General features: G+C 39.2%; 1 protein-coding gene, 1 long non-coding RNA gene and 1 pseudogene across 2 annotated transcripts; 2 read left to right on the top strand and 1 right to left on the bottom strand.

Moving 5' to 3' along the window:
- The first annotated feature begins 19,249 nt into the window (after positions 1-19,249).
- TMCO5A (transmembrane and coiled-coil domains 5A) lies at positions 19,250-34,748 on the top strand. The gene is made up of 11 exons (XM_030317176.1): positions 19,250-19,287; positions 20,301-20,450; positions 21,126-21,249; positions 21,917-21,967; positions 22,685-22,756; positions 25,754-25,810; positions 26,221-26,280; positions 26,709-26,773; positions 28,154-28,211; positions 29,930-29,970; positions 34,550-34,748. The coding sequence occupies exons 1-11, from the start codon at positions 19,253-19,255 to the stop codon at positions 34,746-34,748; spliced, it is 912 nt and encodes a 303-aa protein (XP_030173036.1). The 5' UTR covers positions 19,250-19,252.
- LOC115517538 lies at positions 30,339-30,436 on the top strand (annotated as a pseudogene).
- Positions 34,749-41,852: 7,104 nt separating the features above from the next.
- On the bottom strand, positions 41,853-48,573 carry LOC115515420. The gene is made up of 3 exons (XR_003969263.1): positions 48,368-48,573; positions 42,902-42,906; positions 41,853-41,869 (listed from the first exon to the last, which is right to left on the bottom strand). It is a non-coding gene; the product is annotated as an uncharacterized LOC115515420 (long non-coding RNA).
- Positions 48,574-72,089: the final 23,516 nt, after the last annotated feature.

The following is a 72,089-nucleotide window of genomic DNA, read 5'->3' as shown; positions in this document are numbered from 1 at the left end:
TCTGCATGGGGACCACTGTATATGCTCGTACAGATGTTGACTACAGTAAACTAGTAATAAACTCTTGTCATATGCTGTATTTAAAGTAACTGGCAATAAGGGGCGCCTGGGTGGCTCAGTCGGTTAAGCGGCCGACTTCGGCTCAGGTCATGATCTCACAGTCTGTGAGTTCGAGCCCCGGGGTCGGGCTCTGTGCTGACAGCTCGGAGCCTGGAGCCTGTTTCAGATTCTGTGTCTCCCTCTCTCTGACCCTCCCCTGTTCATGCTCTGTCTCTCTCTGTCTCAAAAAATAAATTAACGTTAAAAAAATTTTTTTTTTCAATAAAGTAACTGGTAATAAGGCAACAGAGGAAAGGGTCTATATCTGCAGGCAGCCTAACCTAGAATGAAGCACAGCATTCCTAAGCTTACTCTTGTATGGAAAGACAAAGGACTGTCCATAGGTGTTTTGAAGTGACAAAAAATACACTAGTGCCAGTTTTGAACACCTTCCAACATTCTGAAAAAACACTGATTTATGCCAAACATCACAGCCTGAGTCAGAGCATCCGAGCATAGGAGATGATCACCCACAATCCCACAATGAGTGAAAGGAGAGAGAAAGGGACAGAGAACCAATGGCTCAGTGGTGATCATGTGACATTCAGCATCACATACTACTCATATTCCAAGACATCACTCATTTATCAAGTAAAATTTATTACAAATGTTTGCTTATCTTGTGGAACACTCACAGAACAAGTTACTCGCAACCCAAGGTTTTACTATAACTTTTCCACAGTTCTGAAGCAGCAGTCTAACCTCTTTCTCACCTTTGGCAAGTAATTTTTCAGCTTAATGCATACCGCCATCTCCACAGAGAAGGAAAAGCCAATAATACAACTGTTTTGATTCTGAAAATTGACAAGGGTCTTTTGGAAATAAAGAATCAGTCCCTCCTCATCCCCCCCAAAAAAGAGAATTAAAACTCAAAATAGAGGGGGGGAAAGTGTACTTATACACTGCATAAGAGTGGTAATTTTCTGAATATATAAATTACTTATATAAACTGGTATTTTACCTCATAGAAAAATGAACATTAAAAGGATAAAAGGCTAATAAATATGAAAATTTTTAAATATGCCACATGAATAGTCAAAGAAAACTGAAGCATATTTTAGATAACTCTTTTTCACCTAAATATTTACCCAAAATTGTGATAATCATTCAATACAGAAGAGAAGAGAAGAGAAGAGAAGAGAAGAGAAGAGAAGAGAAAAGAAGAGAAGAGAAGAGAAGAGAAGAGAAGAGAAGAGAAGAGAAGAGAAGTACTCTCAAGCCCTGCTTGTGGGAATATAATTCTGCACAGATACTTTTGTTGGTTGAAAACCTCAGGAGTTTCCCGGATAAAATGTGAAACTGGCCCTCATACAGAGAGAGCAAGGAGAGACTGAATAAAGAAGTAAACCATTCCAGATTGGCAGGTGACAGGTTTAAAAGCAACAGAACTTACATACAAGGCTTGTCTTGGGCATCCCCAACATGAGTAGATGTCTGTGCCCAACCACCAGAACCTTAAAGTTTATACAGAGGCCTTTAACTGAGTTCAGTCATGTACACCATATCCAGATGGTTTGAAGAATACACTGTTCTCTCAAGGCTGTGAAAATGGCTCCCACTGTGGGAATGATGGGTAGAACAGACATTGCAAGGACAGGGGAGGGAATGAGAAGCCTCCAGTTGCCTGGGTCCAGCTCTCAGATCAACTGGCAGTCACATTCTCCGATGACCTCCTTCAACAACTTATTAAAGAACTATTGGATTTTATACACACACACACACACACACACACACACACATTTAAAGCCTCCAACACTTTGTTACAATAATTCCACATTTAAGCATCTTTCCTAAGGAATAATCTGAAGTAAAGATAAAATATTATATATAAAAAACTTCAAAAATGATGTCTTTAAAAATGACATTTATAAAGAGTTTTAAAAGCATAGTTAAAATAGGGGTGTCTGAGTGGCTCAGTCAATTAAGCATCCAACTTCAGCTCGGGTCCTGATCTCATAGTTCGAGGCCTACATGGGGCCCTATGCTGTCAGCACAAAGCCTGCTTTGCATCCTCCGTTCCCCCTCTCTCTTTGTCTCTCCCCCGTTTGTGCACATTCTGTTTCTCTCTCTCTCAAATTAAACATTTAAAAAAATAAATGAAAGCATAGTATAATATTTTCACTATATCATTAAGTCAAAAGGCATTAAACAAACACATTTTCTCAGAAGTAGAGTGACTCTTGTAGGCATAGAATGTCACAGACTCAAAGGCTACTCTAATTGGAAAGATTTCACAGGTGATGTAACTCAACATTTCCCCTAATAGAGGTATCACATCCTGTGATCTCTAACAAAGAGTCCTTCCTTCTTTCCTTGAAAACCTGCAGTGAGAGTGGGTGGGTCAGGCACAGAGCTCACTCATACTTGAGGGGCCTCAGAGCTCCAGGTGATGGAGAGTTCCTCATTATAGTGACTCAGCATGTGATGCTGAATTTACTATGCTGACTCCTCTCTTGGTAATTAGCTTTACTCTTTGGAGCAATGAAAATCACATCATGGGAAGATCATGGCTTTACCATGAAGTAGACCAAAATTTGAATCTTGGCCACACATCATACTAATGTTATGATCTTGGACAACAACTCTGAACCTCGGTTTCCTCACTTGTAAAAATAGAGATGATGATATCCACCTCTCGGACAAGTGAAAGAGATCCCATGTACAAGGCACCAAGCATAAGTGCACACAGCCGACACTTAATGAATGTCAATTCTCTAGTCTCTTCTCCTGAGGACTGGGCACATTGCCTAGAATACAACAAAAATTCAAAATTATTTGTTTAATGAATGAGGTTTTTTTTCAAAGAGCTGCGAATCCACCTATGCAAACAATAATTCACTCCTATTTCCCAACCATATCTTTGAGAATGCAATGAGAGAATGTGAAATGCTCCGTGGAATTTAGAATACATAATATTTTGGCTTTACTTAGAATTACTAGTCTAATAAAAGGGAAATGAGATCTGATTGGTCCAGTTATTGTTATGGAACCCATGTTGCTTTCAATGATCACTCTCCCTTGATAAGTGCTCATATGTACTTAACTAGTCTAGTCAAAAATGATGCTTACAATGACATCAAAATTAGTAGGCTATAGTTTTCAAAATCCTTTACCTTTCTTTTTTTTTCTCCATTAGATTTTGTTTTTGGCATTTTCACTGTAAACTCTTGAACTGTCAAGAAAAAAAGTAAAACAACAACAAAACAACAAGAGCAGAAAAAAACCAGGTGCTCTTAGTGATGACCAAAAGGTAATCAGAAATCATATTCGTTGGTTGTGACATCCTGGAGTATAATGTATCAGGGCCTGAAGACCTGAACTCAAAGTACATCAGTGTTCTCTGTTCCCCCAAGTCCCATGAAATTTGATTCTATTTTCATATACTAAGTTCTCCTCTTTCCAGGAGGGAGATCAGGTATTCAGAGCCAACAGGAATAGAATGTGACTTTTGTTTTCTCTCTTAACTGTTACTATTGCATCAGGTGCCTTTGAAAGGAGTCTCATCCTTCTGGACTCCGTGTAGGAGATCTGGCAAGCCTCTCTGGTCTAGCAAATTTCCCCAAATGGTTCATACTGGTTTCTGCCCATTCACCTTTGGTTATCAGAGTCTGATTTTATTCTTTTAAGATAGGAAGAGCAATAATGATTTTATCTAATATTCTCCCCCTTTTCCTTTTCCTTTGGATTGAAGCAGGATATCAAGTGGGAATTTTCCACGTTTCCCAGAACTACATCTGATATCGAGGTCAAGACTAAAATATGCTAAGACTCCCATATTCTAATACACAGAATATCCCTACAGGGTTTACTAACAGACCTCAGTTTAGAACAAGCCTTACTACCAAGTATTACCACCTCTCCCTGTGTAATGTAAAAAGAGAACTTAGAAAGTAGTGAGAAAAGTAGCCTCCTAAGGAGACACTATTCCATGAGGAAGAAGGAGAGTAAATTATCTTGTTACCTAAATTCAAGGGAAGTGGGTTCAAAAGTGATCCATGTTAATAATAGGAAGTGTCTACTTTTCCAAACAAGACATCCAGATGGCTAACAGACACATGAAAAGGTGCTCAAAATCACTGATCTTCAGGGAAATACAAATCAAAACCACAATGTGAGACACCACCTCACACTTGTCACAATTAACAACTCAGACAACAATAGATGTTGGAGAGGATGCAGAGAAAGAGGAACTCTTTTGCTTTCCTGGTGGGAATGCAAACTGGTGTAGCCACTCTGGAAAACAGTATGAAGGTTCCTCAAAAAACTAAAAATAGAACTACTCTACAACCCAGCAATTACACTAGTAGGTATTTATCCAAAGGATACAAAATGTTAATTCAAAGGGGTACATGCTCCTCAATGTTCATAGCAGCGCTATCAACCATAGCCAAAGTATGGAAAAGCCCAAATGTCCATCAACTGATGGATAAAGAAGAGGTGGTACACATACACAATAGAATATTACTCGGTGATCAAAAAGAATGAAATCTCGCCATTTGCAACAACGTGGATGGAACTAGAGTGTAATACGCTAAGTGAAATAAGTCAGCCAGAGAAAGACAAATATCATATGACTTCACTCATACGTGTAATTTAAGAAACAAAACAGATGAACATAGGGAAAGAGAAGCAAAAATATACAAAAAACAGAGAGGGAGACAAACCATAATAGACTCTTAAATACAGAGAACAAACTGAGGGTTGCTGGAGGGGTGTTGGGTGGGGGGATGGGCTAAATGGGTGATGGATATTAAGGAAGGCACTTGTCATGAGCACTGGATGTTATATGTAAATGATCAATCACTGGGTTCTACTACTGAAACCATTACTAAACTATACGGTAACTAACTTGGATTTAAATAATAAACAAACAAACAGGAGGTGTCTACATGAAGGGAAGTTGGGCAGTTTATTTTCCAGACAGCAATCTGTTTGGCCAGCACACCTGGGCTACCTGAATCATGGAAAGAGAGCTGGAAAGTATGCTGGGAGAAGAAGCAGCCATGAAGCTACCTGCCCCAGTTTTGACAGGTCATAGATGGATGACTTTCCAAAGGGTCAATAGACAGGAAAAAAGTTGCTAAATACTAGCTGTCTTTCTAGACTTCATCAAGAAAGCTGACCACCAGGAAAGGGAGACCTTGATTTTGGGTGGACAACTTTAAGAAGCACTAAAGGAGTGGAAAATTAAAGCCAGATTTTTCACATCCAAAACTATGCATTAGGTAGGGAAGGACTTTGGAAACTCTTCAAAGAACCTACATATGAGAGGACCAGTACCTACATGCCTGCCCACAAAAGGTAATAAATGATTACCTTGAGCCAAACACATGAAGACAACTAACCAGAGAACTCAACTTCACCACAGGCAGTTTAACAGGGAAGTGTTTACCCTTGTCCTTTTCCTTCCACCTTGCCTTCCACCTGGCCAGAAGATAGAGTAGGGAGAAGTCATTCTGTGTAGAATGAAGAGGGAAACACAGCTTTGAATCCAATTCAAAATTAAATTTTTGAGGGGTTCCTGGGTGGTTCAGTGGGTTAAGCGTCCAACTCTTGCATTCAGCTCAGGACATGATCTTGTGGTTTGTGGGATTGAGCTCCGGGTCAGGCTCTGTGCTAATGACACAGAGCCTGCTTAGGATTCTCTCTCCCTCTCTCTCTACCCCTCTCCTGCTCACACATGCTCTCTTTTTCTCAAAATAAATATTTTTTAAAAAATAAAATTAAAATTTTGAAACAATGTAAGACTATTATAATAATTAAAAGTAGCCAAAACCTTCTGCAACCTAGCCAACATATTATTAAGGTATCTGCTGTTGACTACCTACAATGAAGTACTATAATATATAATTATATCATAATACAGAGAAGAAGAGTAGTAATTAGAAGCTTATACCCAAATAAAAAAAAAGTATACAACAAATATAGTTACATTTTCTCATGCTTTCATCTTCTTTTAGAATAAGGACAGCCACATTTTCATTATTTGATGTTGTCTCATTTTCCCTCTCTTGTCTGGATTATATTGTGGTTGTACACTCAGGATATTTATGCCTTTTGGTATGCCTTACAGAAGCACAATAAAAATTACTTGAAAAAGTAATCTGAAGTCAGAGTCCTCAAATGGTCTATAGTCTATCCTTGCAATTCAAAAATTCAGATATGGCAGTGTGCTTCTGTATAGACTATCCAGGATGATTGCAGGGCCTTCACCAACAAGCAGTGATTGATGGACTAGAGATGTGGTTACAGAACCACTCAGAGAGAGGGCCCAGGAATTTTTCAACAGTGTGAAATATAGAGGGAATTTGGCCCAAAGGGAGATTCAAGATGCCTAGTTCAGTAGAGGGTCATGGGGGATTTTACAGGTCACCATGGACAACATCATTTGTAATATCTCCCAAACCATTCCCATAATAACATGCACCAAATTCCACTAGAAGGGGCAATATAGGAACTCACAGGTTTGAGGAGAAGAATTATTGAATTAAAATAAATTAGGAAATTGGCGTTTCAAATGAGCTTTTCTTTGAAAATTTTGGACACTAATAATCTAAAAGCAACACGTTTTCTCCATTACTAAATATCAGGAAGGCAAAATTAGAGTAATATTGGCTAGTAATAATTTAGAGAAGGCTGGAAAGACGAGAGATGCTTTTAAGAAGATTGGAGTGTGTCAGACTCTATGACAGTCCCCCTTTGCCTACTTTGGTGCAGGGGCTAAGTGTTCATTAATTCGTTCAGCGATATTTAGAGACTGACCACATACACCAGGCTGAGTTCTGAGTTCATTCTTGGGCACACAGACATATCTAGATAACAGCCATATGGCCCAGACTGATTAAAATCAGATCAAGTAAGCCTTCATCAGGAGCTGAAGATACACCTGGCCCTGGTTCCAAAGTTCTCAGACACCTAAGGAGCCTGTAGTTGGCACCCTGTGTTGATTCTAACAATCATCTCAAATAACTAACCCCATGAGGTAGAGTGGAGCCTTGAAGCCTGAAGGGAGAGAGGCGAAAGTCTTGGGTGGAGCAGAGCTAAGAACAGGGGAGCCTCTGGAACAGAAGTTCAGGTGCACCTTATCTCACAGTTGCGGGACAGCCGCCAGGGGCATGGAGGCCATGCGGGGGTAGGTGCCAGGGAATCCTAGGAGCATCCCAGAACTTGAGCTCTTTGCTTCGCTGAAGGACAGCATTGCATTTCAGTTTCCGTTGCCCTATCTGGTCGTGATGCTGGTGGCTTCCTAGCTGCCTGCGTGCTCTGCGGATGGGCCCTGCCGCTCTGCCCGTGAGACACCGCAGCACGCCCCGCCTTGAGTCGTTGAGTGCATCTGCTGGCCATTGCAGAAAAGCCTCTGTCCACACTGGCACAGCAGGATCACTAGAGTAGACTCACTAGTAGTAAGTAGCCTCTGTGGAGAGCCGCAGTGAGGCTGCGCCTCTCAGTAACGCCCTTGTCCCCATTCTAGACTCGCAGCATTAATATTGAAACCTATTTCAAGAAAGTAGGTGCTGGGTTTATAATCCATGCGGTCAGGATTCATGGTAAAGGAATGTGTAGGGCAGAACATTCCCCCTTGTTGGAGAGAGCGGTGATAGCACTTTATGAATGCAGATCTTCAGACTGGATATTTCCAAAGATCCTAGCACTGTGAAGACTTGAATCTCTTTATTTCCTAAATTGTACTAAATACATATATATTATCAAGTTTGTCATTTTAAAGTGTACACATCGGTGGCATCGAGTACACGCACATTCGATGTGTTTGAGAAGAATGTGTTTTCTTTAATCTGTTTTCTGTAGAGTGGCATGTGGGTGGCTCAGTCGATTATGCCTCAGACTTTTGATTTTGGCTCAGGTCATGATCTCACGGTTCAGGAGTTCGGGCCCCATGTCGGGCTCTGTGCTGACGGTGCAGAGCCCGCTTGGGATTGTCTCCGTCTCTCTCTGCCTCTCTCTCTCTCTCTCTCTCTCTCTCTCAAAAATAAATAAATAAAAAAAAATAAAATAAATTAGGAAATCAACAGGCACACTACAAAAATAAAAACTCAAAATCAGATCATGAAAAAAAAAAAAAAGCCATAGCTGGTGCAAATAGAGTTCTACATTTCACCGGAGTAACACTACCAACCTATCAGGTGATATTCATTTCATGAGCTATGCCATCATAAGGCAACAACAAATCCTACAGCCTGTATGAAAGTCAGCCCACCTCACCAAAAATGTCAGCCTAAAAAAGAGATTCTAGATAGCAACAGAGCAGTGTGCACACGCGTACACACACACACACACACACACACACACACACACACACGAAATGCTTAATAAAAAAGTATCAACATGAAAATGAATGGTGGATGTGCTCGCTTCGGCAGCATATATACTGAAAATGAATGGTGGAAGAGGAGGACTTTTAGAGACATCAAAGAGAATGTGAATTACTCTGAACACCCTTTCAAGAAAAGGAATTTCATAGATTACATTGACAGGGATTTGAAAAAAGAATATTTTCATGATACTTCCCTTTATTATTTATGAATCTTACCCTTTTTATTATATTGAATCCCCAGGACAACTGTGGCCTGCAAGATTTAATAACTTAAAATTAAGGTAAATATCAATGGTTGAAAACTTACCATTTGTATTTTTTCAATGTTTATTTACTTTTGAGAGAGACACAGTGCATGCGGGGGAGGGGCAGAGAGAGAGGGAGACACACAAGCTGAAGCAGGCTCCAGGGAGAGCTGAACTGTCAGCACACAGCCCAACGCTGGACTCAAACTCAGGAGCTGCGATATCATGGACCTGAGCCAAAGTCTGATGTTTAACCGACTGAGCCACCCAGACACCCCTACCGTTTGTATTTATTGAACTGGAAATTTCAATACCTTAGACCAAGTCATAAGTAACAGGAATTTCAGGTACCATCATAGGCATTACAGGAAGAGGAGGAGGCTTTTGAGGATGGGCCATGTATGTATAAAATTCCTAACAATATTGGCAGCCTAGCACTATACACTGAAATGCTCTTCTTCTATAAAACTGATGTTTCTGACCAATGTTATCAAGGGAAATATTTTGAGTTTTTCTTTCGTTCTTTTTTTTTTCAGTCAACAATGATGAATTTGATCCAAAACATGGCTCAAACCTTGTGAGTAAATGAAACGGTAGCTTGATGATCTTCAGGTCATACTGCTCTGATACATTTTTTGGAAAACTTTATAAGAAATTGCCTATAGCCAATGAATAAAATAAAATTGGCAAGTTGTTGCAGAATATTAAAGCTGAATATTTCACATCCAGCTTTGTTATGAAACCTAAGTAGAAATCCTAAAGTGACAACTTCTCCGTTTTGAATATTTTGCTTGAAAAAAAAATAGAGGAAGGTGAATCTGCTACCATAGGATTGGTAAAAAAGCTGAAATTTAATACATTCCCAAGTAAACATCACTTATTAATTGGGAATTCAAAATATCACTGAATTATAGAACTTTTTGGAAAGTGAACAAGGAATTGAACAGGGATGCCATATGTAGCTTGACTCTAGACAGCACAACTGCAAAGCCAATAACATGCACTTTCACTCCCAAGGACCTGAGAAATAAGCAGAGACAAAATATTCAAGGGCTTAAAATTTAGCTGTGGGAAATTTACTGCAGCTAAATAAAGAAAACGGCTGATCCCATGGGAAAGACATAGATGGCAATGTAGGGTGCAATTAAAAGCAGTGGCAAAGCTATTCACCATTACTATTTGTTTAATACAGTCACTCTGAGCAAAGGTAGCTGCAACAAGGGAACGGTTCTCTCTACCCAGGTATCTGGGGAATTCACGGATTTCTAGCACAAAGACCCATCACTTGAAGGACGATGTGACAGAGGATTCAGAGAGATTGGTTGTCTAATGGACAGGGGAATAAATTCTCCCAGAACGCTCCCTGTTCAAACCATTGGAAATGGAGGCGCCCTTCAGATCATCTGTATGCCTGTTTCTTTTTTCCATTTTCAATTTATAATAACAATAACGACCTAGACATAGGACATTTCCTGGGCTTTAATGACTGTCTGAGGTTAATGGCCCTCAACTACACCTCAGGCCATCAACCCCTCCCAGCCAGTCATCAATCTCCAGGAAATATCCTGTTCCAGGGTCATTATTGTTTCAATATCAACTATACCTTAAAAGCTTTATGGATTCTGCAAATACAGATCTCTTGCCAATAGAGGTTATAAAACCTGTTTAGAATTCTGAAATTATCTTGAATTTGACCTCTCAGAGATGTTGTGTTCAAAACTAAAATCGACTTAAGAAAACATTCACCTTTATCTTTGTTTATTTACATTTTCACAGGAAAAAGGTCTATTAAATATTACAAGGGCCTAAACAAAAATCAATGAGTATTAGAAGAAAAAAATAAAATTTAAAGATGAGCACCCTCTCTCCAGAACTGTAGCATAACTCAGCCTCTGAGAACACTATGTTATTTGTGAAATAGCTCCCTAAAATGCTTTATGTGTTTAAGTGTCACCAGACAATACCCCATGCATAGAATTTTCAAAATATATCCCAATTCTAAAATCTCATTTTTCACTTTCATAAAAAATACCCCAGTTTATACATTAATATTATTACAAGAAGCAGTCCATCCCCAGCAGAATATTCCACATGAGGATGAGCTGTTAGAACAGGGATAAAATACAATTTCTGGAAAGGGCAGCTATCAAGGTTCTGATTCGGCAGAAAAGGGGAGGATGGTAGTCCAGAAAGCATTTGAGATCTAGAGAGCTGGTATAGACATAGGAGGGGGACAAGGCAAGTGATTAGAACCAAGGAAATCCAACAAATGGCAATAGGTGCACTCTCTGGTAAGCAGGCAGACCATATACCCATGAGGACTTGGGCAGGCAGGACTCTGGAGAGAGGTAGAAGCACTGGATGGGCCCACCTTTGGGGAAGAATTTAGGGTCAGAGATCTGTGCATCAGGTTCTGACAAAAATAGAGCCTACTCGCAGGAGAAGTCAGAACTGTGTTCCCAGGTAGGTTTGTGACACAATTCTAGACCCTGAAACTGAGAAAGAAAATAGGATACTGGTCACAGGAATGATATACAAGCTTAGGTGATAGGCTGGGAGCAGAGAGTCAAGAAAACAGAAAGGGAGGGTAGCTGTATTCTACATAAGTTCGATCCCCATGATCAGCGAGGGGAGTGGTCATGGAGCCTGGCACAGAGCTAAATCTTTAGAGGACAAAGTCAAACAGGTCACATACAGCTATCCATTCTAATATCCCATTTTGAAAAGGAAAAAAAAAACTTTTCTTTGAAATAACACTTGAAGATTTTACTCTAAATCATGTAACTGTGAAAAGTGTAAGGTATCAGGACTCAAAGCAGAGAACAGAGGAAAACAACCACTTCCCAGAATTTCCAAAATTAACTTCTCATCACAAGGAAATGAATCTTTTAACTCAAAAAATGGAATGATGTATTACTGTTTTCCTACTAATCTATTATAACATTTTCTATAAGGACCAAAGTTGATATACTAATTGGTACTGGAATATTTTAACAGTAAAATCAGGAATGCAGAAGACAAAAATGAATTTGAAATAGATCCTAAGATAAGGACTTGAGTATCAACAGTTTATTTGGAGAACTTCTTAGATGACTCTTAAACTCCTCATGTACTTTTAGAATTACTGTAGAGCCAAGATTGGCAGCAAGATTTCTTCAGAGGGCTGTGCTATGTCTATACCCACAATGGGGTATACACCCCTCCCTAGCCTAGTGAGATGTGAATTCAAAGCGAAGGATGGGAGGACTGCTTCTCTTTGCCTCAAGATAAATGAGGTAGGAGTGCCTGGGTGGCTCAGTCAGTTGAGCATCTGACTTTAGGTTAGGTCTCACAGTTCGTGGGTTCAAGCCCCACATAGGGTTGGCTGCTGTCAGCACAGACCTTGCTTTGGATCCTCGGTCTACCCCCCCATCCCTTCCCTGCTCATATTCTCTCTCTCTCAAAAATAAATAAAAAATCATTTTAAAAAAAGATAAGCAAGGTAAGTTGAAAGATGACTGCCCCCAACATGTCCTTGTCTCCATTCCCTGTGGATATGTTACTTCATATGACAAAGGGTCTTGAAATGGGGAGATTAACCTGAGTTATTTAGATGAACTAGAGGTAATCATCAGGGTCCTTATAAGAGGGACACAGGAAAGTCAGAGTGAAAGAAGACAATATGATCACAGAAGCAAAGCTCAGAGAATCAGAGAGATTTGAAGATTATACACTTCTGGCTTTTAGGTAGAAGGAAGGGGCCATGAACCCAGGAATGCAGTTGGCCTTTAGAAGCTGGAAAAGGCAAGGAAAAAGATTCTTTCCTAGAGCCTCCAGAGGAAGGTAACCTTGCCAACACCTTGATGCTACCCACTGGGAACCATGACAGCTTTCTGACTTCCAGAACTGTACAATAATAAATCTGTGTTGTGTTAAGCCACAAAATTTGTGATTTATTTTAGCGACAATAGGAAAATAATATTAGAGAAGGGTTTTTGTGAGCCCATTAGGAGATCTTATTAAGCGTCCTTGAAACCTTAGGGAATAGTGGAGACCACTGTCTGACTGTCATCTAGAAAATCTAAGGGCATGATACAGGTTAGCTAACTGCTTTAACAACAGAGTAAACAAGTGGGAGCTGGCCTATGTTCCAGAGCCTGTTTAGACAAAGAATTATGTGACTGTGTCTGCCTGCACAGGATTGTCTTAGGTCTCATTCCTGAGAACCACCTACAAGGCCAGCTTCATGGACATGGAACTTGTCCAGTCACACAAGAAGCTGCATTCAAAAGGAATCTATACTTGGTTTAATGTTCTGCTGTCACTGGCTTGAAATTCTTAATAATTTCTGAGAGAAGAGTCCTGCATTCTCAGAGTTCTACACAGACTGAACTCAGCTCACAGAGTACTACAAATTATGTTGCAAGTCCTGGCCACCTAGAAGGGCAAGTGATCAGCGAAGTGAAGCTGGCAGGATGACAAAAGTCTTAGTGACCGAGGGAGAAGCAAAGGAACGACTGGTTTAGACATGCCATGGTCCAGGTCAAAGCTACAGATTCCAGTTATGTTGTGACAATGTTTAGGCAACCTCCAACAACTTCTTTAAAGCATCTACCAGAGAAAGCATCATGTCTAAGTTTCAAGCAGGCCTTGAGGGACAGGGTGTTGGCACACAACAGAATCAGTGAAGGACGGACTTTCAAGTCCCCTTTCCTCTTTTACCTGGTAGGTGTCTGAATGAGTAGCTGGCCCAGTAGAAAGGTGAAGCAGACGTGCTCCCTGTGGAGAGAGATGAAAATCAATAAGCCCCTTCCCCATTGCAATCTTTCCACCCACCGCAGGCAGAAACCTCCACTCCATACCAAGTACAGAATTTTGATTATGACATGGTAGTGGATCCTTTGATTACTGAAGGGGAACATTGTTTTGTGACTGAAAGCAACCAGAAATTGTCATGGGATTTGCACATGTCTATTTAGGGGAAGAATTAGCCCCAATGAAAACATTTTAAAAGAACAATGAGAGGGACACCTGGGTGGCTCGGGTGGTTAAGCGTTAGACTCTTGATTTCAGCTCAGGTCATGATCTCAAGGTCATGGGATCGAGCCCCTTGTCCAGCTCTGCACCGACAGCGCAAAACCTGCTTGGGATTCTGGCTCTCCCTCTCTCTCTGCCTCTTCCCTGCCTGCTCGCACATGCTCGCTCTCGGTCTCTCTCTCACTCTCTCTCAAAATAAATAAATAAACTTAACAAAGAACAATGAGAAACCAAACCATCTACAGATTGCAGTTATTCAAAGCAAGGGTTACATAAGTTACAGTGGAGGAGTTAGGGACAAAGACTCTCTCATTGCAAGTGTGGTAACATCATTCACCAAGAAGATTTAATATTGCCCTTATAAACCAAACATAAAATAACATAATATTAAAAACTCTAATATGCAATTTCCAGTGGGGTAAAAAATGCATGATAAAAACTTGAGCCTCCGTTCCAAACAGAAACATAAAGTAAAATATCTCCCCTGAGATGGCTGATCATAATGCACAGTATGGACAAGCACTGGGGGCTTCTTCCTCCCATCCATCCTTCACTGCCCCAGAATTATCTTTCTCAAATACGATGACCATGTCACCCTTCTACCTAAAAGTCTCTAATGCCTCTTGGGGTGCTTCAAGATGAAACCCGACATCCTGAGCACAAGTACGTGGTGCTCCTCTGCCGACCTAGCTGTTCTTTGCCACATGTGCTTTTAGAGCACTAATCCCCAAACTTTAGTTACTCACATTCTACCTTCACAATGTTTGCGACATTCATCTTCCCTCAGAATAACTGTCTACTTACTATTTTTCTTTAAACCACGTACTATTTTTACTCAAATAAATTTATTCTCATTCAAAGCAATGTCTCCAAATCAAGGGTATTTTTTAAGTTTATTTATTTATATTTTGAGAAAGAGAGAGAAAGCACAAGCAGGGGAGGGGCAGGGAGAGCAGGAGAGACAGAATCCCAAGCAGGCTCCGCGCTGTCAGCACAGAGCCTGACGTAGGGCTCAATCCCATGAACTGTAAGACCATGACCTGGGCTAAAATCAAGAGTTGAACACTTAACCAACAGAGCCACCCAGGTGCCTCTGTAAATCAAGTTTTAATGTACTACTTATAGCTTTACTAAATATTATCACTATTTAAAATTAATTTTAAATTCAAAAATGTTACCTCTGTGTCTCACCTAAATCTATCAGTCACACAACCCACTGTTCATGTAACACACATTGGGATGTGCTACTTTAGGCAGAAACTACAGTCAATTTTTACCCTTCAATACTGAGCATACTGTGCCTTTGAACCTGTTGTTCCCTCCTCTTAGAGTAACCTTTCTATTATCTATAATGTTTCTCTCTTCCTTTAGGACTCAACTCAATCCAAAAGGCACCTCTCCTTTAAAGCTTCCCTAAATCATAAAGTTAGATGCTCCCCCTCTGAATTCCAAAGCAATTTTTATCTGCCTGCATTATAACATTTATCACACTGCAGAGCCTTATGAAACTGAGAGTACTCTAGTCATCTTTGGGTCATCCTGTTACCCACTTAGATGCTCAGAAAAATGTCTGCTAAGTAAAGGACGAATAATGAATTATAGAGCCAAAGATAAGCTACACACAGCCATTTATTCTATAAACATTCCAGCATAGTATTACTTCTGCTAAGCAAAAGACATCCTAAAATCTCAATGTATGAAAGACCTCTCTGTAATTATCAGAAGGGACCAACAAGCAAATTTAAAGGTATTCCCAGCACACGGCAGAAAGAACACAGAAGAACTGAGAAGGGAGTATAGAATTATAATAAATTTCAATGTAAAATTTTTACAAAAGTCTGCTTGCAGAGGTTCTAGTTATCCTTTTTAGTAATCTGCCATTTAACAATCACTTCCTAACTGCAAACTTTTTAAATTAAAGCTAGAGAAGCAAATTTAAAATAAAGCAAAGGGTTATGAAAGCAGAGATCAAGCATGGTTACTTTAGAAGAAATGACCTCACTGAAAATGAAAATTATATCACTAATATGTGAAGTACTCAGAATAACTGCTCCTCAATACCAGCACTGTGTTATAACTGAGGAAATGCCCTTGTCCTATTACACTTTCCTAGGCTTACAGAAGAATGAACCAGAAAATGTTGAGAGATGCGGTATCAGGTTTGGCAGATTTTTTAAAAATCTGTTTTAATCCCAACAAGACATTTAATCTCTCTTGTCTTTACTTTCCTCATCTGTAAAAAGCAGTTGACAGATATATTAATGAATAGGCATTCAAAACCGGTAAAAATGTAAGTGTATATACTTTAATACTCTGGTTATACCTGAAAAAATATAATGACTCTACAAATATATTCTCTGAAGTGCTGTTATTTAGGCAAAGAGAGAACAACCTGAATGTTCATAAATTTGGTCACAGTTAAGCACTTGCTGAATACCTGATGTAGAGTGACTTGCGTCCCCCCAAAATCATACACTGAAGTCTAAATACCTCGTACCTCAGAATGTGACTTTATCTGGAGATAGGGCCTTCAAAACAGTAACTAATTTTAAATGAGGTCATTAAGGTGGGTCCTAATCTTACATGACTGACATCCTCAAAAGATGACATTACAACACAGACACACACACACAGAGATGCCCGTGTTGAGGACACAGAACAGACACAGCCATCTACAAGCCCAGGAAAGAGGCCTTAGGATAAACAGCCCTTCCGGCACCTTGATCAGGACTCACAGCCTCCAGACCTGTGAGAAAATACACTTCTGTTGTTAAAGCCTCCCTGCCTATGGTACTTTGTCATGGCAGCTCTAGAAAATTCATATAGGTACTCTCCAGGCCCTCAAGAGGAGATAGGTATGCAAAAGGGTAAACAGTGTGGTAAGAAGGTTAGGATGAAGCAGATTATGGATGTTATCAACTCAGCACAATTTTATGTAGTGTTTGAAATTATAATTACAGACAGCATATAGCAACCTGGGAAATGTTCATAAAAATTATTAAGTGAAAAAGGAAAGTACCACAGTATATCTATTCTATGAAAACTATAAAAAAGGGTTTAACAGGCAAAAATAAAAAGATTTAGTTTTAAAAGAAAATACATAACCTTTTGCCAATTTAAACTACTGCAGTTTACTGGATATTAAATAATGACAATATTAAGTACTGGTACACTCTCTTTCTCTCTTTTGCTTCACATTTCAGTTTAGTTCAAGTTTCTGCTTTTGAGAAAGCTATTCTGAGAAGGATTCTGAAAGGAAACTGAAAGAGATTTCATGAGCCTAAAGACTGTACAGAAATAGTCACTAAAAATAAGTGAGGACATAAGGAAAATAGTGTACTTGATTCTGTATTTGAAAACTGATCTAAAATGAGGTTCTAGAGCCTTGCCTGGCTATGAGCCTCAAAACCAGGCTCATTTATAAAAATATCCAAGAAGATTTTGCCAAAGTAAAGTGAGGACAAGTGAGATGAGCAAAAGAAATAGGTCTCTCTCCCCGGGAAGGGGCAGAAAGAACAAGGACCCAGGCAGTTTCTCAGGCTTATGCACCTGACCAGACCCCTCAGAGTAGGAGGGTGAAGCCCCAGCAAAAAGAGCCCAAGTGCCCAGCCTGTCAAAAGAGGATGTTTCAACAACAGATTTCCACATAAACGCCACTGCATCCCTGGCAGCAATGCAGCAAAATCTGTGACTCTCTGGCAGCGACTCTGTGCAGGTCAGGGTGTGGCCTGGAAAAGTTAAGGCGGTGTTAACAGCTGCCCTAAAGCTGCATTGGGTGTTAATCAAAAGCCACCTCCCAAATAGCAGGAAGGCTTCCTCAAGGACCTTAACCTGCCCCCCAAGGCCCTGTTTTTACCTTGATTTAGCAATTCTTACTAGTGGCTATCTGTTGTCTTCCTCCCACACAAGGCTCCAAGCTTGGGGTTCTGCTGCCCCTACGGGCTTGCCTTTGGTAGCCCCTCAAGGAGAAAAGCTCCCCAGGAAGGAGATAGAGCTTTATTTTTATCCTAGTTAAAGTCTCTATCCAATACATTAATCGCCAAGATAACCTTGGTCCAGGGCATTTCCTGAAGAAGCTATAACCAGCTGGGGTTAATGAACTCTCCCTACCATTAATTCCTCCGAGAGGCCATTGGCCTGAATTGTTACTTAATTACTCTTCTGTGTACAGCTTCATAAAGCAATGAAATGCCTTCTTTCAGGAAGAAGGGAGATGGTAATGGGGGTCATCAGAGGCCATTAATTTTACAAATAGTTTGTTAGAAACTACAGTATGTTAAGAAGTCACTCTAGCCCACAAATCAACTCAATGCAGTCCTTATTAAGTCAAGATCTGAAACTTCAGGTTTCCGTGACTTGCACACGTAAAAAGTTACAAATTGTGCCTAATCTGGCCAAAATATACATACCAGATAAAATCAATTTACTCCTCTGTTTTCTGTTGATTGTGTTACCCCTTTACACCCCCCAACACACACCCTAGAGTGTAAACTCCATAAAGGCAAGTGCTTTGGGCTATTTCGTTCCCATTCTGTCTCCCTCGTACTTAGAACAGTGCCTGGCAAAAATAGGTGCTCCTTCCAAGTTTCAGTGTTTGTTGAATGAATGAGTAGTTAGTTGACTACATTATGGGATTAGGCTGCTGGTGTTAGGACCCAGAGTTCCCATATGAGTCAAGCTTGGGCAAGGAAAGTGCTCAATCTGCTAGAGAAATGAGACAGAAGCTATCCCTTCAATCTGCCTAGAAATCAGATCCATTGAAACTACTGCCACCAAAGGGAAGACTCGGCTCTGAACTTGGCACAAATGAGGAGAAACCATTGCCATCCATCCTATTGTAACATACTGCCCCACCCATCCTATGTCAAGAGCAGAATTATGACCCTATAGAAGGTTCTGAGATTCTATTGGATGGTTCCAGTGGGGAAAGATTAGACTCTTCAGAAGCTAATAGACTAGAGCAGAATCCAGAAGACCATACATCAGAAGGGAGGTAGACTTTATTGCAGAAAAGGAGGAAACTAAGTAGCAGAACAAGCCAAATTATTTACTCCTGCTTGTTTTTTCTGAGTCCTATTTAATACTAAAGATCTTAATATCTGGAGATTCTTGCAGAAACCAGGCTAGAAAGATTATTTTCCAGGGCAGTTATGCACATTTATCTATGCACATGGGGCTTAAGAGAAGCACCTGGGCATAGAGGAAAAAAAGATATTAAGAACAACTGATAATGTCTATTGATGCTTACTGCCACGGATACATTTCCAAAGGGTTTTGTGTTGGTGAACCATCTATCTTCTGCAGGATGTATATTGAATCTTCCAGCATTATCCCTCTATCCTCACTGTATCCTTACTGAGGCATAAGCATATTCATGGGCAGAAGAATCAGAAAGCTAAGTTTCGTTATGGCCAAATTATAGGAGTGGGAGGGAAAAAAACCAGTTAACTTAATTTTGTTCCTGTCTTTTGGGACTCTCGGCTAGTTACTGTATTTTATAAATGGACCCATTTCCCCAATTCATTACATACATCTCTGCTGGTATTTTAGGGAATCTACAATGGAAGAACACAAGGACAATCAGCTAGACTATGAGTAAGTAGTCCCGATTATGCAAAGTCACATCCAAGGACCAAGGTATGAAGCAGGTCTGCTACTGATTCCTCCTTTCATCTTCTAGTCTTGCTCTCTCCTTCAGCTCCTATCCATCTGTCCTCCACTGTACTCTGCCCCAAACACCCCTTGGCCTCCTGAAGTGACAGCCATTGCAAAGCCCCCATCCAAGCCAGCCCTTCAAGGTAGGAATTTCTTTTCCAAAACCGTCCCTTGTGCCTACTCAATACATATGCCCCTCTACCTCACTATCTTATTTCCAGTTAGTCATTTGAGAGACAAACCAATTAATTCAATGAATTAATTCATTTTCAAGAAAATGAAAAGTTTATTGAGAGCTTCCCATGTGCCAGATACATTTCTAGACTACACTAGCATTAAGTTACCATTATTTCATTCAAATTTACTTCAAAAATGATACCTGCATTCTTGAAAGTGAAAACCTGGATTACTTCTGTGTGTGCTCAATGGAGTGACTCCCACAGGATTTTCTCAAGCTTTCTAGTAGGCAATAGCAGAGAAATTTTCAGTTGAGGGGAGGTAGGAAAAGACTGAAGCCCTAACTGCTGGTGGAAACTTCTTGTGGTTCTGCATAAACCTGTGTCCAATCATAAATTATGTACCAGCTTCCTGACTAAATGTACTTGATAAAAGTGTACTGCATGAGCAGCTTTTGTGAACAACTTGAAAATCATTCTCTCCAATGCAAAAGGCTATTTAAGGAAGCAAAACTTCTCCTGGAACCAGAGTGGAGGTGCACTATTATACTGAGCACTCTGGCCAAGAAAGACCTCCTTTGCTGAGTTAAGAATTATTGAAACAAATTGTACAGCATTATTAAGAAATGTAATTTCCTAAAAATGAAAAAGGAAAGGTGTGCTCCCAAAAATAGCCAGGCTAATGAGTTATATGTCTTCTAGATATCCTTTTTGGCCCCAAAAATTAGTGATATTAAGATAACTGGCCCTTATTCATTTTGGGGGCTGAGCCTACAGGTCAGACAAAGTGGAAATCTTAAGACTGGTCCAGTCAAAGAGGAACATTAACAGTTTGAACATGGACCTTGAAAGGGATATGCAGAGAATAGATGAAGCAAATCAGGAACTTCTTCTCAAAATCCAAGAGAAAGAAAATGAGATTCAGAGGTGAGTATTGGGGTTTCATGTGGGAAGTTCCTAATCCAAAGAACTAGGAGGAGAAGAAACAATTGAATTTTCCAGCTTGCTCTAGAACCTTTATCTTTTTATAACAAAGAAGTTTCTTTTTCATTCTTCAGTATTTGTCTGTGGTTCAAACCCCTGAATAATACAGCAAGTTTCAAAGAGAATCCTAAGGACACCTGGGTGGCTCAGTCAATTAAGCATCCAACTATTGATTTCGGCTCAGGTCATGACAATGGGATCAAGCTCCTCATCAGGGTCTGTTCCGACAGCATGGAGTCTGCTTGGGATTCTTCTCTCTCTCCCTCTGTCTCTGTCCCTCAACCCACTTAATTTCCTTCTCTCTCTCTCTCCCTCTCTCTCTCTCTCTCTCTCTCTCTCTCAAAATAAATAGACATTAAAACAACAACAACAAAGAAAATCCTAAAAGAATGAAAGATACTCACCTGAGCTGGAAGTACATTGGGGTGTTTGATGTGGTAATCGGGGGAATCTTACTTTTCTTGTCTTTAAAGAGATTCTGATCCTAAGGATCCAGGAAAGAAAGGGTTTCCAACTTTAGATTTATATTTATTGTCATCAAAGTACCCTTAAAACTGACATGTGTTTTATTATTTCTAAGGCTGTCAGTTCCTCATAGTGTGTGCTTGCATCATCCAGGATGGAAGGTGAGATTGCTCACACCAGAGACTTGGCTGAAGATGAAGAATGGGAAAAGGAGAACCACACCATGACAGAGAGGGAAAAAGCCTTGCAGGAGCTGGAAGAAGAGACAGCCAGACTTGTAAGCAAGAATTAGGGAAGAGCTTGGTGTTCCTGGGTGGCTCATTTGGTTAACTGTCTGAATCTTGACTTCAGTTCAGGTCACGATCTCACGGTTCATGAGTTCAAGCCCTGAGTCAGGGTCTGCGCTGACAGTATGGAGCCTGCTTCAGAGTCTCTCTCTCTCTCTCTCTCTCTCTCTCTCTCTCTCTCTCTCTCTCTCTCTCTCTCTCTCTCTCTCTCTCTCTCCCCCCCTCTCCTGCTGGCTCTCTCTCTCTCTCAAAATAAATCAATAAACTTTAAAAAAATGTTTAAAAAAGCAGGGAAAAGCCAATTGATAGGGTTGATTCCTCCTCACTGTCAAAAACAACAGTTTCCCCTTTTTACATACAAAATATAGTCAACTCAAAAGTCATAGCAGAGTATGTCCTTGCATGGAAGGGGATGTGTGGAGGGCAGGGTGTCTCTGGTAATATTTAATATTGGGAAGCCGGGGATGTGGTCATCTCAATCCCTGGGAAGTTGGTGTGTACGTATGGAGATCAAACCACAGGTCCTTTACCTGACATTATGCAGGAAGGTACAGTTACTGTAGTAAAATATCACTGGGGTAAAATAAAGAACAGTCAACCAAATCAAGATGGTGGTACACAGATGCACATTTAAACTCTGCTTCATCCTCTCAACAGGATAGGAAGAATGAGACTCTGGTCCACAGTATAGAAGAACTTCAAAGAAAGGTGACATGGGGCTTTTGTGTTCCCTGGTGTCCCCACAGCAGCACCACTCATCAAAGAGGCAAGGGAGGGCAAATAATCACAGAAGATCCCACATGTCAGAGAGGCCTGTGCTGGGCCTGGGCACTACTACTAATCCACTCTCCTGAGGCTGAGTCTCCTGGCCAAAGTGCCATGGATTATCCCTGCAAGTGTCAAATTGAAAAGAGTGGATAGGGCATCCCAGGTATTCAGTGATCCCATAGGTTCTTCATTCTATCACAAGGAAATTGCTTCTAAAGGGATTGACTGGGACCTCTGTGGTGAGAGGTTAATTTTGCTTTCAATAGAGACTTTTAAAAACACTTAATTCCTAAAAATTCCTTCTTCTTTGTCCAGGTATTCCCTCTACCTCAACTGGTCAAAATTCAGTGGATTTCTTTATGATTCCCCTACTTTCTGACCCATGCCACAGGCCTGAATAATTTGTCATGGATTAGGGGTTCAGGGAAGTACTCCTGCTTTGAGCAGCTTTGGTGGTCAAAACTAGTGAGAATAAATGGAGGTAGATTAAAGATGTTCCCAAAGACACCAAGTATCCATCAAGGGACCATTTCCTGGCAGCTTTGATCTGGGCCAAGTTACTGTCTCCCACACATCAGAGAATGTCTTTGTCTGCTATATTTTTTTTATTTGATATATTTTTTATTTGAAATGTATTTTTTCTGTTTGAAACCACAGCTTACAAGGAAATCACATAAGGCAACCAAGTGTGAACAAGAAGATCTAAAAGGAACCCCAGAAGAGTCAAAGGTAAACAAAAAAGCAATCTCGAATGGGTTTGGTCTGCGTGACCAGGAAAACAAATCTTTAAGTGGAAACAATTGTCAAAGTTGGGATAAATTCTTTGTAGTTTCAGCCATGCCAGATTAAACCTGGGCTACTAAATGCTGAATTCTCCTCTGCCCTTAGTAAGGGCTTTCACTCTGAAGCCATATATTTTGTTCTCTTTCCATCAAAAAGAGGGCACAAATGCACAAATACATACATAACATTGGAGGTAGTTGAAGTCCCTCATTTAAATCCCAGACCCAGAGGTACTTAGTGTGATATATGAAGTTGAGCAATTTAATCAGTTCCTCCCAGCCTCAGTTTGAAAACTGAATGAAATTGTGTATATAAAATATTCTTTTTTTGGAGTTCTAAAACATTAAAAAGTCACAATTTTAAGGTGATTATTTAAAAGTATGGCAGAAGCATATGCAGGAATTCATATAGAGGCAGAGTTTGGACTTGTAAATCTACTGTGTGCTAGGTAATTTACACACCCTGTCATTGACTCCAATCCAGCAAAGGATTCATTCAACTGGTCATTCAAGTATATAGTGACCTCTAACTGCTAAGTGCATCATACAGGGCTTACCATTTCCCTAATTGTGTTTCACAGTTAAGCACCTGAGCACAACCATAACCCATCTGATCAAAGATGCAAGATTTAGAGATCTTTTTTTTCAGAAGGCAGATTCAATTCTTATTGATAATTTCTGTAGGAATATGTCTTTGTCCTTGCCTTATCTAATTTTTCTTTGCTTCTTTTTATGATGTTTAAGGTTTTTATTTTTTCTATTTTTTTTAGAAATCTCTGCACCCAGTGTGGGGCTCCAACTCATGACCCTGAGATCAAGAGCCACGTGCTCTTTTGACTGAACCACCCAGGCCCCATCTTGCTTTTTTTAATTGATACTTATTTTTATATATGTCATTTAAGAACAAGCAAATTAAAGAGCAGAAAAACACACTGTCCCTATCTTTCAATCTCTTTTGCTTCTTAAGCCCCACATTTAAGCCCATACTTAAGCCCATACTGTGTGTATGAAGACTCTGAAGATATAGACACATTTAAAATAGAAATCGAAAATGAAAGAATAGAGAATTACTGCTCTATGTTCTGGTGGCCAAATTAGCATTGATAGACATAAAAAAGAGGAAGTCAAAGCCTTCAAGTAAGTTGTTTGGGCATGCCTATCCAGGACACTTATCTGGAAAGAGAGAAATCAGGAGCCTGTGTGTACATGGGGAATAAACTTGAGCTAAGACTAGAAAGGAGCTTAAAGCTCCTTGATTATCCTAGCCATAAAACTGCAGAGATTAGAAGACTGATTTTCTTCCTTCTTCTGCCCAAAACAAGTTTTGCTAACAGCAAGTCTGCCCGAATCTAGCGGTGACACTTTAAGTCTGGCTATGCTGGCCACGTCAGGTGAGCTGATTGTGACAGACTCCAGACAGAGAGTTCCTGGCACAACAATGGCCATTATTTTCCTGGCAGCCATCAGCCCAGCCCTAAAGAGTATTATTAACGCTTTGAATCATTCCCTTTTGTCCACCTATTTTGAAGAATTCTCACGTTGTATCTCTAACTCTATGAAATATACATTATCTCTTTTGCTTCTGTTCCTCTTGCATGCTGGTGATCAGTTCAGCAGTTTAATAGGACACCCACCTCAACTCCTTGTGACTCAGGCCACTGTCTTTAAAATACAGCCCATAGGGGCCCCTGGGTGGCGCAGTCGGTTAAGCGTCCGACTTCAGCCAGGTCACGATCTCCCGGTCCGTGAGTTCGAGCCCCACGTCGGGCTCTGGGCTCAGAGCCTGGAGCCTGTTTCCGATTCTGTGTCTCCCTCTCTCTCTGCCCCTCCCCGTTCATGCTCTGTCTCTCTCTGTCCCAAAAAAAAAAATAAATAAACGTTGAAAAAAATATATATAAAATTAAAAAAAATAAAATAAAAAAAAAATAAAAAAATAAAATACAGCCCATAGCACCTTTGGCTGTCTGGCCCTAGATGTAATTGACTGGTGGGGAAAGGAACTGTTAGAAGAGTCCAAATGTGAAAAAAAAAAAAAAAAAATGGTAGCTCAATGAAAGTGGGAACAATAGAGCTGAAAAGGGAAGAGAGGAAAGCCTGCAGCATGTCCCCTCTGCCTACAGAATATACCCCAAATGCATCTTTTCCTCTCTACTACTATTACACCGCCCTTTTGCAAGCCACCATAACCCCTCAGCTGGATGCTAAAGTAGCCTCCTAACTAGTTAGTCCTCCTGCCTTTATACTTAGACCTAAACAGTCTACCTTCCACACACAGAAAAGATTATTCTTTACAAAGAAAACAAGCCAGGGGCACTTGGGTGGCTCAGTCAGTTAAGCGTCCGACTTCAGCTCAGGTCATGATCTCAGTCATGAGTTTGGGCCCCGCATTTGGCTCTGTGCTGACAGCTCAGAGACTAGAGCCTGCTTCGGGTTCTGTGTCTCCCTCTCTTTCTACCCCCTCCCCTGCTCTCTTTCACTCACTCTCGCGCTCTCTCTCTCTCTCTCTCTCAAAAATAAACAAACATTAAAAATTTTTTAAATAAATTTAAACAAGAAAGAAGACAAACCAGATTGTATCTTTACAACTTTAAGCTCTCACCTGGCTTCTCACTGCAATTAGAATAAAGAACCAAACTCTCCAGAAGCTATAAGGGCCTATTGTAATCTCTTACATGTCTACCTTTCCCCACCTCATTTCATTCTTACCAATCGCCCCTAAGCTCCAGCCACGTAACATCTTCATACACACCAAATTAGTGCTACTTCACACTAGATTCAATTCAAGTGTCCTCTCATCTCAAGGTTGACTCCCCTCCATTAAAAAGACATCTAAAATTGGTCCTGACGCACTTTAACCACCTATGAGATAATGTTTGCGATCCCATTTCAGAATGGAATCCTGCTTTTACCTGGCTGAGTTACCAGTCTCTTTCCCTTTCTATAGGCTAAGTTAAAACAGCTGGAAGCTTCCTGTGCAGACCAAGAGCAAAAGCTGACCAAGGTAAATGACAATAACTTCAATGTTCCTTCTCCCACAGTAAGGAAAACTTGATCTTTGGTCACAAGATTTGAAGGAATGTATTACATCATGTCAATACAGTCCCCCAGATTACCTTCTCTTTTCACATTTTTTACAGAATATTCTCCATAATCTATACCTTCTATGAATTAGTATCTATTTTTCTCCCAACTGTCCCCAAGTAATTTCCATCGGGACTGTTAAGTACAGCCTGTTCATCCACAAAAAAAAAAAAAAAAAAAAAAAGGCATGGTTTCATACATACAGCAAATACATATTTAGAACAATTAGAAAAGCACATTTAAGGCCTGGGGCCTAAGAGGAAACAAGTATACTACTATTCTTATAGCAACTTACTGAGTAAAATTTAAGACTGAATTTTGACTTCCCAGGTAATGGAAGACTATACATTTGTGGCACAGCTCTGTGAAGATCAGGCCCTCTGCATAAAGGTACAGTTTCTCTGTAAAGGGATAGTAATGCGTTTGTTAAGGTACAGGATGAAGTGAAACCAGGCTTTTCAAAGAACACTGCAACAATTTTAATGCTTCAAGGTGGCATTACAAAGGCCTTTAGGGAGGATGACACTCTACCACTAGAATCATTCTATTACTGCCCTCATCTCCAAAGCTCTGAACTCTTAAATTAATAATGAGCACTTTTCCTGTTTATAATCCCAATAACCACAGGGACCTGCCCAGTGGTGAAGTGCAGTAAGAGATCTGGAGTAGTAGGGGGCTGGTGCACTGGGAAAGGAGACAAAATGGCAGTGGGAATACCAAACATTCACATGACAATGCTGTAATACATGGTTATTAACAGCAAAAAGCACATAAGGCTTCTAGCAAGTAACTGTGGTTTCTTTTATTTCTCTTTGAAGAAGTACCAGGAAACTCTGAGGAAAATGGAAGAAGAACTAGAGACTCGGTTCCTTGAGAGAGAAGTGTGAGCTTTGGCAAACAAAGGAACATCCTGGTTTTAGTGGTAACCCCATCTCAGCCGGAGTCAGAGCAAACATTTCTCTGACCAATTCCTATTTGGAATTCAGTGAGCCCCAACACCACATAATTTTCCTCTCTGTTAGCGATCTTGTTGACCTCCACTCAACCACATCTATTTAAAAATGCAGGTCCTTCTCCTATCTTTCTTAACAGACTGCAGAAACATATCTTCCTTCATAATTGTAATCACACTGTCAATTATTCAGGTTTATATTAAGGGCAAGAACATGTGCTTTAAAAATGGTCAGGTGCCCGGGTGGCTCAGTCTGTTGAGCATCTAACTTGGGCTCAGGTCATGATCTCTGGTCTGTGAGTTCAAGCCCTGCATGGTACTGTGTTGACGACTCAGAGCCTGGAGCCTGATTCTGATTCTGTGTCTCTCTCCCTGCCCCTCCCCTAGTTGCGCACTCGCTCGCTCTCTCTCTCAAAAATAAACATTAAAAATTTTTTTAATTAAATAAATAAAATAAAGTACAGTAAAATAAATAAAAAGGGTTAGTGGTCTGGCACCCTGATAAAATGGGCATTCCTTAAATTTTATAATAAAGGTCTTAAAATTAATACCATCCTCACTTCCCCAAAATGTATGGAAATTCAACCATATGGAATAGGCATGAAACTAATCTCCAGACACAAACTAAGTCAATCATATTATGAAACGCAAACTGTATACTATATTAAACTATGAACATTAAAATTAGAAATTAGAGTAAGAGAAAAGCCTCCCCCCCCCCGCAAAAAAAAAAAAAAATACTCCTTGAGTATGTCAAGAGTCTAAATAGTGAGAAACTAAAACCAAAAACCTCACTTCCATTCCCTGACCCTCTTTAAAATTTAAATCTTAATTCACATGGGAAGTATTTCCATGTATTAAATATTTTGGAGTCTTGGGATTAAGAGAAAAAGACCTAGGCTTCATACAGCCTCTAAATAGGCTAGTCCACATTGTGGCCTGGGGGCCAGGGCACCAGGACTTAGAGGTCCTTACCCGTAATGGACACCTTCAAGTCTCCTGAGATCCTTTCTGAACATTAAGTATGGCTTCATTACTAAGCCAAGATTTTAGAACAGGACTACCCAATGGAATTTTTTGTGCTATCTAGTATGTAGCCACTATGCATCTATTGAGTACTTGAAAGATGCCTGTTGTGACGGAGGAAGTGATTTTTTTATTTTCATTAAATGTAAACAGCTACATGTAGCCATTGGCTACAATAGTGGACAGTATAGCTTTAGAATATAAAACTTTTTTAAATAACCATGATGTAATATGAACATTTAAATGTACTTTATTCAATTCCCACCTTGGTTCTTTCTCTCCTAGATCAAAAGTCTTGAGCATGAATTCTGCAAGAAAAAAGTGTAGCAGCCAAAATAATAAGGTAACCATTTCAGTCCACTTTCAGCTTTTCTCAGGGTCATTACCTTCAAGGGAGTTTCCAAAACACTATAAGCCACCAGACACATACCAATCTTCTCATGTGCATTTTCCAAGAATAGTAGCACACATAATTCTAAAGCATTCCAACCCTAAACATACAAAGATGCTATGGGACAATGGTCTCTCTTCTCTCAGAACCATGCAAATGACTTGTTCTCAAAGAAACTAGCCTCAAACCTCACAGAGTTTAGAATGGAAGCAGGAAGAAATATTAACTGAAGGAACACTCTTGTGGAGAAGAGGCCAAGACAGGACACTCCTCCCATCTCCCATAATCACAATGGTCTTTCCTGGTGATCCCAACAGGATCCCAAATTTCTCACTACACAGAGCACCAGGGCATATACCAGAATTAGCCCATGAGTTAAAACATGAGAAGTCATTACTTCTTTATGTAACAGCTTCAGTGTCTGTTCATATTTAACATCATGATGTCATTAGCATATATGCAACAGTCTAAAGAACACAATTGGATTTAGAGCATCCTCTTGGCCTGCTTCTTATCTTGTGGTGGCAAAAAGATAAACTTCCATTAGACTTTAATTTTGTAACTTATATTGGCTTTAGAGCCAAAATTGACATTCACCAGAAACTTTATCATTTAGATAGTCTTCATAATTTCAAAAAAAATAAGTATTTTATTCCTAAAAAGCAAATATCAACAATCATCTATTGTCGTTGGGGTCATCCAGATGTTTGGATATTAGACCATGTTCACAGTGACCATGGTTCCCATTATTCTGAACAAGTTATTTTGGCCCCAAGCTTGCATATTATACAACAACCAACAGCAACAACAAAACTCCGGAAATTAACTGGACTCCACCTCTCTAGAACCAAGCTTGGCATGCTCCCTGATATATCCCATCATCTATTCTCACTGACTAATCAAAGTATTCCTTCTCACCACCTATCAGAGAAAAAAATCTTCCTCAAGATTACCAGAGTCCCATGATGGTTCAATGACCTATGATGTCTGAACAACCTTTACAGCCTGCCTGAGCAAATGACCAGCTGGCATGCTGCTTAATCTCACTCAAGCTAGGGAACAAAATTCGTAACCCAGAAAGTTTCTTTCTAATTCCAATTCTGTGAGCATCATTTTCACAATTTTAAAATGTGATTGTACTTCTTCATTTTTATCTCACAAGCAAGCTAAAAGGAAAATGAAATAGCTGAGAAAATATTTTGGAAGAGAGATGCCACAGAAATCCAGGAAATATCCTCATCTTTATATTTTTAGAACTCTTAAAACTTCTCTTAGAATACATTTGTGTGGTTTTCATAGCCTGTAAACTTCTTTAAGGGTTACTGGTTAAGCAGGAGGTAAGGGTGTAATGTGGATTCAAAGGACCCAGGTTCCAAGTCTGGCCCTGCCACTTATTAGCTGTATGACCTTACATACAAAAAAGGGCAACCTACCTTGCCTTTTCAGGCTTTCATTCATTTCTATCAATATATTAAAAACTAATACAAAATTACACATACATACAAGCAAATATATATGCTTGTCTCTGAAAATTCCATCTGTTTATGCATATAAAAAATTGCAAGACATTATCTAAATATAACATTAACTAATGGCTCATTGAATGCTATTTGACAGTGAATGGTAGATTCCAGAAATTGCTTATTTATTAATGTCTTTCCTTCTCCCAGGATGATTCTCTCCAAAACAAGGGAACTTGGTTCTGTAAAAGGTAAGGAGACACCTTTGAGTAAACTTCCTGGAAAATAGGGAGTTCCACTTAGCCATCCTGGCAGACAACAAAGTCTAGACAAGGAAACCCTTGTAGACATACCCACACACATACCCCCAGAGTGAAGTCAACAAACTAGTGTCGATGACCAAGTTTCTCACTTCTAACGTATGACTTCCTCATCCCAAGGCAATCCCTAATCTCAATTTTCCAGTTTTAGAAGCTAATAGGCTAGTAGTAATCAGAAATAAGAACTTTATTACCTAAGATAGATGTGGCAAATCTCATGTTTATTCCTTTTTCCCTTTAATGAGTTGAATTAGCTTGATGGATCTGGCTCCCCAATAACATCAAGATTGGAAATGGGGATCCTTTTTATGATTCATAAGATGATTGGATTTTCACACTATTGTGTGAGATGTGTCCCCTGTAAACTTAATACAATGTCAACATGTTACATTAGAAATACTACAGAGTTGTAAATCCATGTATACCCCTACTTAACAGCAAATGAGAGAAAATGATTATGAAAGAGAGATCACACTCAACAGTACCCAGAACATAATTCCTCAAAAATACTTGTTAAACTGAGTAAGAGCTCAAGATTCAAACAACCGAGCAGATATTAGTACTGAGGGAATCACTGTGATAGCAAAGTAAAATTGGCACTCATGAAGCCCCTGCATTTGTAAGAAAAGGTCAGATTATGTTCAATATAATTTATTTAAGAAGGCAAAGAGAAACATATATTCAAAGTGGCATGAAATATGATTTAGACAGAGTTCCATCAAAATGGTTAACGTAAAACTATTGATGCTTAAAGGTCAGCTTCAATTGTCTGGAAAATTTGCTCAAGGGGGATACCCCTTCATTATTACATATTCAGATATCCCTAAATACAATACTCCCTGAAAGCTAGCAGAATTGCCCTAGAACTCCAAGGCTGCCTTCGCCTATAATTTGACACCAGTGTTTAGTGTGAAATTACCCGCATGGGCTCCCAGGGTAAGAAGTATCTGCTTTAAAAGAGGGTTGGTATCCTGAAGAGAATCTGACAATATCCTAAAAATCTAGCTCATCATATCAAACTAGAAGGGTCTTTCTCTTGCTCTGCTCCAATATCCTATGGGGCACTGGTATATTGGGCACTGACTCAAGAGATAATAAAGGTAGATTATGCCTAGGATTTTCTCTGGGAATAACATCCCAGAACTTTCTTATGAATACTGTATTCAGCTTCAAGGAGAATACTAGGAAGAGATTTGTAAACGTTTTCTGATTCTAATTCTGACCAAGATGTTATACTATAATGGATCCTAACTCCTATCACCAAGACCAATTATTGATGAGGAACGGGCTGTTTTTGACTGGTGGATGGAGGTAGGTAGTGAATTGGTGCTGCCTCAAGCAGCAACCTAGCACAACTGGGTAAGGGTTATACAGGAAAGGAAAAAGTAGAAATTTGCTTGTGCAAATCATAGTAAAACCACAAGGTCAAAATAATTCATCAGTTTAAGAAAAAATCAAGACCACTATAAGGGGAATTTACAGAAATTCACTAGGAAACATGAAAAGTAACATGAATGAAAGAAGAGAAATATAGTGAGATAATCATAAATATATCAATTCTCTTCAAATGATAAGCTCATTTCAATTCCAACCAAACTGCCCAAAAGATTTTTCATTAAATTTAATAAAATTATTCTAAAAATACACTGGATATAGAAGAGTAAATAACTCAAAAATAACCTGGACAATTTTAAAGGAGAGCAAAGAGTGGGGAACGTGCCCTTCCAGTTATGAGGACTTACTGTGAAGCTACATTAATTACAATAGTGTAATATTGTCACAGGAATAAAATCAACCAATGAAATAGAAACAGGGCATATATGGAACTCTGATATGTGACAGTGATTGTATGTCACAGAGGAAAAGAAGAATTGTTCAATAAAGGTAGGGGAGGGGTGCCTGGGTGGCTCAGTCAGTTAAGCGTCTGACTCTTGATCTTGGCTCAGGTCATGATATGAGTTTGAGCCCCATAGCAGGTTCTGTGCTGACAGCATGGAGCCTGCCTGGGATTCTCTCTCTTGTCTCTCTCTGCCCCTCCCCCACTCACGTTGTCTCTCTCTCTCTCTCTCTCTCTCCCTCCCTCCCTCCCTCTCAAACATTAAAATAAAATAAAATAAAATAAAATAAAATAAAATAAAATAAAATAAAATAGGGTAAAAAATGATTATTCAGATGAGAAATAATGAGATTGGATCACATTTAAATACACACACACACACACACACACACACACACACACACACACTATATTTAAAAAGCAAGGCCAGGGGCGCCTGGGTGGCGCAGTCGGTTGAGCGTCCGACTTCAGCCAGGTCACGATCTCGCGGTCCGGGAGTTCGAGCCCCGCGTCAGGCTCTGGGCTGATGGCTCAGAGCCTGGAGCCTGTTTCCGATTCTGTGTCTCCCTCTCTCTCTGCCCCTCCCCCGTTCATGCTCTGTCTCTTTCTGTCCCCAAAAAAATAAACGTTGAAAAAAAAATTTTTTTTTTAAATAAAAAAAATAAAAAAAATAAAAAATAAAATAAAAAAAATAAATAAATAAAAAGCAAGGCCAGATATGTTAAGGACTAAATGTCCAAAAAGAAAAAAAATCTTTAAAAACTGACATTCATTATCTACTGCCACATAACAAATCATCCCAAAACTTAGTGTCTTTTTTTTTTTTTTAATTTTTTTTTTTTAACGGTTATTTATTTTTGAGACAGAGACAGAGCATGAACGGGGGAGGGGCAGAGAGAGAGGGAGACACAGAATCGGAAACAGGCTCCAGGCTCTGAGCCATCAGCCCAGAGCCTGACGCGGGGCTCGAACTCACGGACCGCGAGATCGTGACCTGGCTGATGTCGGACGCTTAACCGACTGCGCCACCCAGGCGCCCCCAAAACTTAGTGTCTTCAAACAACAAACATTTATCATCTCACAATGTCTGTGGATTAGGAATCTGTGAGCCACTTAGCTGGGTGGTTCTAGCTCACCATCTGTTATTAGGTTGCAGTTAAGATGTTGGCCAGGGGCACCTGGGTGGCTCAGTGGCTGAGCATCTGAATCAGAGCCTGGAGCCTGTTTCTTATTCTTTGTCTCTCTCTCTCTCTCTCTCTGCCCCTCCCCAGCTTGTGCTCTCTTTCTCTGCAAAATAAACATTTACCAAAAAAAACTTTTTTAAGATGTTGGCCAAGTTAGAGTCATTAGAAGGCTAGACTGGAGGATCTATTTTCAAGGTAGCTTACTCACACATTGGCCAAATGTTGCTGCTTGTTGGCAGGAGGTTTCAGTTCCTCCTTACACAGACCTCTCCACAGGACTGCTTATGTATCCTTCCCAGCATGACAGCTGGCTTCCTCCTGAGAGGAAAGAGGAAGCTGCAATGGTTTTAGTGTGTAATCTAGGAAGTCACACACTGTCACCTCCATGATACTCTGTTCTTGAGAACCAAGTCATTAAGTCCAGCCCACAGTACAAGGGAGGAGAGTCTCTTAAAGGGCAGAATATCGAATAATGTGTGGACATATTTTAAACTAGAATACACTGCTAGTAGAAAATAGGAACATCTGTTAGGCCTGGATGTAGGGAATGGTTTTTTGATTAAGACACAAAAACATTGGTTCTAAATAAAGATTAATACACTAGACTTTATTAAAATTAATAACTTTTGGGGCGCCTGGGTGGCGCAGTCGGTTAAGCGTCCGACTTCAGCCAGGTCACGATCTCACGGTCCGTGAGTTCAAGCCCCGCGTCAGGCTCTGGGCTGATGGCTCAGAGCCTGGAGCCTGTTTCCAATTCTGTGTCTCCCTCTCTCTCTGCCCCTCCCCCGTTCATGCTCTGTCTCTCTCTGTCCCAAAAATAAATGAAACGTTAAAAAAAATTTTTTTAATTAATAACTTTTGTTCTAACACCTTAGAGAAAATAAAAGTTACAAAGTAGAGGGAAGATATTCACAATACACACAATGGAAAAGGACTGATATCAAGATCATATAAAGAACTCCTACGAATCAGTAAGACAAGCCCAAACAACCTACTAGATAAATGGGCAAGAGCAGACATGTAAGACCTATGAGCAGATGTTCAGCATCAATGTTCATCAGGGAAATGCAAATTAAGCCCATTACTTTACACACATTTGGCACAATTTTTAAATCTGATGATATCAAGTGTTAGAGAAAATACGGACCCACAGAAACACATACCCTGCTGATGCGTTACAAATTGGTGCAAAATACTTTGGAAAACAACTCTGCAAAACAAAAAAATAAAACAAAATATAAAACAAGATCATTTCAGCCAGTGATAAACACTAAAAGAATATCAAACATGGTGATGAAAGAGAGAGTACCTGGCTAGCCAGAGTATGGGAAGGAGCTGCCTTTATAAGGGGTTGTTCGTAATGAAGACAACACTTAGTGGGAGACATCTGAAGATCAAAAAGGAGCCAGACATGCATTTAGGCATAAGTTTGATTTTGTTCCTGGTTTCCTAACCTCTGGTTAACAGTTTCTTGACTTTCTCTTTTCAGGTTTTTTCAATATGTCTTTTCCACCACCCTATTTTTCATCAGACTGCTGGGCTACTTGTTTTTCCACATATGTTTTATAAATCCAGATCTCCTTATCAACACACTGCCCAAGATATTGAGCAGGGGCATCCTGTGGAAGCTAAAATGCTTCCTCTTTCCATCTCTCACACTTGAGACAGAGGACATGTTACCCCACTGATACATAAGAAATAATCTTGAGCAAAAGAAGACAAGTGGTGTCTGAGTCTGTAGACTAAGAGATGGCGGAATTTGCGGAGGGAAGAGGTTTCCTTCAGCTTTTCCCTTCGGGTCTGTCTACTTGATTATCTTCCATCTCCAGTTGTCTTTCCAAGATTGATCTTGCCCAGTAGAAAGCTCTGTCAACAGATTTCTAGGACTACAGGATAAGCTAAATAGCACCAGACAGTAAACAAACTAGACTACTTGGGAAACAATGTCATAGATGCTCAGCAAAGTTAGAATTGATATATTCTTCTAGAAAATCTTTAAAATCTGAGAGACTGGATCCCTGCAATGCAGAAGATTGCTCACTGCTTATATTAGAACTCTTTGGTTATAAGTGACCTTAACTTAAGCTAATTTGTAAATTTGCAGAAATAAAGTGGGGGGGGGGGCAGGGGTATTGCCTCATGGAACCAAAAATCTGCGGTTTCTGGCATGGCTGGGTCCAGGAGTCTCAAAGCAATGCCACTGGGATTTCCCCACTCTCTCTTTGCATTGGCATTCTCCTTTTAGTGGAAAGAAAGTGCCAACAACCTAAGTCCCATAGTACAAGATTAGCAGCCTTGGTAGAATGAAACCATCTTTTCCAATAGCTACAGCAGGCAATTTCAGAGAAACTGCCTTAGCTGGGGTCAAGTGCCTACCGCTGCCCCAAACTCAGTGTGGCCTAAGGAATGGGAGTGCTCTGATTGGTCAAGCATGAATCTGTGAAATCACATTTCCAACCTCTTATAAGGGATAGAGGAGGTTAGGGGGAAAAGAGTTAAGGAAGTTAACTCCATCTAAACTCAATGGAATGTGTTTCTGTAAGAAAAAGGGCCTCACTTCCCTCAAAAAAAGAGAAAGGGATACTGAGCAGGCAAAAGCAGATGCCCATTTAATCACTAATTTTAGCTTTACATGTAAACAACCAACTTGATCAATTAAACAAATTCTTAAAGCTATAGTTCACTGCATGTGTCTTCCTGCCAATAAGAACCACAACTTTTCAAGATCATAGATTGAGATACTGAAAAGCCATTGGAAAAAACAAACAAACAAAAAAACACCTCGGTTAAAAAAAAAACATGTACATAATTAGGTTTGTAAGGCTAAAGCAAGGATTCTAAACTAAATAGCATAAGACTATAAACTGCTTCAAAACTTGGGATAACATATAATCAAACCTCTTATTTTTCCAATTAATTGCTGAAGCATCCACGTGCCTTATTAACATGATATATTCAAACTCCCTCTTGAAGCTTCCCGAGCCTCCTAAATTCTCCAGAGCCTTGACAGCATTGAAATCCAAGAGCAGGGAAGGGTCATTCTGCCTTCCACACCAGCAGGGAACAAACATAAAAACCCCTTAATTCATTGCCTCTTGAGGCCACACAATGTCAACACTGACAATTAGTCCTACACAGGGTGATCAAATAATTTACCCTCCAATTTGAGACACATGTGGGGTGCCTAGGTGGCTCAGTCAGCTGAGCAGCCAACTTCGGCTCAGATTATGATCTCACAGTTTGTGGGTTTGAGCCCCACACCAGGCTCTCTGTTGTCAGTGCAGAGCCAGTTTCAGATCCTCAGTCCCCCTCTCTCTGCCCCTCCCCCATTCTCTCTCTCAAAAATAAAGTCAGCATTAAAAAAATTGAGACACATGTGATAATAGAAAAGGTCACCTTTAATTATGCCAGGACAAGAGAAATCAAACAGAACCATCTCAACAGACCAAGACCTAAGATTGCCTCATGTGCAGTCTAAGGCCCTGCACAGTGTGTTTTGCTGAAGGAAGTACGTCCTATGCTTCAGCGTTAAGTTCAGCCAAGGGTGCCTATGCTTAAGGTCTCAGTGCCAGAGTTCAAGATGCATCTCTCCTTCTATTCCTATACGGAGCCCTCTGTTCCAGTGTCAAGTTTCTAAAGGACCAAGATTGATTTTAGTTTTTGCCAGCCTCACCCTTGCCTGCCTAGGAAACCCTTCAGTCTAGGAAGTCAACCTACTCTCAGGACACCCACAATGGGTGGGTGAGTGGGAGGTCAGGGGGCCAGTCTGAAGTCTCAACACTCAAAATACCAAGGGAGGCCCCAAGGAGCACACCTTCCCTTCCAGGCATTTTTCAGGCTTTTCTGGAACTTCTGCCCCTAGAGAAGAGAAACCTTTATTTACTAAAGTCAATATTCAACATGCCATTCTTTTCTACAGTCAAACCTGGGTTTTCTTAGAATCAACTGGTCTGTTTAGGCAACATTTCTGTACATCTACATTTTAAAAATAATCATTCCTCAAAATGATGAGGTCATATTGCTCAAGATTTGAGAGCAGAAGGAAAAGGAAGAGAAATGAGAAAAGGAAGAAAAAGAAGTTAAATCCCTAGTTTTGTGTAGTGTTGGGGACATAAAGAAGACATACCATCTGTCTTTGGGCAGGTGAAAAGAAGAGACAGATTATGTGCATACATGATGAGTCCCACAGCAGAAAAACAGAGGAGGGAGTAATACCCCATGCCTATGTCCAATAGGAGGGGACATCAGATCCAAGGATGATGCCAGCCTGAGAGGAAGAGTAAGAGGCCAAGCACTAAAGCCGACCATGTGTCAGCAAAACCGTTCTGCTGAAAAGCTAAAAACATCTTTTACCCTAGATGGATATTTTAAATAGAAGCAACCAGATTGAAATACCATAAAATTAAACAACTCTCTTTCTTGACAAATTACCTACAATAAGTAAATTCTTTCTTAATCCCAGGTTTCAAAAAAAAAAAAAAAACCCAAACCCTTTTCTCCTGGCAATTATTAGAGTAAAAACACAAAACACCTGCAGACAGTACACATACCTGAGTTATTTACCTAGCACCCACCATGTCAATAAAGGTCTGCGCTGCATGCAACATTTATTCCTACACTGAATGGCACTGGAATTTTAGGATCCAGCGGAATCTGGCAGTTTTCTTCCTACTGGGTAGCCATGCCACATTGAATTGGATTTCATTCTTGGCAGAAGAAAAAGATCAGGTTGGGCCAGCTCCCATTTACCCCACCGCATGATAAAGCAAGAAATCCACACCTTCTAAATGCATGAATTTGAAACTCAATCATGAAAAAAAAAAAAAGAGTACTTTCACACATTGTGGTTTGAGTCATTTATTTTAAGAGAATTTTTTTAAAGTTTTCTTTCATGCATATTTCATTATTCACTATATTTTCTCTGCTGTAGCCAAGTGGAAAGATGCTGAAAAACAGCTCAAAAGTTATTGTAGGGGACACAAATCCCTAACACCAGCTTGAAATCCACAGAATTTCTCTGTTTGTTGTTTCAGTAAAGGTAAATGTTGACTGTATTGTTTGGGGTTATACCCAGAATGCAGCAGCTGAGAGAATTCAGAGCACGGATGTTTACTCAGAGGGTAAAGAAAGCCAGCAAGGAAAAAAAAAAAGGTAGAGAAACTCAGGAAAACAATTTTCATCATGTAATATCATAACTGGAGGAGATTCTGTTGTATTTTAGATCATTTTATTAGAAAGGTGGAGGAGGAGGAGGGAAGGAAGGGGCAGAAAGGGGAAAGAGGAATAAAAAAGAAAAGAAAGGAAGGAAGAAAAATAGGTTGATCCCCTACTAGTATAATATATACTAGCTGGTTTGTATGCTATATGCCTTTATCTCATCACAGCTAGTAACTATGCTTTCTGAGAGCGGTATCAAATTTTTGATTTTATAATTCTGAGAAACAGAGTTCTAAAGGCTATGGTTAAAATCAATGGTTAAAATCACTGTTTTAAAAGTTCTTTTCATTAAAGAGCAAAACTAGTAGAAGCCCTACTCAGTGAAAACAGGAAGGGGTCATTCATATGTAATGAGGGGTCGGAGCCTGCCTAGAAACAAGTACAGGGGAGGTAAGTGGCGGTTACTTCCCCTGCTGAATATTTACAGAAGAGACTGGCTGTAGGTGCAGCAGTTTTCAGTGTCTTAATCATCGGAGAAAGCAGACCATCTTGCTTTGGCTCTGGAACAGTGTGCCTCCCTCAGGATTTGACTGCGGCCACAAGGTTCCCTCAGGAACAGTAGAGGGCACTGTTCCATGGTGTCTGCAGGATCTCCTCAGAAGCCATTTCTTTCCATCGGTAAAGTACACCCCTATTGGATGTAGAAAGGGGAAAGAAGGTCCACAATAGTAACAAATCTGTCCAATTTTTCACAGATTCATAGGCCAGAGTCAGGTGTGAACATCGAGCACTGAGGATATAGTATCCTATCCCAAGGGCTGAATCACTACCTACAATTACAAAATGCCTAAAATCTTCAGAATGTGTGTCTTGAGCGGAAGGATTTCCTTACAGTCTCTGCCCACCATGAAACAGGATTCCACACTTTGATGAATCCCCAAAATAGATCTCACTCCATAGTGCTACTTATATTGAATGCTATAAATATATAAATTTAAGATTCATGGCTGGGTGAAATACATAAAGGGGATTAAGAGCACACTTGTGATGAGCTGAGTAAGGTAGAGAATTATTGAATCACTGTATTGTACACCTGAAACCATTATAATACTGTGTGTCACACTTCAATTAAAAAATAAAGATTCATGGAGACACAGGTAAAGGACACATGTCGCTTATCACTTTAAAAACTAAATCAGGGGCGCCTGGGTGGCGCAGTCGGTTAAGTGTCCGACTTCAGCCAGGTCACGATCTCGCGGTCCGTGAGTTCGAGCCCCGCGTCAGGCTCTGGGCTGATGGCTCAGAGCCTGGAGCCTGTTTCCGATTCTGTGTCTCCCTCTCTCTCTGCCCCTCCCCCGTTCACGCTCTGTCTCTCTCTGTCCCAAAAATAAATAGACGTTGAAGAAAAAAAAAAAAAAAAAAAAAAACTAAATCAAATCCCCCTTTGGTCATGTTAATATTTCCTTTTCAAAGACTTCCCTCTTCCCAACTCTTCAATCAATCTACTTTTCTCTTCTTCCACACAACTTGAAAAGAAATGGCTACTAAGAACCATTCAGCTCTCCCTCTCAGATTATATTTACCACTCAACAAAACCAAAGTTCAGGAGTTAACCTGTATGGTAACCTGAGTACATTCTACCACATACACTAACATATATCAGCAAACCCAGAAAGACTCTGCCAAGACAATCATCTGGCCCTTTTATAGCAGACATGATATTAACAATCATAAATTCCATTTACTGAGTGTATATTACGTGCCAGCACTTTACTAAGTGTTTCACTTGCACTACTGTATTAAACACAGTTTTCCAAAGTAGATTATTATTATGCCCAGTGTACAAATAAGGAAGCCAGTTCTGAGTTGAAAAAAAATCAGAATCTGTGCCTGTGTCTCGCTCCAAGCTTGGACTATAAAACTTCTATTGTTTCTGACGTCAGACACTGACCACACAGCTAGCCAAGGAGAAGGTGGGGCATACATAGTCCAGAGTGGGTTGTCCACCCACCTGTCAAAGGAGAAATCTCAACCATGGCTGCAATTATATAAGAACTAGCCACCAGGGAGACTCTCAGACAATTCATAGATTCACAGAATTGGCAAGGAATTTAGATACTGCTCTTTCAGGCCCAGTGAGGTACTTTCCTCCAAATCACACAACTAATGACAGAACCAGGATAAGAATCTAGTCTCTTGAGTCTTTTTTCAGTGGCCCTTCTAGTAAACTAGCATTTCCCAACTCTTTATAGTGGGGCACTAACATAATGGCGATTCTGTTGCAATTGTTATTTAAGCACAAAATCAACTGTACCCTCCTGTCTTCTAAGGTAAAGTCATAACTCTTAACTCTGGGGAAATAAGCCTCCATATTTCTCTCCCTGCTCTTATAAAAACTAATAGGGAAGGGGAGAAAAGAAAGGGTAACACTTGAAATACATGAACCTTTTTTTAGGAGAGCACATTAATAAATCGTGAGTTAAGTAAAGTGTGAATTGTGGGGGAGTGTTAAGTGCTAGAGATGAAATGCTCTTCATAATAAAATACAAGGAATTTTATCACATCTGGAAGGAGAAGAAAGAGAGAAAGCTGAATAACATGAAGACACAGTGAGCTCCAAGTTCGTGGAAATGGATAAGAGACTTTCAGAAGACCAGAAAAGCTAATATTCAATTTTAGATTATCTCCTAAGTGGTGCTGCAATGTATACCCCCACATGCTTCAATCACCAGTAAAATTTACCACACAGAGTTGTAGGTATTGCCTCCACAAGTTGCCTTTTGGTGACTCTTACAAGTGAATTTTGGGAGAAATGCAATTATGTTTGACTCAAGTCTGAGTCAACACTGGATCACAGCTAAAGAAACAGCCTTAAGTTATAAAATGGAAAAGTAACTAGCAGAAAAGTTTTGCAAAAGTCCTCAGGAAAAGGACAAAAATCAGTACACACATGGAACGTGGAAGATGGCAAGAAAGGCAATCTTAGCATCCAAGAGTGGGTAGCTCCTGGTGACACGTAAATTATAGAAGAAACTTCTACATCTCTTCTTTCCAAGGTTCTCTCCAAAGAGCCAGACCAATGCCAAGGAGTTCTTCCCCTATGTTTTCTTCTTGAAGTTTTATGGTTTCAGGCCTTATATTTGAGTCTTTTGAGTTTATCCACTTTGAGTTATTTGTATACAGTATAAAGATCCAATTTCATTCTTTTGCATGTGGATATCCAGCTTTCCCAGCATCATTTTTTGAAGAGATTATCCTTTCCCCACTATGCACTCTTGGGACCTTTATTGAAAATTAGTTGACCATATATGTATGGGATCAATTCTGGGTTCTCTATTCTGTTTCGTTGATGTATATTTCTGTTGTTATACCAATACCATGTCATTTTGATTACTACAGCTTTGTAATACAGCTTGAAGTCAGGAAGTGTGATGCCTTCAGCTTTGTTCTTCTTCATCAAGATTGCTTGAGCTATTTGATGTCTTACGTGGTTCCAAGCAAATTTTAGGGTTGTTTTTATTTCTGTGAAAAATGCTATTGGAATTTTGATAGCAATTTTATTGAATCTGTAGATTGCTTTGAATATTAATTCTTCCACTCCATAAACATGGGATGTATTTCCATTTATTTGTGTCTTCTTCAGTTTCTTTCACTGATGTTTTATAGTTATCAGTATACAGATCTTCCACCTCCTTGGTTAAATTTATTCCAAAGTATTTAATTGTTTTCAATGCTATTTTAAGTGGGATTGTTTTCTCAATTTCTTTCTTGGATAATTCATTGTTAGTACACAGAAACACAAATGATTATTTATGTTGATTTTGTATGCTGATACACTACTGCATTTGTTTAATAGTTTTAACAGATTTTTGGTAGAGTCTTTATTAGAGTTTTCTATATTTAAGATCATATCCTCTGCAGAGACAATGTTACTTATACCTTTCTGATTTGGATTTATTGATTTCTTTTTCCTGCCTAATTATTCTGGCTAGGGCTTTCAATACTATAGGGAATAGAAATAGTAAATGTAGGCATATTTGTGTTGTTCTTAATGTTAAAAGAAATGCTTTCATCTCATCACCATTGAGTATAATGTTAGCTGTGAGTTTGTCATATATGGCCTTTCTTAGGTACAGGTATATTCCCCCTGTACCCAGTTTGCTGCGAGTTTTTATCATGAATGGATGATGAATTTCGTCAATGCTTTTTCTACATCTACTGAGATGGAAATATGATTTTTATCTTTCATTTTGTTAATGTGGTGCATAACATTTACTGATTTATATATATTGAAATAACCCTGCATCCCTGGAATAAATCCCAGCTGATCATGGTGTATGATCCTTTTAATGTCCTGTTGAATTCGGTTTGTTAGCATTTTGTTGAGAATTTTTTCATCTATGTTCACCAGGGTTTCATCCTATAATTTTGTTTTCTTTTAGTGTCCTTGTCTGGCTTTGGCATCATAGTAATGCTGGCCTTGTAAAATGAGGTGGAAGTGTTCCCTCCTCTTCAATATTTTGGAAATGTTTAAGATGGATTGGTATTAATTCTTCAAATGCTTAGTAGATTTCACTAGTGAAGCCATCAGGTCCTGGATGTTTCTTCATTGGGAAAGTTTTGATTACTGATTCAATCTGCTTACTTGTTACTGGTCTGTTCAGATTTTCTACTTCTTCATGACTTAGTCTTAGTAAATTGTGTATTTCTGGAAATTTGTCCATTTTTTTCTATGTCATCCAACTTGTTGATATATAATTATTCATATTTTTTTCTTATCATTCTTTGTGCTTCTATGGTGTCAATTGTGATGCCCTCGCATTTCTTTTTTTGTTTGTTTGTTTGTTTTTGAGCTGGGGGAGGAGAAGACAGAGAGAGGGAGAGACAGAATCCCAAGCAGGCTCCATGCTTAGGGTGGAACCAAATGCAGGCTGAATCCCACGAACCATGAGATCATGACCTGAGCTGAAATCAAGAGCTTAACCAACTGAGCCACCCAGGAACCGCTTCTCTTTAACTTCTGTTAATATTTAAGTCTTTTCTCTACTTGGTCTAGCTAACGGTTTGTCAATTTTGTTTATTTTTTCAAAAACCAACTCTTAGTTTGGTTGATCCTTTTTACTGTCTTTCTAGTTTCTTTTTTTCATTTATTTCTAACTCTGATCTTTGTTATTTCCTTACTTCTACAAACTTTGGGTTTAGTTTGTTCTTTTTCTAGTTCCTTAAGACACCAAAAGCACAGACAACAAAAGCGAAAATAAACAAGTGGTACTTTATCAAACTAAAAAGTTTCTACACAGTAAAAGAAGACCATCAGCAAAATGAAAAAGCAACTTACAGAACGGAAAATTTTTTATAAACAATTTATCTGGTAAGAGGTTAATATCCAAAATATTAAAAGGAACACTTACAACTCAATAGCAAAAAGCACAAATAACCCAATTTAAAAATGGGTAAAGAAGGGGTGCCTGGGTGGCTCAGTCCGTTAAGTGGCCAACTTCAGCTCAAGTCATGATGTCAAAGATATGAGTTCAAGCCCCGCAACAGGCTCTGCGCTGACATCTCAGAACCTGGATTGTGCTTCAGATTCTGTGTCTCCCTCTCTCTCTGCCCCTCCCCAACTCATGCTCTCTGTCTCTCAAAAAAAAAAACTTTTTTTAATGGAAAAATTTTTTAATGGATAAAGGACCTGAGAAGACACTCCTTCAAAGAAGACATACAAATGGCCAGCAGATGTATAAAAAAATGCTCAGAATCACTAATTCTCAGGAAAATGCAAATCAAAACCACAATAAGTTACCACCTATACCTATTAGGATGGCTATTATCAAAAAATCAAAAGATAAGTATTGGTGAGAATATGGAGGAAACGAACACTTGTATACTACTCATGGGAATATAAACTGATACCGCCATCATGGAAAACAGCATGGAGAGTCTCAAAAAAAATGCAAACGGGTGCCTGGGTGCTCAGTCTGTTAAGCATGCTCTTTTTTAAAAATATTTTTTAATGTTTATTTTTAAGAGAGAGAGAGAGAGAGCACAAGTGGGGGAGAGGCAGAGAGAGAGGAAGGCACAGAATCTGAAGCAGGGTCCAGGCTCTGAGCTGTCAGTACAGAGCCCAACGCAGGGCTCAAACTAACAAACTGTGAGATTATGACCTGAGCTGAAGTTGGACGCTTAACCAACTGAACCACCCAGGCGCCCCAAGCATACAACTCTTGATTTTGGCTCAGATCATGGTCTCACGGTTCATGGGTTCAAGTCCCACATTGGGCTCTGCGCTGACAACACGGAGCCTGCTTGGGATTCTTCTCTAGACCTCTCTTTCTCTCTGTCTCACTCGCTCTCTCTCTCTGCCCTTCCCTCACTTACATGCTTGCGCACTTGATCTCTCTCTCAAAAATAAATTTTTAAAAAATTTAAAGAAAACAAAACAAAAACTAGAACTTCCATATGATCCAGTAATTCCACTTCTGAGTATATATTCAAAGGAAATAAAATCACCATTTGAAATAGATATCTGAACTCCCATGTGCAATGCAGAATTATTACCAACAGCCAAAATACAGAAACAACCTAAATGACCACTGACAGATGAACGGATCAAGAATATATATATATATATATATATATATATATACACACACACACACACACACACACACACACACACACATATACATATAGATAGATATACATCTATGGGAAAAAAAAAGTGGTACTTTATATACATATATACGTATATATATGTATATATATATTTATATATATACATATATATACGTATATCTATTTGTATGTGTATATATACATATATACGTATTTCTATATATACACATATATACGTATATCTATATATGCAATGGAATATTATTCACCCCTGAAAGAGAAGGAAGGAAGGAAGGAAGGAAGGAAGGAAGGAAGGAAGGAAGGAAAGAAAAGAAAAGAAGAGAAAGAAAAGAAACGAAAATTTGAGATAAAACTGATGAATCTGAAAGGCATTATGCTAAGTGAAATAAGCCAGACACAAAAAGACAAATATTGCATATTCTTACATATATGTAGAATCTTTTAAAAAAGAAAAGAAAAAAGTTGAACTCAATAACAAGAGAATGGTGGTCTGGGGCATGGAATGGAGCCTGGGGCATGGGGAGAGAGGGGAGATTTAAAAAAAATAGTCAGAAAAAGCCCCCCCCCCATCATTTTCCCATCACACAGAAGGCAAACCATGTGGAAAGGTTATAGAATTCCACCAGATTTTAATTATGAGGTTGCAGGGGTTTTAATTTTTCTTCAAAAATTAGAATAATTTTCCCTGGCTTTTATTACTGAATTCCACGCTCATAAAAATACTTTAATGCAAATGAACCAAAATTCTATGATTTTTTTTTGTCTTCTTTCATCCAAAGCGCATAATATTCATAAGTTTCTGTTGGAGTTCTGTAAATTTTTTGAAGTTCTGTGAATACAGGAAATGCTGTACTCTACCATGGTAAAGAAATACTTTTTTAGAAACTTAAAAATTCCTGGGGTGCCTTGGTAGCTCAGTCAGTTAACTGTCTGACTTCAGCTCGGGTCCTGATCTCATGGTTCTTGGGTTCGAGCCCCACGTCAGGCTCTGCGCTGACAGCTCAGAGACTTGAGCCTGTTTCAGATTCTGTGTCTCCTTCTCTCTCTGCCCCTCCCCTTTCGCACTCTTTGCCTCTTAAAAACAAACATCAAAAAATTTTTTAAAAAAAGAAACTTAAGAATTCCTTTTCATTCTATTTTTAATAATCAAGTAGGTTGACTTTTTCACCTTTACAGACATCACAGAGAATCATGAAAACATGAATTTCAAGGAAGAATAATAACCCATATTACCTTAGGTCCCCTTAACTTAGAAACTATGTTCATTCAGATGTGTACAGACTCAAGTTTTGACTTGCTCACTCTTATTAAATGAAACGTGGCTTCTTCTATCCAGCTACCCTGTTATCTCCTCTAAAATCAAATTGTGTTTAAGACTATTTATTTAAAATATGCCCTGAAGGGTGCCTGGCTGGCTCAGTGGGTAGAGCATGCAACTCTTGATCTCAGGGTTGTAAGTTTGAGCCCCATACTGGGTGTACAGATTACTTTTCTTAAAAAAAATTTTTAATGAATTAAAATATGTCTCGAAACTCAGTTTCTCACTAATTCACATTAGCCTTTCCAAAGTTAAACCAAATTTTACTACATTATTTATACAAAGAACATGACTTTGTTAGAGTCTTTTATACTCAAGAAATTAATCAATAAGAAAGTATTATGCCTAAATAATCCTTCAGCTTCCAAAACTTGTAGATATTGGGGGCTAGAAAAAGCCACCAAGATCATGGAGTCCCAGAGAAATTAAGTGAATTGCCTCAGTTTGTATAGATAAAGAGTATTAGAAGACAGAACTCAAAGAATCACAGAAAACTCAATTATAAAAAATAAAACATTTTATAGTAGTAAAATACACGTAACATAAAATTTAACATTTTAGCCATTTTAAGCGTACAGTTCAGTGGTGTTAAGAATATTCATGTTGTACATCCATAACCACCATCCATCTCCAGATTTCTTTTCATGTTTCAAAACTGAAACTCTATACCCATTAAACAATAACTCCTTATTCCTCCTCCCCTTACCCCCTGGCAACCACTATTCTTACTTGGTAGGTCTATGAACTTGACTACTTTACCTCATATAACTGGAATCATACAATATAATATTTGTCTTTTTGTGACCAGCTTATTTCATTTAGCGCAATGCTCTCAAGGTTCATCCATGTTGTAGCATTTGTCAAAATACCCCTCCTTTTTAAGGCTAATTAATATTCTATTGTATGGATATATATTTTATCCATCTGTCAATGGACACTCTATTTGTTTCTACATTTTAGCTATGGTAAATAATGCTGCTATGAACATGGATGTACACATTTTTTTTCAAGACCCTGCTTTCAATTCTTTTGGATATACATCCAGAAGGAGAATTCGTGTATCATATATTTTTAAATTTACTTTTAATTTTAAGGAACAGCCTTAATGTTTTCCATAGCATCACACCATTTTAGATTCCTACCAAGAGTGCACAAGGATTCCAATTTCTTCACATCCTTTCCAACTTGTTATTTTCTGCTAGTATTTTTTACATAATAGCCATCCTAATAGGTGCAAAGTGATATTTTTTGTTTTTTTTTTATTTGCATTTCCCTAAAAATTAGTTATGTTGAGCATCTTTTCATGTGCTTGTTGACCATTTGTATATCTTCTTTGGAAAAGCATCTATTCAAGTCTTTTGCCCATTTTTGAATCAGGCTATTTGCTTTTCTGTTGAGTTCTGGGAATTCTCTATATATTTTGGATATTAAGCCTTTACCAGATATGTGGTATGACAAATATGACAAATATTTTTTTTCCATTCTGTGGGTTGCCTTTCACTCTAATAATACTGTCCTTTGATACACAATTTTTAAAATTTTTCATGAGCTCCAGTTTCTTTTTTTCTTTTGTTTCCTGTGCATTTGGTATCATATCTAAGAAATCATTGCAAATCCAATGTTGTGAAGCTTTCGTACTGTACTTTCTTCTAAAAATTTTATAGTTTTAACTCTTACAATTAGGTCTTTCATCAATTTTGAGTTAATTCTTGTATCTTCTGTTAGGTGAAGATCCAACTTCATTCTTTTGCATGTGGGTATCTAGTTTTCCCAGCACTGTTTATTGAAAAGACTGAGCTTTTCCCATGTAATGGTCTTGATATCCTTGTTGAAAATCATTTGGATATATATGCAAAACTTTACATTTGGGCTCTCCATTCTCATCCATTGATCTATATGTAGGTCTTTATGCCAGCACCACTCTGTTTTGATTACCAAAGTTTTGTTGTAAGTTTTGACATCAGGAAGTGTGAGTCTTTCAACTTTGTTCTTTTTCAAGATTGTCTTGGCTATCCACTGTCCCTTGTGATTCCCTATGAACTTTAGCATGGTTTTTTGCATTTCTGAAAAAAAATCATTGGCATTCTGGTAGGGATTACAGTGAAGTTATAGATTCCCTTGAGTAACATTAACATCTTAATATTAAGTCTTTCAATTCATGAACATGAGATGTCTTCCCATTGATTTATGAGAAGCAACGTCTTGTAGTTTTCACTGTATAAATCTTTCACTTCCTTGGTTAAACTAATTCCTAAGTATTTTATTCTTTTTGAAGTTATTGTAAATGGAATTGTCTTCCTAACTTTCCTTTCCTTTCAGACTGTTCATTGTTAGTATCTGGGAGTGCAACTGATTTTTGTATGTTGATTTTCTATCCTACTACTTTGCCAAATTTATTACTTCCAGCACGTGTGTATGTATGTGTGTATGTGCATATATGCACACGCATGTGTGTGTAATCTTTAGGGTTTTCTATATATAAGATCATATCATCTGTAAACACAGATAATTATCCTTATTCCTTTCCCATTTGAATGTCTTTTCTTGTCTAATTACTCTGGCTAAAATTTTCAGCATTATATTGAACAGAAGTGGTGAAAGCCACATTCTTGCCTCATTTCTGATTTTCAGAGAAAAGCTTTCAATCTTTTACTTCACAGTGTGATGTTTGCTGTAGGTTTTTCATATATGGCTTTCAATTATGTAGTTTCCTTCTATTCCTAGTTTGTTGAATGCTTTTTACCATGAAAGGATGTTGAATTTTGTCAAATGTGGGTTTTTTTTTTGTATCAACTGAGATGATTATGTGTGTTTTTTTCCTTCATTCTGTTAATGTGTTATATTCTGTTGGTCAGTTTTCTTATGTCAGATCATCTTTGCATTCCAGAAATAAATCCCACTTGATCATGGTGCAAAATTCTTAGAGTATGTTGCTAAGTTTGATTTGCCAGTATTTTGTTGAGACTTTTTGCATCAATGTTCATAAAGGAAATTGGTCTATAGTTTTCTTATAGTATCTTTGTCCAGCTTTGATATTGGGAAGTGTTGGCCTCGTAGCATGAGTTAGGAAGCATTCCCTCCTCTTAAAGTTTTTAGAAAAGTTTGATAAGGATTAATGTTAGTGCTTGCTTCAATGTTTGTTAAAATTAACCAGTGAAGCCATCAAGTCTAGGGCTTTGCTTTGTTGAGAGACTTTTAATTACTGATTCAGTCTCCTTACATAGGTTTTTTACTTCTTCATGATCCAGATTTGGCAGATTTTGTGTTGCTAGATTTGCCTATTTCATCTAGGCTATCCAATTAGTTCCCATACTATTCATAGTACTCTTATAATCCTTTTTATTTCTGTAACATCAGTAGTAATGCCCACAGTTTCATTTCTGATTTTAATTATTCAGTTCTTCTTTTTTTCAGATAAAAGTTTGTCAATTTTGTTGACCTTTATGAAGAACTAACTTTTCATTTTGTTGGTTTTCTCTATTTTTCTTTTTTCGATTTATCTCTGCTCTAATCCTAATCTAATCTTAAATCTGCACTTCACAGATCATCCGGCCCACCTATTTTCCTGTCACACAAATAGCCCTTCTACCGAGAAGAGTTCCACAACTCACCCCTACAAACTCCTGTCAGATTGGCATCAGCCCATATTCAAACACAAGAAGCTCTTTCAGTCTGAAATCCCAGTTATATTAATATCCATAGCTATAGGGGCCAAGCTAATTATACGAAGGGATATAAAGAGATGTATAAAGGCAACAGTGGTGGGTGGCAAGGACTGTTCTATACATTTTCCTATCATTCTAATAGCTCATCAAAGGGAGGTTATGTTAGCACATCATTTGTTTTTGACTCCCCCAATTTCTACAATCACAGCTTCATCTCCTAAGGGCTGGGGAAATGTTCTCTTTTGGGGTCAGAAGACTATGCAAAGGAAAGAATAAGGCTAGAAAAATGGTCTATTAGATGTTAAGTGGTGCTAAATCTTTATAAGCAACAGCTCTTCCCCCCTCCACCCATTAAAGCCCACTCTCAACACACACATACTTACAAAATGAAGCAACAATCCTCAAGAAGAAGCAAGCCACACCCTTCTCCAGAGATCTTGGTGCCAGCTACACAGGAAAGGCCACTATGGAAGTGAAATTCTTTCTCCTATCTTTGTCAACCACTCCCCTACCATGTTCTTAGGACTCAAAGCCTCAGTCCATAAAGAGTCTCTACATTGTTCTCTTCTTTCCAAAAGACCAAAAACAAAAACAAACAAAAAAAAACTCTACCTCACTTTCCCACCCCTCAGAAGCCAAACCATGAGGTTTGGTAAAATTCTCTTATATCCTACAACCAGATTTTATTGCTCTTCCTTTGCTCTGATTCAGCCTGTATCTCTCGAGCAATACAGGTCAGAAAATTGCCTCAGTAATGGCTCTGGTGTTTCTCACAGAGTCCACATCGGAAACTTCCACTTGAGATCCCAGTGGCTAATCCCAAATGAGGTATCTAATTTACACTCTGCCTGATACAAAACTACCCTGTGAATCTCCCACTGCCATCTTCCAGCATGCAGTTCAGTTATTTTGTAGAAGCACAAGATCCTTGAGAGCCCAACAGAGTATGACACTGCTGCAAAAAGATATTTTTATCACTATTATGCTCTATGATGACTCAGAAAAGATATAAGAAATGGGAAAGAGCTGGAAGCTAGACTTATAGTGATCACTTTGTAGTGTAGATAAATGCTGAATCACTGTTGTACACCTGAAACTAATATAGCATTGTGTGTCAACTATACTTGAAAGAAAGAGAAAAAAGGAAGGAAGGAAGGAAGGAAGGAAGGAAGGAAGGAAGGAAGGAAGGAAGGGTAAAAAGGCAGGAAGATACCAAAATCACATTTCCAAAGGCATAATGCTGGCCTGTTATACAAACAAAGTCTGTATCCACTTTATCCACACGGTGGTGCTAGCCTCAAAAAAATTGCCTAAAAAGGGAAATGAAACCGGTTCCATTTTCCTCTCATTAATGACAAGACTGTACTCTGTGGTCAAGACATCACTTGTCTAAGGGGACTATACATTAGTTCTGCAAATAAATACCTAAAATCATTTGTCCTAATCCTCATCCCCACCCTGCTTCCCAGGGGGGATAAATGGAACCAAATCACCATCCTTTTCAACTCACTGATTCAAATTTTACTAACCCAGGGGGAAAAGAATGACTCATGATGGGCTGTTGGATGTGTGCAATCCTGGCACAGAACCTTATTATTCCTGAGAGGGAGCTGGGGTGGCCTGGGGAGAGCTGGTCAACGAGCCATCTAAGGCTCTTCATTGGGTCCTTGTAAATTCTGCTGGAGTCAAAGAAGATGGGAGCAGCAGACATTCCACTGGTGTCAATGAATCAAAGGAAGGTTCAGTGTGGGTGCGTTCCAGGCCAATGGGCAGAGATCAGAAAATGTGTTTTTGACTTCTAAACCCCCAAAACATGTTCTCCACGTTTATCTTATAACCAAGTGTCACCAGCTGCCTCTTTTTGTGGAACCTTAATGTTTCATTTAAATGTTTTAAAAGCTCAGGGGAATCTCATTAAGTATGCTAAATACTGTTTAGGCAACATAGAAGATGCCAAATGGTACCAATTACCAGGTACATAAACAAACAAATTTTATTTTATTTTATTTTATTTTTTAATTTTTTTTTTCAACGTTTATTTATTTTGGGGACAGAGAGAGACAGAGCATGAACGGGAGAGGGGCAGAGACAGAGGGAGACACAGAATCGGAAACAGGCTCCAGGCTCTGAGCCATCAGCCCAGAGCCTGACACGGGGCTCGAACCCACGGGCCGCGAGATCGTGACCTGGCTGAAGTCAGACGCTTAACCGACTGCGCCACCCAGGCGCCCCTAAACCAACAAATTTTAAAACAAGGTTACCTGTCAACACCAAAAACACTCTCAACTTTAGAAAGGGAGACCTGACAAAAGTTTGTCAATGATCCTCTGTAAGTCAGTACTTACCTGACACTGATACTGGTAACAATGACAACCATGAGCACAATGATACATGTCCAGAAGGTTTTCAGACCTGGCCCTAGAGGCTGGCAGCTTGCTGACACCTCTGACTTGGGAGATTGTACAAAGTGCCACTTGCCGCTGTACCCAAATATCTCCCTCTGGCCTGCCGGGGACTTGTAATCCTTTCACATGTTTAAATCCCCAGCTTTAGACAAGACCTGCTAAGAATCTTATCCCTAAAATTTAGTTCATAAAATGAACATCTTGACAGAGGTAGAGGGAAAGATCCAAGGAACAATTCCCACTAGATTAAGTTCATTAGATTGACTAATTTACCCTTCCAATATCAAGAAGCCGAATCCTGAGAAGATAGCGTATGGGACAACTACAAGTCAACAAAGGCCAGAGTTCAGCAGTCATAAGTTCTGGGGCCAAGGAATGACTTGAGGTACAAGCAAGAATGAGTCTGAAGGAATTTTTCCATCTATCACAAATCAGGCATAACAAAGTGATGGCTCACAGGCTTAATCAAATTTAGTTACATCTTGTTCCTCTCATGGTGCTTTTTAAAAATTTACCCTTGTTGCAAATATTTAAAATTCTGGAGATACCATCTCAAGTCTAGATTTTAGGATTCCTTTTTAAAAATTAAGAGTTTTGTCAGGGGCGCCTGGGTGACTCAGTCGGTTAAGCGGCCGACTTCAGCTCAGGTCATGATCTCGCAGTCTGTGAGTTCGAGCCCCGCGTCGGACTCTGTGCTGACAGCTCAGAGCCTGGAGCCTGTTTCAGATTCTGTGTCTCCCTCTCTCTGACCCTCCCCTGTTCATGCTCTGTCTCTGTCTCAAAAATTAATAAACGTTAAAAAAAATTTTTAAAAAAAGAGTTTTGTCATCACTAGACAGGATTCTCATGTGACAATAAGAAATAACAGTTAAGCCTATAGACTTACATTGGCCATTTGATCATCACAGCACCCATCACCCCTACTGTATCATAACTGGTCTCATCAGTGCTACCCCCATGCCCCGTAAGTTGTAACTGACCTTGATTTCTCAGGGACACCTAGAGAGAAAATGCTTAAAAGGAAGATGATGATGCCAACAGTGTTGGGAGAAACCAAAAGACAATTTTCTGAAAAGAATATGGTCATATATGACAGAACTAAAGGTAATACTTAGTTAAAAATTAATATAGCACATAACATAACTCAGGCAACAACAGATGTTGGTGAGGATGTGGAGAAAGAGGATCTCTTGCACTGCTGGTGGGAATGCAACTGGTGCAGCCACTCAGGAAAACAATATGGAGTTTCCTCAAAATATTAAAAATAGAACTACCCTACGACCCAGCAATTGCACTACTAGGTATTTATCCAAGGGATACAGGTGTGCTGTTTCAAAGGGGCACATGCACCCCAATGTTTAGAGCAGTATTATCGACAAAAGCCAAAACATGGAAAGAGCCCAAATGTCCATCGAATGGATAAAGAAGATATGATATATATATATATGTGTGTGTATACATATATGTATATATATATGTATACACACACATACATATATACACATATATATACACATATATATACAAACACATATATATATATACACACACATATATATACATATATATATATATATATATATATATATATACACATGGATGGAACTAGAGGGTATTGTGCTAAGGGAAATTAGTCAGAGAAAGACAAATATCATATGACTTCACTCACATGAGGACTTTAATATACAAAACAGATGAACATAAGGGAAGGGAAGCAAAAATAATATAAAAACAGGGAGGGGGACACAACATAAGAGACTCTTAAATATGGAGAACAAACAGACGGTTGCTGGAGGGGTTGTGGGAGGGGGGATGGGCTAAATGGGTAAGGGGCATAAGGAATCTACTCTTGAAATCACTATTGCACTATATGCTAATTTGGATGTAAATTAAAAAATAAGTATTTAAAAATTAATATAGCCCAGCTCATACTGGGCTAAGTAAAAACATACAGAGGTCGCAGGAACTCAGAGCAGTGTGAGGACAGACAACTGAAAAACCATATGATGGGATGAGAAAGCTTTCCTGAATCTCAGTTTTTGACTTATGAGGAGGCAAACCACAAGACTTACTAACAAGTCATATGAACTTTAGAAATAGTCAAAGGCTCCCTGTGTGGCAAGGATGAAGCCTGTGTTTGCTTTCTCACAGCTCACAGATGAGGAGTGAGGGAAATGAGCTGCTATAAAGGAGGTTTGGCTTGGGTTGAGTATCAGGAACAATTCACATTCTTGAATTGTATACATTAAGCTTTGAGATAATTGCACCACAGATTTACAAATTACTTGTGCCTGAGTCTTAATTCATAAAAGTGACTGAGCAACAAGAGGACACGATCAATGACACTGAAAGAAAAGTTTATTGTTGTTCAGGGTTCCCTTAGAAATGAAAGGAGGGGGGCGCCTGGGTGGCGCAGTCGGTTAAGCGTCCGACTTCAGCCAGGTCACGATCTCGCGGTCCGGGAGTTCGAGCCCCGTGTCAGGCTCTGGGCTGATGGCTCAGAGCCTGGAGCCTGTTTCCGATTCTGTGTCTCCCTCTCTCTCTGCCCCTCCCCCGTTCATGCTCTGTCTCTCTCTGTCCCAAAAATAAATAAACGTTGAAAAAAAAAATTTAAAAAAAAAAAAAAAAAAAAAAAAAAAAGAAAGGAGGACACAGTACATACATGGGACACATGGCGAAGCACCAGAGCGGATCAGGAGGCAGAAGCAGAAAGGAGGGGAAGCATGATGGCCTAGAGCCTTGTGTTTCCCATGGAAAAGTCAAGGCAAGGAACGGAAAATAGCTTAGGATCGGTTAGTATGAATCATGCTGGCAGCCTCTGGGCCATAAGGGGTGGTCTCCAGTCATCGGGTAGCTTGCCCTGGTTGATTACAGCAGGAAAGTATTGGCTTGGGATATGAAAGTTAGATAAAGGGGGTGGCTGGGGATGTGGACTTGGGATTTGTTAGGGAGTTTGTAGTATGATTTTTGCACACCTGCTAAAGCTGCATCCCAGAGGATGTAAACAACTGTGGCCATGAGTATGGCCCTGTGATTAATGGATGCCAAACAGACAAATACAGAATCTAACAAAACACAGGTCAATCACTGTGAAAGTTTAAAAGGCCTTAAGTCTAGTCCCTCCATTTTATAAATAAGTAAATTGATATTTAGAGACATAGTATTTATCCAAAATCCAATGAAGCTTGTTAGCAGCGCTGCATGCAATAGAATTGTCATGCCCTACTCCCAGCTCACTGACTTTTCTGCTATTCTCCACTCTTCTAACATGCATATTGACTTAGGCACTTCCCTTCATCTTGTCTTGAGACTCTAAAACAAGGATTGGCAAACTTTTCCTATGAAGGACCACATAGTAAATATCTTTGTCACAACTACTCAACTCTGCCATGGTGGAACTAAAGCAGCTGCAGACAATACATAAATGGGTGTGTCTGCATTCCAATAGAATAAAATTTCGCATTCATTTTAACATGTCATGGAATATTCTTTAAAACATTTTTTCAACCACTTAAAAATGTAATAACGATTCTTACCCTGCTGGCTGTACAAAAACAGGTATGCAGGAGGCTGAGCCTGTGAGCCACAGGTTCCTCACCCTTTTTCTCTGCACAATTCTTACAAAATCTCAAATAACTGAACCAGGTAACAGTTCACCACTCTAGGTCTCAGTTTCTCCATTGATAAAATGAGGCAACTAAACTCTAAGGTCCCTTTCACACTTGTGACCTTGCGGTTTTTGATAAGAGTACTCAAAGACAAAAATGTGCCAAAAAAGGGAAGGTGTGGGCTCTTTCATGGGACACTATTAAGAAATACCTCTCTCAGATAACTCCAAGAAGCAAAGTAATTTGGAAATTATATAAATAATTACATAAAGAACATTAGATACATAAAACTTTAAAGTAAAAAAACATTCGTGAAGTGATAAATTTAGAGATTAAATGAACTTCTCTACTCCAGGACTTCTCAAACCTGATATGCATTAGGACTATCCAAACGAGGAGTCTTCCAAAAACAGATGCTCAAAGTCTCGGGTACAGGTAGTTTACGTAAGAAGCAAAAATAGGAAACACAAATGAGATGGGGAAAATTGAGATAGGAAAGTGGGAAAAGCCGTATCACTTATGTTAATGAATAAGTTACTTCCATGAGCAACCGGAGCTCAGTTCTGCTGGAAACTCTCTGGGAAACTATGATGTGGCTTCAGAATCACCACAGAGGGTAGAGAGACTTAGGCATTTATCTATCAGGTCCAGTCTCCCAATGGTTAAGAGTTGTCCTGAAGGTGTGAATACTCCCACACTTCAGGTTGTACCTGCAGGGAACTGAGAAGTTTCCAGAGTGCTAAAGAAAGCCCTTAAGCAAAGAAGGGACCCATCTCAAGGTAGGAAGCTGTCTACATTCCAGAAACATCCACCATGGCTAAATTCAGAGAGGGGTTAAAGAGATAAGGGTTGGGTGTTGACATGCTGGCTATAAAAGGTGATGGGTGGAGGGTGGTAACCAGTATTTTCTAACCTCATTTGCCCTCAAAACACTTTCTTCCACAAATCATTCCAACTAATCTGACTGAGGGACTCCTTTATACATGAAGCATCTGTCCTTAGAGACATACTGCTTTAAGGTAAATAGAATAGTTGTAGCCACTGGATAATCTTGATAAAATTAGAAGATCTCTTCAGGCTTTATTTTCTAAAATCAGTATGACAAAGCATACACTAAATACCAATAAGCCTCTGTTCTCTCTGGGGCAGAAACTAGGCCAATACATTTCACACAGTGCCAGGCATGAGGTCAATTCCAACATGACAAAAAAAAAAAAAAAAAAAAAAAAGCAGCAAAGAATAATTCACCTCCAAATGAGGTTGCCATCTGAAGTGATGCATGTCGGAGGAGGGACAGAATGTTCAAAGTGTGGTTGGAACTATGACAAGGCATCACCATCTGCCATCTGAGTCCCATCTCTCTAGCCCTTTAACCATCTGCACACCTGCTCAGGCATGTCACATTGGGGAAGGAATGGCAATGCCATCATTAATGAAGTGGCAATAAAAACAAAAGCTCAGGAAATGGCCCTATACCCTCTGACACTGTTACTTCCTTAAATTTGAAATCTGTTTCCATAAAGAAACATATGGAAAAGAGATTCATAAACCTCAAGCTTAAATCTACACAGGGCTGAAGTTTCTGTGTGAGATGAATTTTTAGACTACCAAGTCACAGGTAGAATATCAGCAAATTTTTGAAGAAACAGTATAGCAAATGCTAAGCAGAACCTAATCTGGAATCCGTTATACATATTCTCATTTTGAACTTTGATCCACCCAGGAATCAGGTCTTTTCCACCTTCATTCATATTTCATCTCGAGACTCACCTTTCCCAGGAAGGCTGAAATAAATCCACCCAGAGCTAATTATGGAGAAGTGCCTCTAAGGGCTCAAAGTAATCTCCAGTTCTCCTGGAGAGCTTTGAACACAAGAGTACAGTTTGGCTGTCAGCTCTTCTGATCCTCCACACCAGAGACTGGGTTTATGTAGATGTGGCACACCCAAAGAGAAAAAGACCTTGTTCAGGATCCATTCTGCAGGAAAGTCCATTTACTTGCTCTCTCTTCTCTAGGCAATAGGATATTGATTCTAAATGTTAGAGAAGGTCCTCCCAGTTCAAATATCTCTTCTTAAAAATAACTAAAAAGTTTTTTCTTTAACTCAGAAATTCTAAAGATACCAAAAGACACACTTAATAAAAGCTCACTGAATACATTATATGCAGTGAAATAGATATACCCTCTTCTAATTAGTTAGTTTAAGCATATGAACCCGTGAGGAGGAATACAGCCGAGCAGTTATACGTACAAGCCCTGAGGTCAGACTGCTTGGGCACACTCTGACTTCACCACTGACCTGCTGTGTGAGCTAAATCAAGTCTCTCAAACTCCCTGAGACTCAGTTTCTTTGTATATAAATGAGGAAGTGAGGAAGTGAGGAAGTAAATGAGATACATCTAAATGAAAATACTTGTGACGTGATTATTGTGGTATCTGGAACAAAATCGACTTTTTCAACATTAGCTATTTGTAGTAGGCTGAAAAATAGCTCTCCAAAAGATATTCACCTCTGAAAACCTGGAACCTATGGAAGTTACCTTACATGGAATAAGCATCTTTGAAAAAAGAAGTGATTGAGTTAAGGAGCTTGAGATGTGGAGATTATCGGGGTTACCTGAGTGAGCACCGAATGCAAACACAAGCATCCTTATGACAGGGAGTCAGAAAGACCCCTCTCTCTCCCTCTGTCTCCCTCTCTCTCTCTCTCTCTCTCTCTCTCTCTCACACACACACACACACAGGAAAAGCCAATGTTAAGATGGAGCAGAGCGAGATTAGAAGGTGCTGGCTTTGAAAACTGGACTAAGCCAAGGAATGTCAGCAGCCACCAGTAGCTGGAAGAAGCAAGGAAAGGATTTTCCCCTGGAGCCTCTAGACAAAGTGCAGCCCCTTGCCAATGCCTTGAATTCTGCCTAGTGATAAAGACTTTATACTTCCGGCCTCCAGAATTGTGAGAGAATAAATTTCTGTTGTTTTCAATTTTTTTAATCATTACTCATTTTTGAGAGAGACAGAGCACAAGTAGGGCAGGAGCAGAGAGAGAGGGAGACACAGAATCTGAAGCAGGCTCCAGGCTCCGAGCTCTCAGCACAGAGCCCGATGCAGGGCTGGAACCCACAAACCGTGAGATCGTGACCTGAGCTGAAGTCAGACACTTAACCAACTGAGCCACCCAGGCATCCCTAAATTTCTGTTGTTTTAAGCCACCAAATTTGTGGTAATTTGTTAGAGCATCCATAGGAAATCAATGCACTGTTGTTATATATTTGTATCGATTCTCTATTGCTACATGACAAAACTTGGTGGCTTGAAACAAAACTTTGTGTTTTCTCCATTTCTGTGGATCTGGAATCTGGGCACAGCTCTGTTAGTGTCACTAACTCAAAGTCTCTCACAAGACTATAATCAAGGTGTAGACTTTGGTTTCATCTTAAGGCATGGATAAAGAAAGATCCACACTGGATATAGTTCTTCACAAGTCACTAGACTGAGGACCTCAGATTCTCACTGCATATTGGTCAGAGGCTGCCCTCAGTTCCTCCACAGAGCAGCTCACAACATGACAGATAACTTCATTGGAGCAAGAGACAGATCAAGAGAGGGAAAGAAGACAGAAGTAAACGTCTTTTTTAAAAAATAATTTTTAAGTATTTATTTATTTGAAAGAGAGAGGGAGAGCTGGGGAAGGGGAGAGGGGGAGAGAGAGGAAGAGGGAGAGAGAGGGAGAGAGGGAGAGAGGGAGAGTGGGAGAGAGGGAATCCCAAGCAGGCACCATGCTGTCAGTGAGGAGCTAGACGCAGGGCTTGGGGGTTCCATCTCATGAACCATCAGCTCATGACCTGAGCCAAAATCAAGAGTCAGAAGCTTAACCAACTGAGCCCCAACATCTTTTTTAACCTAATCTCAGAAGTGACATCCATCACATTTACTGCATTATCTTTATTAGAAGTGGCTCACTAGGTGTAAGACCCTGAACTGCCCAGAATAACTGTTGCCAACCATCTTTTTATTTCATAGCTCTCCTGGCTCTTCACCATTGAGCTGATCTTTTGAAACTCATCTAACTCACATTGGTCTACTTATTGTACAATGCACGACTATTAATAAAAAAATCCCCAGTCTTTCAATCTGCAAATGCTCAACATAGACTTTAAAATAAAAAGGAATGGACGACTGGGTGGCTCAGTCGGTTAAGCATCCAACTCTTGATTTTGGCCCAGGTCATGGGATTGAGTGCCCCATCAGGCTCTGCACTCAAAGCATAGAACCTGCTTGGGATTCTCTCTCTCTCTCTCTCTCTCTCTCTCTCTCTCTCTCTCTCTCTCTCTCTCTCTTTCTCTCTGTCCCTCCCCCATCCATGTGTGCTCACTATCTCTCAAAATAAGTATTTTTTTTAATTTTTAAAAATAAAAGGGAAGCATCAACCATATTTCTGTAGCTTTACACATGTTCCCATGTGTTTCTGTGTACCTCCTCCAACTGAAAAAAAACTGGCTGTTACATAGTTGCCTAGGAATGGCTTCTACCTGCCACTATAGTAATGAAAGGATTTTTCTACATTTCCCTGAATTTGGCATAACAAGAGCAACTTCCAGCCCAGAACATTTTTCATTCTCAATAGTTATTTCCTATGTCTCACTGTCACATGTGTCTCTCTCCAGCCCTGGAATCTGTGACTAGCCTCCGAAACTGTCCTTTTGTTTCACTAACATTTTACAGTTTGAATGTTCGTACCACTTAGATCAAGTATCATGGAAGCTTTAAGCTGACAATATCTTACATTTGCTTAATCAACCCTGTAAGAAAAAAAGCTCTGAGTAATTCCTCTCTCACATTCTCTGATACTCTTGAGCTAGTTCAAGTCAGATTTGGGGTCTATTGTCTCAGTTCCCAATGCAGAGTGTGTGTGTGTGTGTGTGTGTGTGTGTGTGTGTGTGTGTGTGTGTTTCTCACTGTGCACTGCTTTTAGATACTCTGATTAGTTCTCAAGTACACAATATGTACTAGGGAAATGTTTGTAACCAAATCAAAATCCACGTTAGAACAACAACAAAATCCAAAAGAAACATAACATTGTGATGAGGAATGTGAAGAGAAGAGACAGTAAAATGTGAATTTTAGCCCCATGTGGAACATGAATTCTTTTCCTGGCTTCATGTACTAACATCAATCAAAGGCCAGGCCAGTCAGGAAACAGAAACCCCACAGAAATTTGAGCAGGGAAGGCTTAATACAAATAGTTATTATCTATTTACAGGAAATTAGCTACCAAGAGAGAACTTTATAAAGATTACCCTAGGTCTGAGTGAGTGAACACAAGAAGAATCACACTTGGAAGGGATCCCCTTCCCAAGGCTAGAAATCAGACCCAGTCACAGGGCTGTGGTTGCAGCCTGCTGGGTGGCACAGAAGTTGCTAGGCTACCCTAGGCTAAGGCTAGTGGACAGGGAACCATCACTAGGTGCCAATGAAACTCACTAGAAAGCTGCCATCAGAGGCTGCTGTGGAATTCACTGGGAAGCTATTGGAGGGACCCACAGAACTTACCTGAAAAGCATCCAGAAGGGTGCTGTTAAGCTCATTGGAAAGCCAGCTTTCCAGTAAGCCACCTGCAGCTGATCCTACTGACACCTGCTCAAGGTCACCTCCATGGGGTTTCCTGCAGCAGGATGGTGAAGCACCACAGGAACAAGAAGAAGGGGACAAATCCATCTGAACCAGGAAAAGGAGCCCTTTATCTGCAGTGTTCCTCTTTTGCCTTCTACTGATCAAACTTAACATGGTGCCAGGAAATAAAGAAAGAAATGCTTACAAAATGCATCTTGGCTATCAAGCACAACAACAAAGGGTAGTTGTGGAGCTGAGAAGAAATACATCAATAACAAGAACATGGGCATCATCAGTGAATAGGCATGAGCTCTAGTCTCAACTCTACCAACTTGGTAACATGTGGGGACCTCTTAGACACTTGATTCCCTTCATAATGCCTTAGCATCTCTCTACTTTCATTAATCCAAATCTATGAAACATTATGAGTTTGATAGTCACAATGGGACATTCTATTACTTCAACACAGAATAAATGAAAATAGCAAATAAAACATACTTATCAAGATTCCAAGAGCTCACACAGATTTTTCTATTTTATTTTGTCAGATACCAAACTTGGAAGACAATTTTTATTGGATTCTTATTGCTGTTCATGTTATTGTGATTATAATAAGAAGTATATATCTTTATCCCCACTTCCTGGCACAGGAGTTTCTGAAACACTTGGAATTCCTGAGTGACAGAGGAATATCTTTTGTCATTCATAATAAGCCCTCTGCAACCATACCTGCATTTATGCTAATGAGGTGACTCTTGATGGGCTACTAGATATAGCTTCAGGTTGACAGAGAAACCAACCATATGATTAGAGGGTTGGAACTTTTAGCAACCCACCCCCCCCCCCAATCTCAGGGAGGGGAGAGCAGCTGGAGATTGATTAAATCAATGCTCTTTGGTGATTGACTCAATCATGCCTATGTAACAGAACCTCCATTAAACACCCTAAACAACAAGGTTCAGAGAGTTTCTGATTTGGTGAATACATGCAGGAAGGGTGGTGCATCCCTCCTCCATGGGGATAGAACTGTTCTAGACCTTGCCCAATGCACCTCTTCACCTGAGTGTTCATTTGTATCCTTTATATTATCCTCTATAAAACATACTGGTAAGAGTAATAAGTAAAGTGCTCTCCTGAGTTTTGTCAGCCATTCTATCAAATTACTGAGCCTGAAGAAGGGGCCATGGGAACTCCCAGTTAATAACTACTTAGTCTGAAGTACAGTAGCAGGGACCTGAGACAGGCATCTGAAGTGGGAACAGTCTGAGTCTGAGCCCTAAAACTGTGGGGTCTGTACTAACTCTGGGTAGTTTGTGTCAGAAATGAACTAAATTGTAGGACACCCAGTTGGTGTCCACAGAGAAGTGGAGAATTACTTGGTGTGGAAAACCCACACATTTGGTGATAGAAGTGTTGTGGGTAGAATAGCCCATAACTGCTGTAACAGATTACCACAGACTTAGTGGTTTCAAGTAACACAAATTTATTCACTTACAGCTCTGGAGGTCAGAAGTCTAAAAATGGGTTTTCCTGGCTACATTCCTTCCGGAGGCTCTATGGGAGAATCCATTTCCTTTTCCACCTTCTAGAGGAGAGTGACATTCTTTGGCTCATGGCAACTTCCTCTACCTTCAAAGCCAGCTCTCTGACCTCTGCTCCTGTCCTCACATTTTCTATTTGACTCGTCCTTCTTGCCTCCCTTTTACAAGGACCCTTGTGATTACAAGTGGACCCACAAAATAATCCAGGATAATCTCCACACCTGAAGATCATTAATTTAATCACATCTGCAAAGTCTCTTGCTATGGAAGGTAATATATTCACAGGTTCTGTAGATTAAGGCCATTATTCTGTCTATGATACAATCTTTCCTAAAATTAAAGCTTCATGAATATTACCTGATTTTTGCTTCATGTGTATTTTCTCATATAAAAGGGTCTCAAAACCCAGCTACCCAGTTGTCAAGATGCCATTATGAGTTCCCAGACACCCTTAGTTTCTCTTCAGCCCCCCTATTCTTACTCTTCCTAAGAAACCCACTTAATTAACTTTCACCCTCCTTGTAACTCCTATTCATTAAATAAAAGAGATGATACTTTAGCTTATGGATTCACTACTGCTAATGACACAAGCTTTCTCACAGACCGTCAATTACTCTACAAACCTCTCTACATTTACTCGAATGGTCTTCCAAGGATTTCTGAATTAATGAACAGAGGTGTAATGGCCATTTAGCACAAGCGTGCATGCACACACACACACACAGTCCTGCCTCACAAGCCTAAACTTGCTTATTGCATTTCCCTTTATTTCAAGTTCTCTTTATTCTCATTGTGATTCTTTGTATGTGGCAGGAGAAAAAGTAGAATACATAGCAAATTCTAGATTATCTAAAAATTCTCAAGACTAAGACAGTTTCAATTGGAATACAGAATGTCAAAATGGGATTAGAACCACGAGGTACCAGCACACACCTGTTAGAATGGCGAAAACCCAAAACACTGACAACTCCAAATGCTGGGGAAGATGTGGAGCAACAGGTACTCTCATCTGTTGTCAGTGGAAACGCAAAATGGAACAGCCACTAGAGAAGACAGTTTGGCAGTTTCTTACAAAACTAAACATACTCTTACCAGATGATATGATTATCTGTCTAGAAAACCAAAAAGAATTAATCAGGGAAGGTTAAGTTGCTGTAATAAATTAACGCCAAAATTTCAGGTGCTGAAAGGACACAAAGTACATTATACTTTCAAGAAAGTGCTGCAAGCCAGCAGGCAGCTCTCCATAATGTAATATAGGACTCTGGCTACCTCCATCTTGGAGCTCCATCATCCCCTGAGGGTTTATAATTATACCCATGAAAATAAAAAATATATAATAAGTGTCAGTTTCCAAAATATGCAAAAAAGTGACTACAAATCAGTAAATACCTTTTGGATAGCTAAATGGAACCTCCTTGGAAAACAATTCAGAGACCATCTACTTTATCTGAAGCAGATTCATATGGAGGTACATACTCCAACTTAAGCATCTTACCAAATGTTTTCCCACCAAAATAGTTGCTTTCAAGGGTTTTGGCAAGTCTTTGGGCAAGAGTCCCTCTAAGACATAGTTGATAGAGGTATAAATGAGTTACATTAGTCACATTTGAAATGCACCTGGCTTTTGACCCAGCTATAACATATCTAGGCATGTATTCTACAGAAATATTAACCCAAGGACATAAAGACAATCATTACAAGATTGACTGAAACCCTCTGCTTGAGACACATTCTTTCTAGAGACATCCTTCTTCTACCCCCTCACCTCCTTCTGTTCTTGTTCAGACCTCATCTTCCAGGAAGATTTACCTAGACCATGTTTAAAATTTCAACACCTCTACTCCCCTTCCCTGTTTTAGTCTCCTTTTTAGGACTTACTCTCATCTGACAGGCCGGACTCACCCCACTAGTTTGGCTTCTCCATTTTTGTTGCTGTTGTTCATTGCTATTCCTCTAGTCACAAATAATTCCTGGCACATAGGTGCTCAGTAAGTACATGTAAAATGAATAGGTGAATTCCAACACTCTTTGTAATAGTGAAAAAAAGTAGAAATAAATGTAATGCTACTTTAATAAATAATGGTAACCCTACTACTTAACAAATATAATGCTACTATTTAAAATACATTGTAGGACACCTGGGGGGCTCAGTTGGTTAAGTAGCCGACTCTCATTTTTGGCTCAGGTCATGATCTCACAGCTCATGAGTTCAAGCCCTGCACTGGGCTCTGTGCTGACTGAACGGAGCCTGCTTTGGATTCTTTCTTTCCCTCTCCCTCTGCCACTCACCCACTCATGTGCTCGCTCCCTCTCCCTCCCAAAATAAATAAACTTAAAAAAATAATAAGTAAAATACATTGTATATCTGTGTATACCAACTGATAAACATAGCCATGATATGGTTAGGTTTAAAAAAAAAGCAATTATTGCACAATTCATGCAAACATTTGGAAGAATATATCATTCTTTAACTAGGGAATTCTGAGATTCTGGGTACTCAGACTGTCTGGATGTGTTCCCAGGACAAACCTCCTGAGCAAAACCTGGGCCAAGAGTGTCATCCCCTCTGGGCCTGAATGGCAGCCACGAGACAGCTGTCAGGATTTAGTGGACAAAACTTGGATGTGTGGACTGGGGATTCCCCAGGACTCCTCCTGGTGCAGAACAAAGCCAGGGCTGAGAGGATAACAGGGGAAATAACAGGCCAGGGGCCTCCATTTGTCCTTTTGCTCCAGGTCCCTCAAGTGTTAGGGATAAGCCTGCCTGAACTTAACCACGGCAACCTTCTCCACCAAAGCCGGAGTTTTGCCAAGGCTGCTAATACCTTTCGATCTTGTGTTGGCCTAACTGCACTTCCCATCTGTTGGGCTGGGCTTTCCTGCATTAGAAACCAACTGCTTTCCGAAGGCTACAGACCACTGACTGGGACACAAACAAAAGTCATCCTGTCTCAGAACCACCAGGGCCTAATATCTCTGCCAGTCTAAAAGCCATCTGATGACAGAAATCCAGTCAGCATCTCAAGGCCCATTACTTCAGCAGTGCCTGTCACTGACTGTCATCCTTCACCAGGACCCGAAGTGCAAGCTCATCTAGTCATATGCCCTTTCTTCTATGCCCACCCCAGTTCAGTTCTGTCTCTCTTTACTCCAAACCCACCTCTCATCCTCCCCTTATTGACAAATCCATCAGCCCTTGTTTTGTTACTCTCCGGGAATCGCTGTTCTGTGTAAGCCACCCCTGATTTCCACCTTTCCCCCAAACACTCCCTCTACCTGTATTTCCACTTCCTGATCATGGGTGGTTCACTGTCTTACTGCCCATATGATGAGAGGAGGGATGCACATCACATTTTTCTCGCTCTACCTGCTGCCTCCAGACTACTGCCCCTCCACCTTTGTGTAAATGCACCTCCACTCAGGGTTATATCATCTGTCAGTAGCTCCCACTCTTTCCCTTGCCAGTGTTATTACTTTTTAGTTACTACTTGTATTTATTATGGATTTCAGCCTGAATCACCTTATTATCTTCCTTTCTTCTCTAGTGCTGTCATCGTTCTAGGGTCTAGGTGAGTCTGATGTCCATGTGCACAAGATATGTTGTTGACTCTCCACTCTATTTCAGCAATCTACTCATACACCATATCCAGTTCTTTGTTATTTTCTAAAACTATTCCACCTTTTAAACCAAAACCCTTATATCCACTTCCAAACTGCATCTTCCCACCTTTTCTTACTCTTTATATTCTGTGTCTCTATTCTTATACCTCATCAATACCTCCAAACCTTTAATCCCTTATCTCCCCTAGTCTGTCTGCCCCCATTAATTGGACTTCCTGTCATCCTCCAATCATCACTGAAAACAAAAATGTGATTGTGTCAGTCTCCTACTTAAAATTCTTCAAGGGCTCTTCATTTGTTTTAAAAATTTCAAATTCCTTAGACAAAGAATTCTTTATAATTGTATAATTTGGCCTTGCCTGATCACTCCAGCCTTATTTACCTCCTCCCACCCCTACATGCATCCTGGACTCCAGTTTTGCTGACCTGGTTCCGGTTCCATTTATTCATTCTCTAGTATGCCCTTCTCTACTCTCTTCTCTTGGCTAACTCAGTCTTAAAAACAGTTTGATTTTTTAAATTAAACATCTTACTTTAAGGTAATTGTAGATTCACAAACAGTTTAGGACAGAATACAGAAATAACCCAAGATAACCTAATACAGAGATAACCAAGTAAACATAACCCCTTTACCCCATGTTGCCCAAAGGTATCATCATGCAAAACTATAGGATAGTATCAGAACCAAGATACTGACACTGATACCATCAAGATACAGAGGAGCTCCCTCACCACAAGGCTCCATCATATTGCCCTTTGATAGTCACACGCCCTCGTCTCCTGCCCCTGGACCCATCTTAAGCGCTGGTAACCACTACTCTGTTCTTTTTTATAATTTTATTTTCAAGGATGCTACATAAATGATATTATACAGTTTGTAACCTTTTGAAAGACTGGCTTTTTCCACACAACATAATTCTCTAGAGGAGCATCCATGTTGTTGCAGGTATCAATTGTTTGTTTCTTGACTGCTTGCTGACTTGTATTATATGCAGTGGATGTACCTGTTAATCCACTGACCCATTTTTCAACCATGAGCCCATTAAAATCATGTGGGCTGTTTAAAGTGGTGTTTTTTTTGGGGGGGCGCCTGGGTGGCTCAGTCGGTTGAGGGTCTGACTTCAGCTCAGGTCATAAACTCACGGTTTGTGAGTTCGAGCCCTACATCAGGCTCTGTGCTGACAGCTCACAGCCTGGAGCCTGCTTCGGATTCGGTGTCTCCCTCTCTCTCTGTCCTTCCCCTGCTCATGCTCTCTCTGTGTCTCTCAAAAAATAAGTATAATGTTAAAAAAAATTTAAAGTGTTTTTTTTCTATTATGAATATAGCCCCTATAAACATTCATGTGAAGTTTTTTATGTGAACATATTTTTCAATTCTTTGAGATAAATATTCAAGAGTCTAATTGCTGGGTCATATGGTGGTTGCATGTTTAGTTCTACGTTTTTGTTTTTTTTTAGGAAACTGTCAAAATATTTTCCAGAGTGGATACGACATTTCACATTTCCACCAGCAGTGAGTGAGTGATTTAGTTTCTCCACATCCTCACCACTTCATGGTGTCACTTTATTTTACCCATTCTGATAAGTGTAAGTGATACCTCATTGTGGTTATAATTTGCATTTCCCTAATGGCTAAGGATATTAAACATCTTTTCATGGATTTATTTTCCACCTATATGTCCTTTTTAGTGAAATGACTTTTCATGGGTTTTTTTCTTATTGGATTTTTTTTTAACCATTGAGTTTAAGAGTTCTTTATATATTTTAAATACTAGTCTTGTGTCAGATACATGGTTTCTAAATATTGTCTCTCAGTCTGTAGCTTCTACCAACTGGCCCTTCAATTGAGAAAAAAATGTTTTAAGTTTAATTCTAATTTACCAAATTTTCCTTTTATGGATCATGCTTCTAGTGTCATGTCTAAGAACTGTTTACCTAGCCCTAAATCCCAAAGATTTTCTTCCTTCCTTTCATTTTTTTTCTTAAAGCCTTAGGGTTTTACATTTTATATTTAACTCCATGATCCATTTTGAGTTCTTTTTTTATATAAGGAATAACTTAGGTCAAAGTTTATTTTTTGCCTACAAATGTCCAATCATTCCAGCACTGTTTGTTGAAAAGGCTATCTTTTCTCCATTGAATTGATTTTCCTCCTTTGTCAAAAGTAAGGTCAACATATTTAGGTGTATCTTTTGGGTTCTCTATTCTGTTCCATTGTCTATTATGTGTCTATTCCTCCACCAATACCACACAATATTGATTACTGTAATTAAATAAGTCGAAATCAGGTAGGCTGAATCCTCCAGCTTTTCAGTCATTGTCAAAATTGTTTTTATCTATTCTAGTTCTTTTGTCTTCTATATAAGTTGTAGAATAATCTTGTCTGTATCTACAAAAACATCCTGGTGGGATTTTAAAAGGGAGTACATTGTATCAGTATATCAATTTAGGAAGAACTGACATCTTTACTTTGTTGAGTCTTTTAATCCATAAAGCAGTTAATCTTTGATTGGACTCATCAGCATTTTGTACTTTGATTTAACACACAAGCCCTATACACATTTTGTTAAATTTGAACCTTCAGTATTTTATTTTTTAGATAATTTTTAATAGTACACTATTTTTAGATTTAGTGTCGACATGTTTATTGCTCATATATGGAAATACAATTTTTATGTTGATCTTTTTCAGTTTTCTTAAAATGTTTATTTATTTTTGAGAGAGAGACAGACAGACAGTGTGCAAGTGGGGGAGGAGTAGAGAGAAAAGGAGACACCAAATCCAAAGCAGGCTCCAGGCTCTGAGCTGTGAGCATGGAGCCAGATGCAGGGCTCAAACCCATAAACTGAGATCATGACCTTAGCCAAAGCTGGATGTTTAACCAACTGAGCCACCCAGGTGACCCTACATGTTGATCTTGTACCTGCTACTCTGCTAAACTCATTTATTAGTTCTGGGGGATTTTTTTGTGGTAGATTCCTCGAACTTTTATTCATAGAAAATCATGTCACCTGCAAATAGGGATAGTTTTATTTCTTCTATTCTGATCTGCATGCCTTTTTTTCTTGTCTTATTGCACTGGTTAAGAACTTCAATCACTATATGTTGAATAAGAGTGGTGATAACAAACCTGTTTGTTTTATTTCTGATCTTTAAGGGAAAATATTCAGTCTTTCGCCATTAAGTATAATGTTAGCTATGTTTTTTTTTTATAGATGTTCTTTAACAAGTTGAGAAAGTACCCTCTAGTGCTAATTTTCTGAGAATTTTTATCCTGAATAAATGTTAAATTTTGTCAAATATTTCTTCAACACCAATTGATATTATCATATGATTTTTCTTCTTTATCTTGTTAATACAGCAGATTACATTGATATTTTAACACTGAACCAGCTTTGCATCCCTGAAATAAATTCTACTTGGAAACAGTGTAGAAGTATTTTTATATATTTCCGAATTCTATTTGCCAGCATATTGTTAAGGATTTTTGCCTAAGTATTCATAAGGGAAACTGGTCTGTAGTTTTCCTTTCTGATACTATCTTTGTACAGTTTTGGAATCAAGGTAATTCTAGCTTCATAAAATAAAGCTTCTTCTATTTTTTGGAAAAGATGGTATAGAAATTATGTTCATTCATATTTAAATGTTTGGTAAAATTCTCCAGTGAAACCATCTGGGTCTGGAAACTTCTGTTTGGAGAATTTTGGTTTTGGTTTTCCATTACAAATTCCATTTCTTTAATAGTTATAGGACATTATAATTATTTAATATTGGATGGTAGTGTTTTTTGAGGAATATGTTCATCTCCTATAAGTTGTCAAATCTATGGGTACAGTTGTTCATAGCATTCCTTTATTATTCTTTCAGTATTTGCAAGGTCTGTAGTGACATTCCCTGTTTCATCCCTGTTACTGGTAATTTGTTTCTTCTCTATTTCTTAATCAGTTTTGCTAGAGGTTTATCAATTTTATGAATCTTTTCAAAGAAGTAGGCTCTTTACTGAATTGGTTTTCTCCAATTTTTTTTCTGTTTTCAATTTCATTTATTTCTGCTCTTTCCACTCCCCCCCCCCTTCATTTTGCTTGCTTTGGGTTTGTTTTGCTCTTTGGGGGCAGGGGAGTATGGGGGTTTTCAGGTGGAAGCTTAGATAATTGATTTGAACCTATCCTACTTTCATTTTTTTTAAGTTTTATTTACTTAAGTAATCTCTACACCCCACGGGGGGCTCCAGCCCATGACCCTGAGACCAAGAGTCTCATGTTCCTCTGACTAAGCCAACCCCCTGAACCTATCCTACTTTTCTAATGTAAGCATTTAATGATATAAATTCCGCCTCTTAGTACTCCTTTAGCTATCTTTCAAAAATTTTGATGTTTCATTTCCATTTTTATTCAGTTCATTTGAATTCCATTGAATATTTTTATTCAGTTCATTTTATTTTATTCAGTTTACTTTTTAAATATTTTTCCCTTGAGACTTCCTCTTTGACCCAGAGATTATTCAGTTCTGTTGTTTATTTTTCATGCTTATCTTTGTGTTATTGGTATCTAATTTCCTTCCACTGTGGTTGGAGGACACATTCTGTATGATTTACAGTATCCTAAATTTGTTGAGGTTTCTTTTATGGCCATAAATATGACCTTAGTAAACGTTCCATGGGCACCTGAAAAAAATATGCATTTTGCTGTTGTGGGGTGGAGTGTTCTGTGAATATCACTTGGATCCAATTGGTTGATGATACAATAGAGTTCTTCTATATTGTAGGTGGTTTTCTGTCTAGTTATTCTATCAATTGTTAAGAAAAAGATGTTAAAGTCTCCAACTATAATTACAGATTTGTCTATTTCTCCTAGTTCTGTCAGGTTTTGTTTCACATATTTTGCAGCTCTGTTGTTTGGTGCATACATATTTAAGACTGTCATGGGATTTTTTTGGTGGTTGGCCCTTTTACATTATATAATATCCTTCTCTTTCTCTACTAAATTTCTTTGAAGTCCACTTCATCTGATGTTCATATAGCCAGTCCTGCTTTATTTCAATTAATGCTTAGATATCTCTTCTTCCATCCTTTTTATTCAAAATGGCTATGTTGTTATATTTCAGGTAGTTTCCTAGAGGCAGCATGTAGTTGGGTCATGTTTTTCAATCCACTCTGCGAATATATGTCATTTAATTGACTCATCTGGACAGTTTAATGTAATTACTGATCTATTAGGCCTTACATCTACCATGTCCTTTTTTGCTGTTTATTTTTCATTTGTTTTCTTTTTCCTGACTCATGAATTGCTCAAACATTTTTGACAATTCCATTCTGATTTATCTATAGTATTTTTGAGACTCTTTGTTTAGCCCTTTCAGTGGTTCTCTAATATTTTACATTATATATACACAACATAGTCTACTAGTCCCTTTACCAGTTTGAGTAAGGTGTAGAGACCTTACTACTACCGTTTTATCCTTGTATCCTTT

This window comes from Lynx canadensis, chromosome B3 (assembly GCF_007474595.2).
Source record: "Lynx canadensis isolate LIC74 chromosome B3, mLynCan4.pri.v2, whole genome shotgun sequence".
NCBI lineage: Eukaryota > Metazoa > Chordata > Mammalia > Carnivora > Felidae > Lynx > Lynx canadensis.
Note: the sequence above shows the minus strand (reverse complement) of the source record. Positions and strands in the feature narration are given on the sequence as shown.

Coding starts and splice junctions, on each gene's coding strand:
- TMCO5A (XM_030317176.1), top strand. CDS start 19,253: ATGGAAGAACACAAGGACAATCAGCTAGACTATGA. Junction 26,774..28,153: donor CGGTTCCTTGAGAGAGAAGT/GTGAGCTTTGGC, acceptor TTTCTCTCCTAG/ATCAAAAGTCTTGAGCATGA. Junction 29,971..34,549: donor GGAACTTGGTTCTGTAAAAG/GTAAGGAGACAC, acceptor TTCTCTTTTCAG/GTTTTTTCAATATGTCTTTT.